The sequence below is a fragment of the Mercenaria mercenaria genome, unplaced genomic scaffold (genome assembly GCF_021730395.1).
Source record: "Mercenaria mercenaria strain notata unplaced genomic scaffold, MADL_Memer_1 contig_4329, whole genome shotgun sequence".
Classification (NCBI taxonomy): Eukaryota; Metazoa; Mollusca; class Bivalvia; order Venerida; family Veneridae; genus Mercenaria; species Mercenaria mercenaria.
This window is the reverse complement of record NW_026462550.1, coordinates 1-71,418: the sequence shown is the minus strand read 5'-3', so window position 1 is coordinate 71,418 and position 71,418 is coordinate 1. Positions and strand designations below refer to the sequence as shown.

Below are 71,418 nucleotides of genomic sequence, written 5' to 3'. Positions count from 1 at the left end.
AATCTTATGAAGATTCCAGCAATGACCTAAGTTGACCCAATGGTGATTCGAGTCAACGTTTAGTCGCATAATACGGCAGTACATACGCATCAATACATGTTGAAATTTGCTAACACGACCTGAAATATTATTTGGACATGTATACAAGCAATATATCCGCATGAATTAATGCATCGGAAAGCCGTCCTGAACGATGTGAATAACAGCAGTAACAAGGATTCGAGGCCAATTACGGATACCTGAACAACTAAAAGTGCTTTCAACACATTTCACTGTTCTTCGTCGGCAAATAATACCTAATATCAATTTGTATCTCTTAAAACCTGTAACGATAACCTTCCTAGACCAAATATTTGATCAAGTTTATCGCTTCGGCCCACAATACAACACTATCTATTCCAGTATCGTAATGTGCCCTTATTTGGACACCCGAAAAATGCTAAAAATTACGTTTAAACACAGTTTTTTGCCTGCACATGATGCATTAATTGCTAAAACTAATTTCATGTTGCCCCCACATAAATGTGGTTGGGTGGGTGGGGGAGGGGCATATAGCGTTGTTGGTGTCCATACGTACGTCCCTACGATTTGGTATTAGGTTGTAATTAAATATGGAACAAATGGGCTAAGTCATCAAGATGTGAATACAACGGATTTCTTATGTAATAGACCACATCTCCTACCACCTAAGGTATCAATCGTTGGCTCGTCTGTACGTCCACCGGTCCATACGTGCGTATGTCCAGAAATTTTGCTTGTCCAACTCCTCCCACTATTTGCCTGGTTTGTATTAAATTTCATAGATGAACAAGCTTGATGAGCAGATGCCCATGAAGGAAGGAACCTTTGCTGTGACAATTTCTACCGCAGTTATGGGCCATTGATTATGTTGCTATATAGAGAAACATTGTTAGTATCCAACTCCTGAAAGGATTTACTTGAAAGCTTCACAGATGCGAAGATGACCATAAATAATGAACTTTTTGTGGCTATTATTTCTAGAATCATTTTCCTTTCTTATTTTTAGAAAGTATGCCACATTGAAGAAGTTTGGTGTGTTCATCTTCTTATACATTTTTTGAAGGAATGGATTCAAAGTTACTCAAATGCATTGCCTTATCTGAGTCGATTCGTGTGAAGGTGGTCTGTACTAAACACTATACTATTTAGATGATGGCGTAGTCGGGCATCAGTGTCCTATGGACAAAATGTCTAGTTTTGTATTTTTATTAGGACTCCTACAATCACCTAAAGTGACCAAAGCTTGATACTATCTAGGCAAAACATGTTTATATAACGTAATAAGATATTTATTTAACGGATACCGTCGGAATCCTGAAAATCCGTCCGCATTGTTATATCTGCTATTTTTCTAACATATATGCCAGTAATATATCCACATGGTTCATTGCAACCTCAATAGCTGGGCAGATTACTGAAACTTTACATTATTGGTGATGCCAGTATAAAATTTGGCATGTGAACTCGGCTGTGCCTCCTGCTTTCAAAAAGCCCGTTAGCTACTTCAAATTCAAAATTGCAGCCTTTGTTTAGATGGCTGAAACAGGAAGTTTATTTTTGACTTGAACATACCTTTACAGAGTTTATTTTTGTCAATTTTGAGAAACAAGATCTCTTAAGATGATTTGCATGTGAATAACTTATTTTGATACACAAAAGACTGGTTTTAAAACCAATGTGACCTCTTTTTTTCAAGATGGCCGCCGTTTCATGCAAAAAGTACTAATTTGCCATTAACACTGATGTTCCTAATTAAATCAATTTACTCATTATGGACAAATAACATATTCAGAGTGTTGAATCACAGTCTTTGTCTCGTCTGCGACATTTGGAACTGACGGGGACTAAGGCGTAGCTTTTCCGACGGCGGCGGTGACGTCAACGTAAAGGTTATATGTCAAGTTTTTTTCTCAGGAACTACCCTGTTTATTGGATTGAAACTTCGCACATGTCTTTGTAATCATTAGGCACTGTGTAAAGACATGTTCCATAACTCTGATATACATTTTAACAAAATTATCCCCCTTTTAAATTTAGAATTTTCAACGTTAAGTCTTCGTATTAAGTTAGTTTTTTTTTCAGAAACTACTGTGTATATTGTGTTGAAACTTTACACATGCCTTCATGGTCATTAGGCACTGTACAAAGTTCCATATTCTAACATAAATTTTAATAAAAATACCCCCTTTAAAGATTAAAAATAGTAATGTCTCTACATGGAATATTATTTAACTATGACCATTTATGCCCGTCACTGCTTGATTGGAACTTACGGTCAAACTTTATATAAGGCAGACATTTTTTAACATTAATGTCTATGTAGCAATACACGTAGACACTTCAATTTTGAAAACAAAGGTGAAACAATGCAGATCTACTGTACTTGTTTGTTTTGTTTTTTTCTGGAAAGCATGTCTCAAGATTTTATATTTTGGCCAGTCAAATGTCACATTTGCAGCTGTATAAATCTGTACACGAGAGTCCAAAACGATTGCATTTACACCTACCACATAATTCAATATTTGCCGTTGGTGGATTGTTGTCCAGTGTATCTGCCAAAGGTCACAATCTTTCTCCCATCCCCATTCAGCAGGATCCTTGACTTCCATTTGGCAAAACAGTGCCTGTCCTTATATGCAACAGCTTGGTATGCAGCATGCTTTGTGTGTTCGCCAAGGGCTGCTTGAGTTGGGGAATAGCCTCACATGACCTCTGTTTAGGGGCAAACACGTCCAACCTTTCAATGACCATCTTGTCCTTATAAGTTATCACTGGCTGATGTACACCTAAATTCTTAAAGACGCCTGTAACTTCCCGGCTAACATTCCAAGTTTGACAAACAGTCTTTTTACCATTTCCCCGGAAACCTGACACTACTGACTGACATGGCCGATTGATAGGATGGACATCATGTAATGGAATCCATATCAAATTCATTCCCTGCTTGACGGCTAACCACAGCCATTCAAGGCTAAGCTCATCCAGCTCAAAAAATACATGAAGAACGATGACAACAAAATCTGTGTCTATATCTTTAATAACAAGCTGTTTATGACCCTACACAACAACATATCTTGCATGCATAACTATCCGCGTATTGGCTCCTTATGATTGCACGTTGTCAGACCTTCAAGACTGATTTCCTGATTGCTTACAGCTTTTCTTCCTTTCTGGTCACAATTACAGTATTTTGGCAATGTAATCTGAAGTTTGAACGAAATGAGGTCATGGCGCTAGACGAAGGGTTATTAGCAACAGGAAAATCCCACCCAGTTGATGAAGTTTCTTGAGGGATAATAACAACAAGACTGATCTTTTTTATTTTTTGGCCGACAGGCATTCAAATGCTTACAAAAATAACTATAATTTTGACCAGAGAGGAAAAGACTGTATTCAGTCAGGAAGTCTTGAAGGTCTGACGACATGCAGTCATAAGGAACTCGATACACAGATGTTTATGCATGAAAGACACGCTGTTGTTGAGGGTCATAAACAGCTTGCCAGTAATACTACAGACACAAATTTAGTTGCCACCGCTTTTTATGTATTTTCTGATCTGAAAGGTCTTGGCCTTGAACAACTGTGGGTAGCCTTCGGACAGGGAGAGCAAAAGTCATGAGAGAGCAAAAGGTATTGCTTTCTATCATGCGTTTAAGGTTTTTTATGTAGTGTCAGGTTTCTGGGGAAAAGGTAAAATGACTGTCTGGCAAACTTGGAATGTTTATCCGGAAGTGACAGATATATTTAAGAACTTAGGTGTATACCGGTCAGTGATGTCTAATGAGGACAAGAGGGTCGTGAAAAGCTTACTATCTTTATGTATAATGTCAGGTCAAGTTCTAACGCAGATATTTATTGTGTTAGACTGGACATGTTTGACGTCATATGATGTTCTTGCCCCAACACAAGCAGCCCTTGCTAAACATATAAAGCATCCTGCATAACGAACTGGTTGCATACGGAGGCAGGCATTGTTTGCAAAAAAGAAGTCAAAACTCTTGCTGAATAGGGATGGGAGAAACAAGGTGACCTTTTCGCATATACACTAGACAACGATTCCACCAGTTGCAGATAGCTGTAAAGAACTTACCAAATATGCATGTAAAAATGTTTTGATAGTTGTAAATGCTATCGTTCTGGACTCCCCTTTACGGAATTAAACAGCTGCAAATGGGACAACTAATTTGCCAAAATATAAAGTCTTGAGACATGCCTTTCAGAGAAAACAAGTACAGTAGATCTGCATTGGTTCACCTATAGCACAAAGCAGGTCTTCTGTTTTTCGAAATTGATGAGTCTACGTGGATTGCTGTTTAGACTTTAATCTTAAAAATGTCTGCGTTATATCAAGTTGGACAAAAAGTTCTTATCAAAGCAGTCACGGCCATAAAGGGACATAATTAAATAATATTAAAACTTAACGTCACAGTTTCTAATTTTAAAAGGGGGATAATTTTTTAACATTCATGTCAGAGTTATAGAACTTGGCTTTGTACAGTGCCTAAAGATCATGAAGGCATATGTGAAGTTTCAAGACAATAAACCTATTAGTTTCTGAGAAAAATACATAACGTTAAAAATTCTAAGTTAAAAAGGGAGATAATTTTGTTAAAATCTATGTCAGAGTTATGGAACTTGGTCTTGTACAATGCATAATGACCGTAAAGGTATGTATGAAGTCAACTCAACAGACTAGTTTCTAAGAAAAGGACTTAATATGCAAAGGACTTCGGACACTATCATAATGCTTCTAGCCTACATTTTAAATGCAAATTTCTCATTAAGTATTTAAACAATACCCAAATCGTTTCGAGTCAATGATAAACCAATGTATTAGTTAACTTATTACAGCAGAACCTGACTTGTATCTGTTTCTACAAGATGTTTTTCTTATTTTATCTGGGCCAGGGTATATTTTCTTCAACAAATAAATTCTTTAATTTCCGTAAAAATATAATGCCATCACTTTACGGAAGTTTTAAATATATGAATTCCAGTTGAAAGTGACAAAATCTGTTTATTTAAGGAAAAAATAACATTTTAAGATTAAAATCCTATAAATAAACAAAAAAAAAAGAACGATATTTTTCCAAACAACATGTATAGATATACTTTGACCTTCAAAAATGACCTTTGGGCGAGTTCATTCACTAAGGTGGATCTGGTATTCGGATCATCTCGGCTGATGAATTATGTAAGAAATAGGTATGTAATGTTAGAAATTAAACTAGCTGCGATCAAAGACTGCACAGTGTACTGGTAAGTGTGACTGCCACTGAAACATGGCATACACGCAACATGTGGGTTCGAAACCCAATGGAATCTTTTTATTGTATTATGAATTATAATTAAAAAAGTATCATATCTTATTGTGGGTGGACTTTAATATTTACGCTTTTGAATTATTTTTTTCTTCATTTTTTTCCCCATTTGTTTCCTTATATATATATATATATATTTCTGTCTCTCATAATTTATTTCATATCAGAAAAAAAAATTATTTCAATTCACAAACAAAGTTAATCCTCAGCTGGCAGCGTCAGTTTCTGAATCGTCCATTGATCATGAACGTTGATAACGACTGGTTCAGGAATCTCATCACGCGCTTTGCCAACGTTGGAAGAACTTTCTTCTGTACGTACATCCCTACAATAGTTTCTCACACCACACCCTGGTTGAAGTCATCGAAGATGATGTTATTCTTTGTCTTCTCATTCTGTTGTCTGGCATCTTTCTTAGTAACAATCTTTTGTGCCGTAGATCTGCTGACGCCGGTGAGTGCAGAGATTCTCTCCCAGGCACGAGCAAGTCAAAGTTTCAAACCAGGCAAGTTTCAAACCAGATTCCTTCTTTTCCATACAAAATATGTACACGTTTCTAATAATTTCTCTAACGTCATCACTATATCTATAAACCGGTTTCGACATTGTTACTGTGACATATTTTACATAAAATATTCACAAACTTGCTTTCACAAAATTGCACATTTATTTCGTAAAAAGAATAATGCAATGTAGTTATCAAAAAAGAAGGAAGTCTTAACATTCTGGGATTTGAACCCACACCTACACCTCATACATTGTATGCGACGTTCACCCTAACCTACTGCGCCAACGAGACAAGTTTAGTATGTCCGATTGGTAGGTGACTTTTATGTATAAAATATATAGTCAGTAAACTATAGCACCCCTTTACTTGGATTAGTTCAAAATTAAAAGTATATCTACGTGCGAATGCACAACGTATATCTCTACTTGATTTATCTATATACTTTCTTAAACCTACACAGATCTTTGTACCAAAAGAACAAAAACACAATATGCTTCATATATTGTATAATATGTAATGAGCACTTGGGCACTATTAGCTTACAATGTTTCTTCTTCCAATAATATCATATTCATTACATTTACATATAAGAAAATACTGACATGAATCATAACAACTTCGAATACCATTCAATTCATAAATATCAATTCAATGATTGCGCATGCATAACGTTCACTTCTCATGTATGTATATATATATATATCGGAATATGCAGCCGACAAAAGGCTGTGAAGGTATAAATGCCAATGAATAACAGACATTTTTGTGTCTTAATAATATTAAACTATATCAAAACTTTATCATAACATGCAAATAGAAGATCTATACTTGCGCAATAATCCAAATTAATACACATTTCTGTGAAAAAATATTTTAATATCAATACACATATTATCAAGGCTTGTCAGCCTAAACAGAAAAATAGCAATTATAAAGGCAGCCACGCCATATATTGATGCATATTTAGCATCTTAACAGTACAAATATATACAAGTACTAAAATATTAGTCGTAGTGCTAACATTTTAAACTTCAAGTTTTCATTTCCGAAAATGCCTGCGCCATTAATGCATGCAGTGTAATTTTCTTTATTTGTAGACAACTCTAGCCAGTCTACAACATTGGATATAAATCTGCCACCCACGCATAATAACGGCCAAAAATTTGCTGAAGACTATGACGGTACAATCAGTACACCGCTAATTTTGTCTGACTGCATTTTTCTTAATACCCTAGCAACTGTAATGATGGGTGGCACGAACAACCCAAATTTACCACCCCAAAATTCCGAAAATGCATCCACACCTGAACACCCTTCATTCCAAAACTGGGAATAAAATACAGGTAATTTACTATTATGAGCTGAAGCGAACCAGTCGACCTCTAAATTACCCCACTTGCTTTCGATCAAGCGTAGAATATGAAAAGATATGCCCCAGTCATCTTTGTCAATAATCTTTGATAGATAATCGGCTCTTTAATTTTCCTCCCTCGGAATCCATTCAACAGCTAAAACAATACTGTTCTTTAACAGTATGTAAACATACTGAATGCAATTGTTTGCAATTCAACATTCATCGAACCCTTTTTAACAATGCTGCTAACAGCCTGGTTATCAGAAAACCACTTAACATTGTGTCCTAGTAAAACATGTACAATGGACTGCATAACTCTGAAAACTGCTGTAAGTTCTCTCCAAATAGAGGATCGAACCTGTTCATCATTTGTCCACTGACCTTGAGCGACACCATTTACAGTTTTTACCTCGTAACCGGCAAATCCCGTTCCGGAGGCATCACTAAATACTATTTTAGTGAAAAAATCTTCAACATTAATCTTACTAATGTTCAATACTTGTAAATTTTCTTTCCAAAATTTGAGTTGAGTCATACTACCACAACTTAATTGTATATAAGATGCCCACGATTGTACCGCGGCTATATCTATACTCAAATACCTAGTCATTATTTGAGAAATGTGACCTATAACGACCGACATGGAGATAATTTGTCCAACAAAACTAGCCAATTTTCTCACATGAACCCGTCTGTGTTTGCTTAGCGAATATTCTATCTCTGAAAGAGTATTTAATGCTTTCTGTATTCTTCTATCTGGTATATAAATACTATTTATGGTGCTATCAAGAGTATTACCAAGAAACTCTATGATTTGCACAGGAACCCATAAAGATTTTTCTGCTTTTGGAACAGACCCGGATTCAAGAAGATCATTTTTTATCGAGACAGCAACATCTGAACAACTCAAAAAATCTCTCTCACAACCAAAACCGTCATCTAAAAACATAACTATCATCTTTCCTTCACCCCTCCATTTAGCAATTAATGGTCTTGTTAATTTGGTGAATATGTACGAAGCTGTACTAATTCCAAAAGCGAGCACCAAGAATTTGTAAACAATAGTGTTTCCCATGTCATCAGTCAATAAAAACCCCAAATAATCAGTATGAGGTGGGGGGGGGGGGGGGGGGGGCGGGGTGAATAGATATGAAATGATACGCAGAATGAATGTCAAACTTGAACATATAGCAATTGGGTCGAACATAATTGAGTACGATTCTAATGTCCTCATATTTTACAGACTGTTTCCATAAATGCTTATTGACATGTCTTAAATCAAGTATCAAACGCTTCTTCCCAGAAGACTGTACTGAAACGGTTAACGGGTTAACAACAGCAGGAATTTTCTCACACTTTTCAATTGAACCCCTCAATAATAAACATTTATTGCTTCTTGTACAAAACTACGTTCTTGTAAAGCCGACCTGTTATTTTTTAAAATGCAAGCAGGTGGCATAGAATAAAATGGAATTTTATACCCACTTTTAATTGTATCCAGTATAAATTCATTAGCACCGATCTTATGCCAAAAATCATAACACTGTTTTAACTTATCTTTAACAATTATTGCTTTTTGACCCTGTTCATACTCAAAATATTCATGCGTAAAACTGTCACCGTGTAAATCATAACAATTACATCTAAAAATAAAATACTCACCTGTCAAAACTGATGACTCATTTTCTGTTATGGGTGACATCGATGGCTGATTGACTCTGCTTGTTGAAGGAACCTGACATGTAGGGACAATCTTTTCTGTAGTGCGTGAAGTCTCCGCAGGCGAAGCAACTTCCAAACGTCTTCCTTGTGTAGGGACGAAAATTAGACGTCCCGAGAGAACCGTTGACTCCCGGAAAGGTACCTGACGTTGATGGCTGCATACCCCATTGAGGGAATGGAACGCTCCCAATACTCCCAACAGTAGAAGTAGGCCCGGGAAATAATGTGCGTTTCCCAGGTGCGTCGTTCGGCGATTTTTTCGATTGAAATCGCTTGCGTTTGCGGAGAGCACGGTTTTCCGCCTTGGAAATCTTAGATTCATCGTCACTGTCGCTGGCTACAGGATTCGCCTGGTATTGTCGAACCGTTTCCCAGTCCCCTTCTGACGTATCGGCAATTCGGATAAGTTTTTTTACGTTTGTGCAATTTATCAGCAGTTTCCTCTAACACCTCCAGAGCGTAGTCAGATTTGTTGTTTGTGATAGCCCACTTGGCTTGCACGACTGAATCTTCAATGTCCGTGTTAAAGTTAAATTGAATCTTGTTGCCCTCCTTTCTCCACGACAACTCTTTGTCTTTAATCTTTTTCACTTCTGATGACACAGATAATGAAGTCCCTTTAACGTCGTCTCTCAAAGACGAAAGCTCTTCTTTCTGACTTTTCAATTGTTCCAAAACTAAATTTAATATCTGATTAATGTCCGTTTTATTTGCACTAGGACGACTTGGCGAATTACGTGGTGAAATTTCATCCATGACTAGCGAAAAATAATCTGTTTGTAAGCATAGGTGCCCAAAGCTGAATGACCATACAAATCACAACAATCGGCACGATAACTTGCCTTACCAGCGTTACTAAGGCTACCAACAAAACAACCATCAAAACAAGATTTTGATTGGCCTGATACAACAAAAGATCTATACCTATTCAAGGAAAATATTTCCGGCCTAATTCGCTTCGCTTAACCGACGGAAAATATATTGTTCGTAATGTAAAGTTATTGATGCATTACATGTGTGAATAGGTATACATGTATAAGTGACCGGTCAATTTTATTACAGTGGTTCAGGTAGTTATTTAAGTACAGGTACAAGTCTGTATAGCTCTGTTATAAGTGATGGCAGATATTTGTGTGCTGTATAACATTAATACTTAGAAAAGGCAGTAATCTTATTAAGGCTGTAGGGTGGGTTCTTGCTTGGGATAAGTACCAGTGGCACAGATAATATTTGAGCCGCGCCATGAGAAAACCAACATAGTGCAATTGCGACCAGCATGGATCCAGACCAGTCTGCGCATCTGCGCAGTCTATTCAGGATCCATGCTGTTCGCTAACGGTTTGTCTATTTCCAATAGGCTTTGAAAGCAAACAACATGGATCCTGACCAGACTGTGCAGATATTCAGGCTGGTCTGGATCCATGCTGGTCGCAAAGCCAACTATGCTGGTTTTTTCATGGCATGGCTCATTTCGCTTAAACATGTAATAAAAATATATCCGAAATGGCAGTTCTTTCTGAGGCTTGCCTAAGGAAGCTGGATCGGAAAAAGTTAAATTGGGATAAGTCTGACAACAACCCATCTATAGATAATGTTGTAAATTCTGGGATGATGTTGTGGGCAAAACATATTCGAAATGTGTCATTTGTAGGGCTAAAGTAGAAGCAGGTCGCTGCATAAAAATTCCACCTGCAACTCGGCTGGGCCTTTTGTTCGTTTTCGCGTCTAGCCGTATTCATATATGCCATCTGCATGGAAAGCGACTTGACACATCACTTTCGTGGCATCACACTGAATGTGAAACCGTCACTGATATGACCTGCCAATCTACTGTTCTTGACCTATGCATCACAGGCATATCAATGCCAAGCGTTATTCCTGTTGGATAGACAATAGTCAGGATCAGATTAACTGTTGTGCACATATTGCCACTTTTTTGTTGTGTTTAGACCTAGCCCGCCGCAAAAATCAATTTTCAATTCAGTTTTCAAAGAAGAAAGAACATGAAGTAATGAATGCGTGTGACATTTAGTATGTGTCTAAAAGAAACAAATATAAATGCACAAATATAAATGCACAGAAGAAGATGAAGAAATAAAGAAATGAAAAATATATAAAAAATACAAAAAATAATGAAAACAAAATGGAAAACAAAATGGAAAACAAATTACATCCTCATCGCTAGTGGCGTGTGAGTCGCGAGGAGGGTATGCAGAAGATTACCTGGTGTGTTGGTAGTATTTTACAGCACACATTTGCCAATCTACTGCAACAAACAACCAGGATAAGCCAATGAAAATTTAACCCAACGAATAATAATGAATTCAGTTTTTGCCTCTCTCACTACTATACATGTATAACATGCCTATATGCCCTTTCAAACATCTGTATAGTATTTGAGTTACAAACAGATGTAAAAATATGTGACTATCAAATTATTTAAAATGAACATAAAAAGTATTGGTTACTTTGCATTTGGGAACACCCTGTAGTTATATTTTTTTGTTTAAAAGTACTGCTCCACCCCTTGCATCAATACAATATTCACAGAAACTGTGCATAATTAATATCTACATATGCTGGCCAAATATGGTTTTGATGCACGGGGGGACAATGTTGTTTAAAGCAAAATAACTTTTATATGTATAAAACAGGGTACGTAATTCTATTTAGAGCAAAAATTACCATTTTTTGAAACAAATATTGAAAAATTTGACTTAATTTCAAATATGTATTTTGATGGTATATGTAATTAAATACTTATTTCTTAGTGGTTTATTTTTCACTCCTGGAGTAGACAAATTCATATAGAAAGTGTCCGAAGTCCTTTAATGTTGGCACCACCGCCGCCGTCGTCATCATCGTCCCGCCGGAAAAGCCACGCCTTAGTCCGCCGTCAGTTCGTAAAGTCCCAAGCAAGACAAAACTGTCTTTCAACACTATTAATATGTAGACTATAACGTTAAAATTATTTCAGGAGCGTCAGAATTAATGGCAAATTAAATCTTTTACATAAAACGGTGGCCATCTTGAAAAAAGACGCCACATTGGAATTTGAAACCAGTCTTTTGTCTCTCAAAAATAGGTTTTGCACACTCAAAACATTTTAAAAGATATCTTTGCTTCCAAATCGACAACAGAGAACTCAGTTTAGGTCTGTTCAAGTCAAATATCAACTTCCTGTGGTGGTCAGCATTTAAAATAGCAGTCATTTTGAAATTTCAAGAGGCCAACAAACTGTTTGAAAGAAGGAGGCTCAAACGAGTACACATGCCAAATGTCATGCCTGCATCACCAAACGCAGTATTTTCCCGAATAAATAACTTAATCTATCTAGCTACAAGTCGTCCTGAATGTTTTGAATTACAGTAGTAACAAGGATTCGAGCCCATTTTCGGACACCTGAAAAATGATTTCGTCGTTGGTACATAATACATAAGTTACCACAAAAGTTTTCAAATTGTATTTCTCACTAACTCCAACGATGACCTAAGATGACAAATTTTGGTTCGAGTCATCGAATACAGCAGTATCTAAACACTCAAACATGTTCAAATTTCGTAATGAGGCATATTTTGAATTACCTTCGGCATCCTGCAAATGCTTCATATGTGTCACATTATGACTCCAACGACAACTTAAAGTGACCAAATTGAAGTCTATCGTTTTGGTGCATTCTACAGCTGTATCTTAGCACCACATTTCATAATGTGTCCATTTATGAACAAACATACGAGCAATATATCGAAATGAATGTTGTGAGTTACAGGAGTAATAGGGGTTCAAACCTATTTTCGGTAACATGTAAATCGACCAAAATTACAATTTTAAACACATTTGAACGTTTGTCTTCGAAACATTTAGCATTAGTTCCTTTAGACGATTTCATAGTATGTTTTATACAGTAACCGATGATGACTTAAGTGGACGAAGTCTTTGCTTATATTCACCATTTCGGAACAGCAGTATCTGAATACCAAAACATCTTCAACATGTTCAATTGTCATAATGAGGCCATCTTTTAACGTATTCCGCCGCCGTCCAGAAAATCTGTCGGCCTTGTATAATCTACTACTTTAAGTAATAGCAATGATAATGTTGTTACTGCTATAGCGTGATAGCAGTTACACTGCTATTACCGCTTTACCGTTGACCTAACGCTATAGGTGAGGTGCAGGTTTCAGTGTTTTGATCGATAGATAAACAGTCAAAACTGTGTTAAAGACCACCTCTGAACAGAGATCACCTTGCTCTAAAGTCTGCATGTTTTGTTTCCCATTTTAACATTTAAAGTGTATTGTACCCTGTGAATAAAGACCACCCCCAATACAGACCACATTTCGGCTTTCCCAAGGGTGGTCTTTATGGACAGGTTTGACTGTAATCGATGTTTGTTTTGTATTATTACAACATCTGACAAATGAATTATTTGATTTCTTTCTAGATGGATGACACTTCCGCTAAAGGGATGATTCGGCAAATGATTATAGATCTGGTAATGATTTATTCTTTGTATACCATAGTTATAAATAGAGTTATGAGAGTAAAGTTGTAAAGTATTTATTGCTTCATAGAAATGAGAGTGGAGTGAATAAGTCTTGAACTTGTAGATAACAGTAAGTCAGATTTGTTGACGAGCTGTTAGCAAAATATATCTTTGCTTCCAAATCGACAAAAAAAAAAAGAACTCAGTTTAGGTCTGTTCAAGTCAAATATCAAGTTCCTGTGGCGGTCATCTTTTAAAATGCAGCCATTTTGAAATTATTATTAAACAGGTCACAGATATGTCAGAAATTACAGAACAATTTACATTAAGAGACCACACACGGCCCAAGGAAAGGATAAGTTGCGGTCTCTAAGTACAACCAGCAGGTCTCTTAATACAATATAATATGTTTTTAATAACAAAAACATGACCTGCAAAAGAACCCTCTTACAGCAAGTGGTTTCTCTATTATGTATGAATGTATTGTACTAATATTCCTGTATATTTTTGCCATCGGTCTAAACTGGCAACAAAGTTAAAACGTTTTTTTTTTCTTTTGTTTTCTTTTTTTGCGAATGTATGACGCTTATTATGTTACATGTAGATGAAACCAAAAATAAATATTTGCTTTACGTCGATCATTAAAGGCGAAATAAAAACATGTAATTTTAGTTTGACCTACATTAACATTTTTGTAAATATTCAGGCGGAAAGAGAACGAGATTTTCCCAAAATTGAATCCTTGAAACCGCATGCCTCTACCTGTTTAAGTAATACGGTTTAAGTTTACTGTTAAAGGTACATGATCCCTTAAATATCTTTTGTTTATTGGAATCAAAATAAAACAATGAGTTTAACATTGTTCATGTTGTTCCTTTCACTATATATATAACTGAAATTGGAACATGTACTAACTTAAAGACAAACGTATGAGATAAGTCATATTTTTGAGCTAAGAAAAGTCATATGTTTCAGTTACTAAGTTGTACAAATAACTTAGTATACCATATATATGGGACACTACGTTGTACGTATGACACATTATGTCGTTTGTATGAAATACACTAAGTTATACGTGCGAGTAAATATCCCCCGACGAAAGTCGGAGGGATATAGTTTTAGAGTTGTCAGTCTGTCCTTCCGTCCTTCTTTCCGTCCATCCGGAGCCATATCTAGAAAGTGATTTGGAAAATTGAAGTGAAACTTCATATACATTTTTACCACTAATACGTTATGTGACCCGTCAAGTTTCAGTCAGATTGCCCAAGTAACACTAGAGTTATGGCCCTTAGAAGTTTCTGGTGTTAACTATATAGGTTGCTATAAATATGGCAGTTTCGCGTCATAACTGATACATTTGACCTAGAACTATGAAACTTAAACCGCCATAACTTGGTTGTGCACACTCAATTGCGTTTGAATATCTTATGTAGCTTCAGAGTTATTGCCCTTTGGTTTGTACAATAATCCACGTATTTGTACATAACTGACTTATCATTTGGTAGAATTTCATTGAATTTCTTTCATTCTTTTCCATGAACATTTATTATAAACATGTGAAATTTTGTGCCCACACCTGGTTACCCCCTTGCTTTGGTCACACATATTTCCCTCCTAACCGCCCCCCTCCCCACCCCCACCGCCACACACACTCAAAAGTAATAGTTTTTTTTTCATTTCTTATTTTAGATATTCTACAAACCTTCCATGAATATTCATCTCAACATGCAAGTTGTACCATTTCCCCACCTCGCTCCTCCATCCAGAACTGCCTACCACCAATCATGCATCACTCCTTCCCTCCTCCATTTTGTTTCAGTTTTAATTTTCCATTAATATGTTTTACATGAATATATATCAAAAAAATATTGTTATGACGCTACGTCATTATATTATTTTAATATGTAAACTGCCTGAAGATATGCACAATTGAAAGCGTTTGCAGTGAAGAATTAAATTTATTGAAAAACCTCAGACGTCTACTGCTGTTATCTCTTGGAAATTGAACTTTTATATATTTTATACCTGCACAAGGATTTTACTGACTTTTTAAATCATATATACATATATTTATATATATTATATATGTAACCGCACTCAGCCATATTCAAGATTAATTAAGCCATTTTCTTACATAATTGGGTTCTCTTAAGGACATTTGTTCTTTTAAGTTCAAGTGTACATGTTAAACAGCAACAATTGGTGCCAACCCACTCAAAGACATTATTTCATTCCAGTTAAACTTCAAGCTCACATTTCAAAATAACTCCATTTAATTTTAAGCTAAGCTTATTACAGTAAGCATATTCCTTTCAAATTAATTTCTTTAGTCAGGATCATCGTATCATACATTTATCATGTACAATTTAAACATTTGTTTTCTGTTAAATTGATTTTGTCTAATGACATTATTTGTTTCTTAGTAACATCCTTAACTTTTTGCCAGATGTATTGTTTGCCATTCCTCTCCACATACCCTTTTCGGCAGGGATACCAATTCATCGAATTTGCTTGCTTTATCATAAATTTAGGCTGCTTAAACGTATATATGAGATAATCAGGCGTGCGTACTAGATACTAAGTCATAGATATGCGTCAATAAGATACATCTATAAGTAAGGAAGTTATACACATCAGTTACTCAGTTGTAATAGAGATTTTCAACTAACTTCGACGCGGACTGCGGACAGCGGACTGCGTACTTACAATAGGGGTTTTCTCAAAATATTTAAAGGTTCGCAAGAAAAAGATACCTATGGTATATATGTTTCTTTTACCTATACGTGTAGTTACTTTTGCCTTCTCAATTAGTGTATTGTGATATAATTATCTACTAATACAATGCATACGTTTGAAAATATATGGATAGTAAACAGGCTACATTTAACACTCGTAATCGCAATTTTTAGATGTCTACTCTATTATTATAGTTCATGTCACATTTAAACGAGTCGGCTACATACATGTCTACATGTAGGATGCCTCTAGATTCAGCTTAATACCGGTACTCTGTCGCATTTTACTTGACTTTAGCATGTTCTTCAAATATCCGTATGCTTTAACATTTTGTTTTGATATCGAGACATTTCTTCTGCGCGATGCTAACGACTTCGAACCCCCAGTGCAACGATAATTTAATACTTCATCTTAATATGTTCATGCGTTAAAAGAGTCAACTTGAAACGTGGATTTGAAGATAACGGCGATTCCTATAAAAAAAAAACAGTTTGGGTTTAATTTGTGTCCGTCCATACGGTTCCTAGACTTGCATTTCCTAGCAACAACATAAGAAAAATGCAGTACAAAATATTATTGTGAAAAAAAGATACATTTTGAATAAAACAAACGTCCGTTTAATTTTTGTTGCATAGTATAAATACCGTGTTCTCGTAGAATTTCTGTACTGAAAAAGTCATTGTTATTTCATTAATTTTGATAACTGTAGAATGTTACATAAAACCATTAGAAGTTTAATGAAATATCTTAAATGATTTAGTTCAACACTTTGTCAAAACATACGGGAAGTTCTCATACATGCATCTTTCATCCCTGTCGATAACGAGATCCGATATATTACCATAATTTAGCGGCAACATCCTGAATTAGTTATGTATCAGCATGTTTGAAAATTAAAAAGAAAGAATATCCACTTCATATTAACATAATCTGATATCAGATTTTGAAAAATGATCAAGACAAGCTCGATCTTGATTACTGAGATCACGCCAAGACTGACTACCGCAAGGGTGGGTGAACCTCTTGCGGCGCAGAGGAAGAGTGTCTTTCTCCTCACCAGAAGGTCATTGGTTCAAATTCTAGTTTATAGGGTATGTTGATCGTTAAATCAACAGCCGTTTTCACTGAGGGATTACTAGCTAGAACCTCACGAAATTGACAGCAAGCATATAAATAAGTTGCAGCACTTCAAATAAAAAAGAAGTTTGCGATACAGATCCGCTAGCTTCTTGTTCATAAATATGGTGGTCGAAAGATTTGAATATACATTAATCAAAAAGCGATATAAAAGGTAAAAGGGTGAAAAATTTTTAAAATGCCCCCACACTGTTAAGAAAATATATTGGTAATTCATACACACTAAAACGGATATTGATAAATCTTATAGCTGTCTTTTCTCAGATATTTTAAATGAAAACAATATTACGGCATTAGAACCGGATGCTAAATATGCAACTGTTCAGTTATGCATAACTTCCTCATATACAGTTTGAGAAAACCCCTATAGTAAGTCCGCAGACCGTGGTCCGCAGTACGCGTCGAAGTAAGCTGAAAATCTCTAATATGTGCTCCTTTCTTTTGGACATAAATACTAACATATATTTACGTGGATCAATGCATCCTTTAAGATAGAAAAAGTGGAAACTCCACAGGTCGCTTAACACAACAAAAACGAAAATGTTGCAGGCTCGGTTGGATTGTTCATGGACGGTAGTGGAAACCTCTTGGAAGCTGTAAATGACAAAAGTAACGACGCTTCTACTCCCGTTTCGGAGACAAACAAAAGTGCTAGAAATTACGATTCTCAACACATTTCCTTGTTCTTCATCGATACATAATGCATTAATTGCTAAAACTAATTTCATTTGGTATCTCATAAAGACACCAACTCCTAATGTAACCAAATTTTGATTCAAATGAGTCATTTTGTGCAGAATACAACAGTTTCTAATCACAGAAATAATTCTAACTTGTATCGTTTTGGTGCAGAATACAGCTGTACCTAAGCTCCAAAACATGTACAAATTTCGTGATGAGGCCTTTTTTGGACGTATACCGTCGGCAATGTCGAAAATTTCGATTTTCAAATATTTCCCTGTTTTTCCTTGGCGTGGAATACATAAACTGCATATTTTGCATCTCATTAAGATCCAAACGATTACATAAGGCGACCAAATCCTAGCTTAAGTGCATCGTTGCGGTGCATAATAAAGTATGCCGTCGGTATCCTGAAAATTCCTTGGGAATGTGATTTGTATAAGTGCTTTGGCATACATACCAACAGTAAATCAACATAGTTTAATTCATATTCAAGTCAGCCTTGACGGTGGGATAACAATAATAACAAGGAATCAAGGCAATTTACGGACAACTTAAACATTCTTAACAATTCAAATACCGCAATGGCTTAAGGTGATAAAATTGCACTATTGTGACGCAGATGACAGAAGTATCCAAACACCAAAACATGTGGAACATGTGGCCGATTTCATGAGGAGGCCCTATTTGAACGTATGCCGTCGGTATCCTGAAAATCTGGCGAACATTTAATATGTTCTATTAATTGGACAAAAAGACCAGTAATATATCCATATGGTTTTATTCATCCTCAAGTCCTCCTGGATGCTGTAAAAAGCAGCTGTAAAAAGGAATCGATCACATTTCCGGACTATGTGCCAGGATGGACGATCTGGGGACAGAAACTATACGAACAATTTAACACTCATTACAATATTTACAAGTTTATTTACAGAAACCTTAATGAATATTTACAGTGAATAAATAAGAAAAGAAAATATAAAATAGAAAAAAAGAACAAGCTGAGCTCAATAGCTGATGGATTATATATAAGGAGTTCAGTTCTCAGATTACTTATAGAATTTCATTGTGACCGTTATACAGATGTTTCAGTTTCACTTTAAACTTAGAGTAGCCAATAAAATTGATCACTATTTACGTACTGTCCCACCAAGGCGCGAAGAAGTTGACCCCATTCTGACTCCCCATATTCGGTGCTTGTTTCCATCAGCTATCTCAGTCGATTACAAAGGTCAACTGCTATGCGGTTTAGGTACAACCATGGGACGAAGACTCTCAACGCTGGGAATTCACATACAGGCGAGTTAAATAAACCCCGGATATTTCAATTCCGGCTCGTGACATCACCAGGAAAATGTTGTCTTGTGGAAGAAGCTAAAATATATTACATAATGGTATGCACCATAGCAAATACAAATAAAAGCACAAATCTGCTCCTTTGGCTACACCATACGCAGGCTCCCATAAATAAATACTTGTACAAAGTATACGTGTTACTAAGTTCATACGTCATGTGAATACAATACATCACTTATTACTTCCACCAATTCTCAAACTATTTTTTTACTAGACTTAAGTAAAAGTATAATAAAGATATGAGAAGATTGTGAAAAAAATATAGATAAGAAGTGTGACCTCTGTGGCCGAGCAGTTATGTTCGCTGACTTCAAATCACTTGCCCCTCATCGATGTAGGTTCGAGCCTCATTCGAGCCATCCAGCTGGACTCCTAATATGACAAAAAAGTACGATTTTTTTGTCAGCACATAATGCATAAAGAGCTACAGTTAATTCCATTTTGTATCTCATAAAGACACTATGGAATTCCTTAGGTAACAAAATATTTGCCAAAATACATCGTTGTATACAGCAGTATCCTCCCACACTATTTGCCTGTTTTTCAATAAATTTCATAGATGAACAAGCTTGATCAGCAGATGCCCATTAAAAAATGAACCTTTGTTGTGCCAATTTTTACCGCACTTAGTGGCCATTGATAGTGGTGCTATATAGAATATAGAGAAACATTGTTTGTGTCCGACTAATGAAAACTTCACAGATGAAGGAACTTGATGCGAAGATGACCATAAATAATACACTTTTTGTGGCTATTTTTTTCTAGAATTATTGTCCTTTCTTATTTGTAGAAAATATGCCACATCTCCTTATACAATTTTTGAAGGAACGGATTCAAAGTTACTCAAATGCATTACCTTATCTGAGTAAAATTCATGTGAAGGTGATTTATACTAAACACTGCTATTTAGATGATGGCTTAGTATATTTGGGCATCAATGTCCTATGGACAAAATTTCTAGTTTTGCATTTCATAAGGATTCCTACAGTCACCTAAAGTGATTAAATCTTGGGAATAACTATGCACCAAAACATGTTAATATAACATAAACAGACATTATTTGACGGATACCGTCGGAATCCTGAAAAACCGTCCGCATTGTCATATCTGCTTTTTTCTAAAATATAAACCAGTAATATGTCCGCATGTTTCATTGCATTTTCAAGTCCTCTTGAATTTTTTAATAACAGTAGTAACAAGGATTCGAGCCCATTTTCGGACACCTGAAAAATGAGTTCGTCGTCGGTACATAAAACATAAGTTGCCACATATGTTTTCATATTGTATTTCACACAGACTCTAACGATGACCTAAGGTGACAAATTTTGGTTTGAGTCATCGCTTCGTTCAGAATACAGCAATATCTAAGCACTCAAACATGTTCCAATTTCGTAACGAGGATGTTTTTTTTTAGACTTTTTCCTTCGATATCCAGCAAATATTTCATATTGATCACATTATGGATCCAACGATAACTTTTAGTGACCAAATTTTCACGGGAGTCCATCGGTTTGGTGCATTCTACAACTGTATCTAAGCACCAAATTTCACAACGTGTCCATTTATTAAACAAACATACGAGCAATATATCGAAATGACACAATACGTTCTCAATCCGTCTTGAATGTTGTAAAAAGGGTTCAAACCTATTTTCTGTTACATGTAAATTGACCAAAATTAGTTTGAAACATATTTGAACGTTTGTCTTCGGAACATTAAGCATTAGTACCTTTAGACGATTTCATAGTATGTTTTGTACAGTCCCCTATGATGACTTAAGTGAACGAAGTCTTTGCTCATATTCACCATTTCGGAACAGCAGTATCTGAGCACCAAAACATGTTCAGTTGTCATTATGAGGCCATCTTTAAACGTATTCCGCCGGCGTCCAGAAAATATGTCGGCTTTGTAATATCTACCTCACATATGGCGCGGATGGCACGGATAGAAACGTACAATTCTGTTTCGATCTGTACCTGAGCTGTACCGTAAAGTAGTAATCCGTATCAATCCGTGCCGATCCGAACGGCTCAGGTACGGATCGCTACGAATAACTACGTTTATTATCGTGGCTAGACGTAGCTATCCGCGCCGTATATGTGACTTTGGTATAATAGTGATAATAGCAGTAATACCAAAATACTGCTATTATTGCTATAACGTTATAGCAGTTATACTGCTGTTACTGCTTTACCGTTAATTTTACGCTAGTGGGCTGCAGGTTTCAGAGTTTTGATCGATAGATATAGTCGTTGTTTGTTTTGTATTATTACAACATCTGACAAATGAATTATTTGCTATCTTTCTAGTTGAGAGTACCTTCCGTTGCAGAGGTTATGCTACAAATGCTGGATATGGGTTTTGATGAGGTAATGATTTATTCTTTGTATGTCATAGTTATAAATAAAGTTATGAATTATTATTGTAAAGTATTTATTGCTTAATAGGAATGAGAGGGGAGTGAACATAATGCAAAGTTTTGAACTTGTAGATACAAGTAAGACAGAATCGTTGACGAGCAGTTGGCAGATGGAGGTATTTCCTTATTAAACTAGTCAGAAATTACAGAACAATTTACATTATGAGACCAACCACAGCCCACGGGAAAGATAAGTTCCGGTCTCTAAGTCCAACCAACAGGTCTCTTAATACAATATAATATATTTTTAATAATAAAAACATGAACTAAAATAGTAGTCTCTTATAGCAAGTGGTTTCTCTAGCATGTGTGAATGTACTGTACTAATATTCCTATATATTTTTGTCATCGGTCTAAACTGGCAACAATGTTAAGAGTTTTTTTTTCTTATTGTTTTGGTATGACGCTAATTATGTTACATACCAAAAATGAATATTTGCTGTACATCGATCATCCAAGGCGAAATTAAAACATGTAATTTAATTTTGACATACATTACCATTTTTGGGTGGACGGATAGCTCAGTGGTTTGCACACTGGCCTTCCAATCCTGAGGTCGGGGGTTCAATCTCCGGCAGCTACTCGGGAATTTTCAGAAACACTCTAAAGTGTTTCCCACCCAACTAGAGGTGTACTGGTCAGAAACCCAGGCAATCCTTGCGTGTATCAGTGCTATACACTGGGCACGTTAAAGAACCAGGCTGTCTATTCGAAACGAGCTAGGCTAAGTTAGCCGGACAAGCCTGTATCTGATTTCTGATCTCTCTGTCGTAGGGGCTTTGTCTCACTCTGTCCCTCTGGTCAGATCGCTCTATGTCTGTGCTAGTAGAGGATGAATTATGCGCCCTTGTGTGGCTGCATTTGAACTATGTAAAGCGCCTTTGAACGTGAAATTGATCATGAAAAGGGTGCTATATAAATCTGGTATAATAATAATAATTACCATTTTTGTAGATATTCAGGTGGAAAGAGAAAGAGGTTTTCTCAAAATCGAATCCTTAATTTCAAATTTCCAATGAACTAAAGAAGGGGTATACCGTATTGAAATGGTAAAATAAAGATTTGCTGAAACTGTGTAATCGCATGTCTCTACCTCTTTAAGTAATATAGTTTAAGATTACTGGTAAAGGTACATGATCCCATAAAGATCTGTTTGTTTATTAGAAACAAAATGAAACAAAGATTTTAACATTGCTCATGTTGTTTCTTTCATTGTATATATATATGAAACTGAAATTGGAACATGTAATAACTTAAAGACAAACGTATGAGATAATAAGTCATATTTTTGAGCTAAGAAAAGTCATACGTTTCAGTTACAAAATTGTACAAATAATTTAGTAAATCATAAATATGAGATACTACGTCGTACTTATGAGTTATTTTGTTGTTTGTATGAAATACACTAATGTACGATATTTTACTAAGGAATACCTTAGGTGAAAACAATAATCGTTGTGTACAGCAGTATCCTCCTACACTATTTGCCTGGTTTGCATTAAATTTCATAGATGTACAAGCTTGATAAGCAGATGCCCATTAAAAAAGGAACCTTTGTTGTGCCAATTTTTACCGCAGTTATTGGCAATTGGTAATGTTGCTATATAGAATATAGAGAAATATTGTATGTGTCCAACTCCTAAAAGGATTTTCTTGAAAGCTTCACAGATGAAGGACCTTGATGCGAAGATGACAATATATAATGAACTTTGTGTGGCTATTTTTTTTCTAGAATTATTGTCCTTTCTTATTTTCAGACAATATGCCATATGAAAGAAATTTGGTGTGTTCATCTCCTTGTACATATTTTGAAGGAACGAACTCAAAGTTACTCAAATGCAATACCTTAACTGAGTCGATTCATGTGAAGGTGATCTGTTCTGAACACTATGCTATTTAGATGATGGCGTAGTATGTTCGGGCATCAATGTCCTATGGACAAAATTTCTAGTTTTGTATTTCATAAGGATTCCTACAATCACCTAAAGTGACCAGATCTTGGCAATATCTAGGCACCAAAACATTTATATAACGTATTCAGACATTATTTGACGAATGCCGTCGGAATCCTGAAATTCGTCCGCATTGTTATATCAGCTATCTTCTAACATATAAACCAGTAATATATCTACATGGTTCATTGCATCCTCAAGTCCTCTTGAATATTTTGAATTACAGCAGTAAAAAGGATTCGAACCCATCTTAGGACAACTGAAAAATGAGTTCGGCGTCGGTTATAGATATAATCCATGTTTGTTTAGTATTATTACAACATCTGATAAATGAATTATTTGCTATCTTTCTAGAGGAGGAGTGAGCCTTCCGTTGAAGTGATGATACGAGACGTGGAATTAGATATGGTAATGATTTATTCTTTGTATGCCAAAGTTATAAATAGAGTTTTGAAAGTAAAGTTGTTAAGTATTTATTTCTTCATAGAAATGAGAGGGAACTGAATAAAATGCAGTTTTGAACTTGAAGGTAATAGTAAGAAAGATTCGTTGACGAGCTGTTGGCAGATGGAGGTAATTTCTTAATTAACAAGTCAGAGATATGTCAGAAATTACAGAACAATTTGCATTAAGAGACCAACCACAGCCCACGGGAAGGATAAGTTTCGGTTTCTAAGTACAACCAACAGGTCTCTTAATACAATATGATATGTTACTTAATAACAAAAACATGAACTGAAATAGTAGTCTCTAGCATGTGTGAATGTATTGTACTAATATTCCTGTATATATTTGTAATCGGTCTGAACTTTCAACAAATTTAAGACGTTATTTTTCTTATTGTTTTGGGAATGTATGACGCTAATTATGTCACATATCAAAAATGAATATTTGCTGTACATCAATCATCCAAGGCGAAATAAACACATGTAAGTTTAGTTTGACATACATTACCATTTTCGTAAATATTCAGGTGGAAAGAGAAAGAGATTTTCAAATTTCAAATGAACTAAAGAAGGGGTATATCGTATTGAAATGGTAGATAAAAGATTTGCTGAAACTATGTTATCGCATGTCTCTACCTCTTTAAGTAATTCAGTTTAAGTTATCTGTTAAAGGTACATGATCCCCTAAAGATCATTTTGTTTATTAGAATCAAAATAAAACAAAGGTTTCAACATTTCTCATGTTGTTTCTTTCATTATATATATATAACTGAATTTTGAATATGTACTAACTTACAGACAAACGTATGAGATAATATAAGTTATATTTTTGACCTAAGAATGTCATACCTTTTAGTTACTAGGTCGTACTAATATTAAATTTAGTAAATCATACATATGAGATACTACGTCGTACGTATGAGATATTATGCCGTTTGCAATACACCACGTCATATGTACGAGTTATTATCTCCCGACGAATGTCGGAGGGATATAGTTTTAGCGTTGTCCGTCCGTCCGTCCGTGCGTCCTTCCGTCCGTCCATCCAGAGTCATATCTAGGAAGTGTTTTGGAATATTTAAGTAAAATTTCATATGCAAGTTCACAACTATAAAGTTATGCGGCCCGTCAAGTTTCAGCCAGATTGCCCAAGTAACACCAGAGTTATGGTCCTTAGAATTTTTTAGTGTTAACTATATAGTGTACTTTTAATATGGCTCCCCATATTCGGTGTTTGTATCCCTGAGCTATCTCAAACGATTACAAATGTCAGCTGTTTGGCGGTTAAGGCACAACCATGGGATGTACACTCTCAACGCTAGGAATTCACATACAGGCGAGTCAAATATACCCAGTGTATTTCAATTCCGGCTCGTGACATCACCAGGAAAATGTTGTTTTGTGGAAGAAGTTAAAATATAGTACATATGGTAAGCACCATAGTAGTATAGAGATTGTCACTTATGGCCTGATTATGAAATTTAATTAAAAAATATATAATTTATAAAAATCAACAATTTTTATAAATTATTTAATTAAAACGTATATTTTTTTTTAAAACAACTTTTTAATTTAAAATCAACAATTTTTATAAATTATATTTTTTAAAAAACAACTTTTTAATTTAAAATCAACAATTTTTGTTAAGTATATTTTTTTAAACAACAATTTAAAACCTATTAAAATAATTTATAATTGTTTGTTCGTTTGCTCTTTGATTGTTAACTTTTAGTATTTTATACAATAAATCATACAACGGTACTTTGTCTTGTAACATTTTAATGAAAAATAAACAATAATATCCACAGAGTGTACTTGTTTTATCTTGAAATTGTATATTATTATATTTTATGTTTGGAATGTAATTAATTACTTCTTTTGGTGGAGGAAGCCCAAACGGGTCAAAGTACAAATTATTCAAGTAACAAACCCAATGTGTTCCAGATCCAACAGAGTCGTCTAAATTTATAATTCCACACTCATTGTTTGTTTTTAATTTTAATAAATTATTTCTACTAAATACACCTCTGAAATTTTTAATACCGAGCTGTATAACCCATTGTTCAATTTCAAAGTTAGAAATTGGTTTGTTTATAAATTTTATTTTTTTTTTTACTATAGGAATTCGTCTATAAGGTATTCTTTGAGAATCAATTTATATACCTCGGCCTTTTCCCTTACCAGTTAACAAAGATGTAATCAAAGGTATTCCTAGACTAGCAGCCAGCATACCCAAAAAGCCACCATTTTGCATTTGTTTTTGTGTTAATTTAATTATTCCATACCCTATTAATTGTTTTCTTTGTGTAGGAGTAAGATGCGGCAATAATATTTTTTTCTTATCATCAGCTACTGAAATCATACCATTCCCAAGTAACTTACTAACACCGGTACTGGCCAGTCCAGAGAGGGCTCCAATACCCAGAGGGGCTAATATTTTTGGAACTATTTTTGCTGCCATTGGAAGAATTGTTTTTCCTAACAAACCAGCCAAAGCTCCTAAAAATCCACCATTTTGACCTTGACTGGACATTTGGCTTTTTGAAATTGTAATTTCTAATCCCTTGTTATTTGCAACAGCTTTTTTAATTTGATTAATTTGTGTTTTTGTTAAAAGTAAAGAAAAGTTTCCGCGTAATTGTTCATGTTTTAATCTAAAAGTATGTGGACTTTTATTATTATAAGCTTGTGCTAAATTTTTCTTTTGTCCATCTGTAAGATTAACTTTATATTCAATATAATTTGATGACATTATATACTTTATATTTATTTTAATTTTATTTTATTTTAATTTTATTTTATTGAAACATTAACAAGTTCATTTCCAATAGTATTTATTTCAACTGTTTTTTCATACAATACAATTGCGTAAACACAAATATTAGCTGCTGGTGGAATATTTAACTTAACTGTTAATGTAATATGCTTAGGATCTTCTGTTATTACTTCCTTTTTATATTCTAAGTTAAAATGAATAAATCCATACAAACTTTGAAAATTAAATCTATTTAAGAGACTTCCAGTAGTTTTGTTATTTTGTTTATAATAATAATTAATTACATCGTCATATATTCTTGATATACTTGTGTATTCTGTTTCTGGATAAAAAACACCATTACCTACTTCAAGACGACAAGAGCTCAAAGTGCAATTATTATTTGCTGCATTAATTTTAAATGTATCTAATAAATGTGGATTATGTTCTTGTGAATTACTTTTATCAGGTCGTTGTAAATAAACAAATACATGTTGTGGTTTTGTTACACCAGCCGTTATTCTAAAAGTTACATTATTTTGTTGTGTATCAGCTGATTGTGTTATCATTTCCCGAAGGTATGACCACCTTGCTTTTGGAAATCTTTCAACAATTAGATTAAGTCCAAATTCATTGAAAATTAAACGCGGAACCCACAGAATTAATTTTGTTACAATTACTCTACCAGCACCAGCAGCATTAGCTCTAAAAATTAATTCATCATCATCTGTCAACTGCAGTATTATTTGAATTTGACTTGGAGGTAAAATATTAGTTTCTAAACCCTGAAAAAATGAATAATTATTTAGTGGAATTTTGGCATTTACCTCATTACCACCCTGGATTAATACCTTTCTAAATTTGAAACCTTTATTATATCCAGCTTGGTCATCCCTACTTTCGGCAACAGCAGTAGTATCTAAATAGATAAATTCATTTGTTCCAGTTGATTCTGCATATCTTTAGACAATTAAACCAGATTCTTTACTTTTAAATTACTTTGTTAAATATCACAATCATATACAATTTTCCCCATTTTTTTTAACCTTCATTTGGTAAATTATGAAGCTGCGTTATTAATTACAGCAATTTGATTATCCCTCCACCAGCACCAAAAATTATTACCATTAGCAAGTTTATTAACCAAAAACTTACTTCAAATAACCATTAACCAATCAAAATATGAGCTTCTATCATTAATTGTAAATTATATCCGTTTTTTTTGTTGCTTAACATTATTCCTAAACAGATATTAAAGCTGTATCTAATTAAATAGGAGTTGTTCGAATCCTCTCCCAATATTGTTTTGTTCTAAACATGTATATATTATATATTATTTTATTTTTTAAAAATTAATCTGTTAATACGTTTACGCGTCCCAGATCCTGACAACAATCTATTCAACTTATATTAATATCCCCCTTTATTATTTTTAAAAGGGTTTTTCTTTTCTTGAAATTCCTTAGCAATTAAATTGCCAACTGCCGGAGCGGGTTTCTTTTTAAATTTTTCATTTTTTATTAGCAGCTAAATTTCCAACTTCTGTTCCAACCTTTTTTGTTCCACTTTCTAACGCAGCTTTTCCTGCTGTTTCCAGAGCTTTTTTTCCAGCAGATGCAACACCACTTGAAAACAATTTTGTTAAAGTGTCAAAGATACCTGTACCAAGGACTGCGTCCTTGGAGACCGCAGGTCTACCACGTATAATTTCTTCTCCTGTGTGAGCATCAACATAAATAAATATTCCTTTATTTTTGTCATAAACTTTTTTGTACATTATATAAAACTAAATTTTAATTAATTTCTTTTAAAATTAGTGTAAAACTTGTTTTCAATTTTTTTAAATTAATTATCTACCAAATATGTCTTAATATATATTCTTATTAAATTTATCATAGTTTTTAACTTCAGAATATCCAATTATCCGGGGTTTTCTATTCAAAAATGGATAAGCTCTTGTTAATTTGCAGTACTTAAAGCATAGATAATACACTGAAATTACCATCACAAGTAATTCAATAAGATCACAAATGAATATAAATGTATCCACAGAGTTAGTTATATTTGGTGTTGTAGTTCCCCATTCAGTATTTCTCATTCTTTTTTTTCTCAATCCCAAAGCAATGTTGAAAATTTGACATTCTAATATCTAACCAAAAAATTTTATTTTTAAATTAAAATCAAAATCTTAAAACTACTTAAATCAAATTCTAAACTTATGAGCAATGTCTGATTTATCAAATTCATAATCATCATTACTTATTATGTTTCCCTTATTAATTTTTATATCAGTGTACTGTAAGAACCCATTTGTAAATATAATATCTTTCCAATCCTTGCCATTATTATAACGAATTCTTTTATTATCATATTCATCACTAATTTTATGCCAAGAATAAGCCATAGGGGTAATACTACCCAAACCGACAACTAAGTTTTTTTTTCATCTAAAATTAAAGAAACGCCCAAAATCTGATTGTAAAATCACTCGGGGTATTTTTATTATTGTTTTTAACTGTTTCAGAACTTAACACAATTTTTCGTTCCATTTATAAATTATTAAACATTTTTTTTAATAAAAGTGTAAATTCAAGAAAAATATTTTTTATATAACATTTCATGTTGTTCGGGTTTAGGTGAATTTATTTTTTAATAATTCATCAATTATTCTAATACCTTCATTTTTAGTTCTTCATTTTTATTTCCAGCATCAATCGAACCACAATTAACTCCCAATCATTAACCAATTCTTCTGGATTACATGGAAAAACGTCATAACCCTGTCCCCTAATTCTTTTTAAATTTCATAGATCTTTTATTGATAGGTAATCCTGACTTATCTGTTATTCTTTGAATATTTTTCTTGAATGAATTGAATGTTTTTTATTATTGTTATATCTTTTATTAATCAAATCAATCAAATCATTATTACTTTAGTGTTATTACTTCTTTTCCAGTTATTCAAATCCTTAGAAATTTAAATTTGTTTGACCAAAAAGTTTATTTAAGTTAATAATTAAATTACCATATTGTCCATTTGGTGAAACTTTATATGGATTATGATGTTTTATTCCTTGTCCATATGTAGAAGACATACCAAGAATATGATTTAACTGTTTTTTGTACTTTATCAGTTCGTCTTGTTCATGTTTTAATTCTTTTGCTTCTTTTTGTTTATTTGGATCTTTCGATCTTGATTTGCTAGTTATTGGACTATTTAATTTTTTGATATCCGTAGTAACATCATCTATTGTACCTTTAAGTACGTCTTTATCTATTTTTTATCTGGATTAGATTTATCTGCAGTTAAAAAGTCAAACATTTCAGACGGTTTGTAATATTTATATTCTTCTAAAACATTATTATCCAGAAAAGCATCTAAATCTACTGCAGGTATTTCCTTTTCTTTCGGTCTTACTTCCAATTCTTTTACTTTAGGTATGAATCTAAGAGATCCATCTGACTTATATACTGGTGGTATATAGTGTTTATCTAATTTTTCAATCTCTTCTTTTGATAATTTACTATAATCTTCTGCTGTCATTCCAATTTCTGCTGGTGGCGGCCGTGCAATCAGTCCTGCAGGCATTTCCATCTTTTCTCTTTCATAATCTTCCAGTGTTTTTTCATCTTCTTCTCTGGTAGGTTCTTTGTTTATTTCCCTGTATTTTTTATATTCCTTCGCCAGTTCTTCAGGAGACCATGTAATTGGCGGTGGTTCTTGGAATAGCTGTGGTAAACCCTGATATTTTTCCCTATATCTTTATTTCATCACCTAATAACGCTAACTGCTCTTTAATTCCAGGTAATGCTTTTAACTGACTTGAATAATTGTTCTTTTTACTTTCTATTCCCTTTCAGTAATTGGTTTATAAATTTCAGTGTACATATCCCGATTTTTCTAGCTTTTCAAATTTTTTTTCTTTCATTATTTCTTCTCAAAAGGGCCCTCATCTTCTGCCCGATTAAGTTTTTCTTATTCTTATTTCATTAAGTTTTGATTGCATTTATATAATAATGTAAGATAATGTAATATTATTATATAATGGAAATTCCAAATTATGATACAAAAAGTAATACCAAGCATAATAACTTTAAACAACATTATCCTTTTATGCCGGATTCATGTTTTAGAATGTTAATATGCTTGGTATTACTTTTTGTATCATAATTTGGAATTTCCATTATATAATAATATTACATTATCTTACATTATTATATAATGGAAATTCCAAATTATGATACAAAAAGTAATACCAAGCATAATAACTTTAAACAACATTATCCTTTTATGCCGGATTCATGTTTTAGAATGTTAATATGTGGGTCTTCTGGATCGGAAAAACAAAATACATTAATGCATATACTTCGAAAACCTTTTATATATTATGATAAATTATACCTATATGCAAAAAAACTTAGAACAATCTAAATATCAGATTTAATTAAACTTTTAAATGGAATTGCAGAAAAAGATAAAATAAATCCAAATGAAATACTTGAATATTCAGCTGATCCCAACCAAATTGAACCCTGTGGAATCTTGAATCAGAAAAACAAAAGTAGTAATATTTGATGATTTTGTATGTGAAGATAAAAAGGTTCAGAATGAAATAACAAAATACTTTATTCAAGGGCGTCACAAAAACTGTTGTGCTTTTTATTTTAAGCCAGTCTTACTATAAAACACCAAAAATATTCGAATTAACTTTTTCACATTTATTTTATTTGAAAGTCCAAGTAAACGAGAAAGTGATATGATTTGTAATGAACAAAATATTAACCCTAACTCTTTTGCTAATGCAACAAATAAAAAATATGATTTCTTATTTTATTGACAAATCAGGAAGTTTTTAAAAAAAACTTTACTGGTAATATATAGATGGAGTTTTTAAAAAAATAAGAACAAATTAATCAACCTGACAGTATAAGTAAGTTAAATTTAAATATTGATTTAAGTGATTATGCACTAAAAAAACCAATTTAAAAACTTAAAAAGGAATCAGAATCATATCTTCACCGAAATAAGGAACTTGATAACACAATGAATAAGCATTAGATATGGGAGTAATGAAATAATAAATTCTAGGAGATCCAGAAAAACCCCAAACGATGCAGTTTCAGACATTTGTGTTTAAAAAAAGTTAAAAGTGTAATAATGACTATATCTTGAAGATGTTAAAAGTAAAAAACAAACACTAGAAGCAGAAGTAAAGAATATTGAAGAATTAACAAAAGATTTTAAAAATAATTCATTATTAATAGCTCAATTACAAGATAAAATTGGGAAAAAGAAATGAAGCATGGTTGGATTCTATTAAAAACCCCCGAAGAGAAATCTGATTTGACAGACGAAAACATAAAGAAGTATTTAAAAACAATTTTGAAAAGTTATACACTAAAGTTCAAGAATTAAAAGATAGTATGATTAAACATGAAGAATTAAAAGACAAGATTATTGAAGCGAGAAAAAGTTACAAAATATGTATCAGTTAGAAATCAGAACAAATAAATAACTAAATACTGGCTTTACAAAAAAACCCAAGATTTAACTCGATCTTTTTCAAATAAATTTGCAGAATATAAATCTGAACTGGAAAAGGCAGCTTCACAAAGAGTGATGATCAGGGACACAACATTAGATAACCTTAAGAAGAGCTTATTCTAAATGATGACTTTAAAAAAAAAATTTCCCGAATTTGGATTAGTACTGTTAAAACCGTCCAATTTAAAGTATCCAGACTTAAGTAATATTACAAAAAATTACAAGAAGATATAACCGCAGTTTAATGCTAAATTTGAAGAACATAAAATAACTGGACCTTGTAGTTGAAAAATCAGTTAAACAAGGAGAAGAAATTTAAAACACAATTAATGATCAGCTAGAAATTTAAAGAAACAACCCCCGGATCTTGATTAGTACTGTTGACACCCCGTCATAATTTAAAGTACGGGGAAATTAAGTACACTTACAGAAATATTACAAAAAGATATCAACGAGTTTAATGATAAAATTAAAAAAAAAAAATAAATGATCTGGACTCTGTAGTTGAAATATCAGCTAAACAAGGAGAATCAATTACTGTTAATACCCAAGTAATTTCTACTAATACCCAAGAAATTACAAAAGTAAAAAATGCTTTCTTAAAAAAGAAACAAAAATTAGCTAGAACAAAAAATACTCTTGACATTTATCTGCTTCTGAATTTTGCTACAAACAAAACGATTTGATGATTTAGCTGAAGTAATTCTCGAACATGAAAAAAAATTTTACAGAATATAAATCTGAACTGGAAAAAGTAAAACGTGAAGTGTATCTTTTTGAATATAACAGTGGTTATAATGATGGAGAACTACCAGTTCTTTTACACACGTCCAAATAAAAAAATTAAAAAGTATTTTGATCGCCACGGTGTCTGGATATATTCATTAATAAAAATTTTAAAAATTAGAAGTGGTCAGGGATATTTTAATGCATTTATTTGAAATCTGGAAATATCGTAGATTATAGAGATTTTATAAACATAAATCAAGATATAACTAGCTGAACCGGATGTGCTATTAAAAATGTGTTTTCAACCAAAAAGGCTGGAATTTATATAATAGATTTAGGTTTTATTTAACGTCGTTTGATCAGAGGGAAAAATGTCAAATTCACATTTTCTTTTTAGGTGGTGGCAAGATGGTTTTACAGGTAAATTTCCCGGGGAGTGTAAATATAACACCTGAGATAGTTAAAAAGTAATCCCATCCAAAACATTTTATGTAGTTATAAAAAAAAAATTAAAAATTTTATTTAACAGAAAGGACAATGTTTGACATTCATCCTTATGACGATTCATCATCTACAGAAAAATCATTTTTCTTATGACGGAGAGTCTGTCAAATTCTACATATTGGAGGAAATAAAAAATTATAAAGAAAGAAAAATTTTTGAATTAAAAACTTTAATTAATTACTGTATTTTTATTTAACTAGAATAATTAATATAATGGGAATATTCAATAATATAAACGAAAAAGTAAATCAAAAAGAAAGACAAAATAAGAAAACCTCCATTGTTCTTAACCTGTTATACTGAAGATACTGATAGGTTATTATTTCAATGGAAAACTGTAAATGCTAGTCCTGGTTTAGTTCAAAATGGTAAATGTAAGAATTAATTTTAATTGTATTTTAATTATTCTTGTTGATGGGAATTAAATTAGATAAAGGAAGCTTAAAATTTCAACTAAAAAAACAAAGAAAAAGTAATCTTCAAAGTTACAAAGCAAACACAAAGAGAAAAAATGAATCTATTTCTATTAATTATGCTAAAATTTAACATGAATGATCTTATTTATATTACTGGTTTAAATGTTAAAAATATTCAATTTAACAATTTATGGTTCTATTATTTAAGTAGATCTTATGTTTTTCCTAAAACAATTATAAAAAAATCACATCATAAAGATGTTTTAAGAATAAGAGACTATGTTCTTTCTAAAATCACACCATAAAGATGTTTAAAAAAATCAAAAAATCACATCATAAAGATGCTTAAAAAATCAAAAATCACATCAAAAAGATGCTTAAAAAATAAGAAACTATGTTCTTTCTAAAATCACATCATAAAGATGCTTTAAAAAATAAGAAACTATGTTCTTTCTAAAATCACATCATAAAGAATGTGACACAGATGTGACAATGCTTAAAAAAATTACATCGTAATGATGTATAAATCTTTTTTTTATTTGTAGGCTTGGGTAGTAATCCCATCCTTAAGAATAAATCTTTTATCGTCATAACATGATAACGACGTTTTTTATAACATAACTAGAAACATTATGTTTATTCGATCTTATAACTTTTAAAATTTTTGCATACTTTGTGTTGAGTTAAACAAAATGTCTTTATAATTTTTTGCGTTATTGTCTTTTGACAAAGTATTTTTTAATTCCTTTTTCATTTTTTTGTATTAATATTTGCTTCATTTTCTAGCAAAAAAGAATACATTTTGCTCCGTAATCCAACAAATTCACTTATCAATTACCGCAGTTTCATCTTTAAATTTTTCAATTACTTTTTTATTTTCATTGAAATAAAATTTTGAATTAATTTGTAATCACTATTATCAAATACTCTTTATCTTTATAGAAGTCTTTATGGTCTTTTGTTTTGATTTCATAGCATAATGAATCAGTGTCAGTAAATAATAACTTCGCTGAATCTCCATATTTTTCTTTTATATAATTGTAGTGGAAATCGTACATTTAAAAACTTTGACAAATCTAGAATGCACATTCCAACATAAGAAGGTCTATTCCCAATAATAAACTTTCTTTTTATTCTATGAATCCCAAAAAGATTTTCGTTAAATTTGTGCACTTCTAACAAATGATGGTTTGGCAAATGTTTTAATAAAAAATTTTCGTCCCTGAGTCAATTTAAAATTAACTCTTTTCTTAAAGTCTCCATCGTTTTACCAAAGATGGGAAATATTCATTAATTTAAAAAGTCTTTTTCGAAAGAATTCTTTGCCTCAGATCTTTTCTGGTATTGAAGTCTATATATTTTTTCAACCAAGGAGATTTGTCCCAAAAGGGTTTAAAACTCTATGAATTTTAGATACTTTTAATCCTAACTGAGTATACAGTTCAAGATTTCTATAATGAACCACATAATTGGAACTTCAAAGTTGGAACCAACTTCTTTACATTGCTTTTTCCTATTTCAATTTTTTTTCTTTAATATTTTTTACTGTAATTAGATAACCATTCTCTGGTATAATAATTTTTCTGGAGTAGTGGGGGAATCATTATGTAAAGAATGTAATTCTTCGGATAGTCAAAATCACATTCAACTATAAAATTGGTTTTACCCTTGCTATTAATTCTTAAATTGTTTTTCTGTTATAAATTTAAAATTTTCCTGGGTAAAGCTGAGACCCTTGCCCCTCCATAAAGGTTATTAGCGTCAAGATACATAATATATTCTTTCAAGTTTAGATTAAATCCTTCATATACTTATTATTCGCTTTCCTATATCTATTTGAAATATAACTAATACCACCTCTAAGGCCTTTTTCAATAAATAGATACATATCAATATCTGATATTAAATCTAATTTGATTTTTGTCATTTTAAGCATTGCATCCCAGGCTAACCCAGGACTGCTAAAATAATGACATGGATCTAACTTATAATACGATAAACATATTTTCCTAAAGTTTTCAAAAACATCAGTTAAAAGTAAAACATCAGTTTTTAAATATAGATCATGGTAATCTCCCATCGTTTTAATTTTAAATTTTTTCCAGATGTTTTGGGCATGCTCATATTCTTTATCTGATATATGCTTTTCATTTAACGCAGAATAAAACTCCTTTTTTGGAGGCAACTTTTTTTTCGTTAAATTTATCAAATGAAACCATATAATCATATGGGTAAACACCCTTTTGTTTTTAATAATTCTTTTTCCTTTAGGAAATTCTTGGGATAAATATTTAAATTAGGGATATTTTTACTAAATTATCCAAAGATTGCGACATAATTGAAAAAAATCAAAATACTAAGTCGCTAATCATAAACGCCATGTATTTTTTTCCCTATTGTTTGGAATGACGTTAATTTCTTTTTGAATTTCCCTATTTGTTGCATAAAAAGTGGGAACATAACCTCTTAAATTATGAAAAATAAGAGGAATTTTATGTGTTAATCTAATTAGTATTACACTCCGATGAGCGCTTCCTCTAATTTTCCTGTTATATGACAGTGGTCTCTTACTTTGATTTTGAATTTTCTATATTCTTTTTCACAGATGTAAAAAAACTTTTGTTTTTTAAATTCTTTTTCGTCTTTTATAGACATTCTTAAATCTTATTAAAAATTATTTTTTAATATTTCTTTACAACGCTTTTCTTCTTCAAGCATTTTTTCTATAAATTTATATACAGCATCAGGTCCTCTATAAATCTGGGTTGGTTTAGTATATTTGTCGTCATAACAACAAACAACTTTATAACCATAGCCGCATTCTATATGTTTTTGATATTCTTCAGTAAATGAAGATTCCGGATTTGGTTGTGCGCTTGAAACTTTTTTTGTTATTGCCTCAAAATCGGCATATATTACAAAAGGTGCTTCTAATTGTTTTTGAAAATTTTTAAATTCAATTTTTCTACCTTCAGGGTGGCAAATTTTAAATACCCTTTAACACCATTAATAACAAACAATTTTCTTTATGTCTATTCAGTATTTCTTCTTTTGTAAATGCTGTAACATGAATTTACAAAAATATTTTTTATGTCGGTTTTTTGTAATATTATTCATTAGTCTGTTAAAATCTTTAATCCAGACATAATGATTTTTCTCATCGTTATTAATTAATAAAAATCACAGTGGTCTTCAAACCACTCTTTGATATATATAATGGAATACTCCATTAGGTTTCTTCATAACCAAATACATTTAAATGAAATGCTATTTTAAATTTTTTATTTGTATTTGATTCAATATCACTGGAAACTTTAATTCCGGTGTAATCAACATCGTCTATGTTTTTTATATTTTGAAACTTCTTGAGGATTTTTTTTTTTTTTAATAAGGAAAATTTTATGCCCAAAAGGCACCACCTGAAACATTCATTGTCATTGTTCTTTATATTTATTAAACCTTTCTTTGGATGTTGTAGCGGTTTCGGTAATTCTAAATAACTAGAAGCTGCTAAAGGATCAATTTTATATCTATTTATATAGTGAGCATTGACTGACTCTATTCGCCAGCCCTTCCTTTTGAAATCCAATTTAAACCGATTCTATTTATTATTTCATCAAAAGCTTGATGCAAAGTTTTTTTTTTTCGTTTATATTAATAATTTCCAAAGCCTTTGATTGGAAATAAGCTTTATTTATATATTGTATCAGTTTTATCCTTTTCACAAAAGTTATTTTTAAAACAACGTTTATTTTTTATACCTTTTAAAACTTTAAGTTCCGATTTTAAATACCAAATGATCGTTTTTTGTTAAATATAATTGATTCTTTGGATCTTGTCTATATTCAATTTTATTTCAAAATTTTTTATAATATTCTTTTGTGGGTCTCTCGATTTCCATCTATATTTATATTTAAAAAAATAAATCTTTGACAAAACGCACACACGTTAAAAAATTAATATTAAAAATATTTCAATTTATATTTTTTTCCATCGTTTTTGATCTTCCAAATTTTGCCCTACCTCTGCCTTCACAACAATTTGATATCGTTCTAGAATTAAAATTAGATTTTAGATGTTTGAAAAAATAGTTTTTATATTTTCTTCCTCGTTTGTACTACAATTTATTGCAATAACTTTTTAGGATTGTTTTTGATAATTATTTGGTCTGGGGCAATCACATAACCTTTCAGTATTTTTTTTCTTCGGTTAATAGACAACCACATTTCCATTCAAATAATTTATTTTTTTCTGATAGATAAGGATCAATAAACATTTTGTAATTTATCAAAGACATGATTTTTATATTCATCGTTAACCTTTGATTAATTTTTGATTTAATTTCATTTCTTCTTTAAGAACTTTTTTATATGAATTTTTATCTGGATTCATTATTTCCCTAAAGTGCTAGATAATTTTGGCATAATCATTCTATCTATCTTTCTATACCATTTATATAATACTTATAGAAACAAAATCTTTGACAAAAAACAAAAACGCACATTGAAAACATATTATTTCCCCTTTTTCCTTTATATCCGTTAAGTTAAATTCTTTCATATATCTTTCAAAGGGTATTAAATATTTTTTCTTTCTTTCTGCATTTCTAACGTATTGAAAAAATATCTGAAACTTTTTTTCTCTTTTTCTTTCTAGGATCATTAGGGTTATGAACAGCTAAAGCCGCAATCCGTGCTTTTGTTATTAGTTGTTTTATTTTGTGGTGATGCAATTTTGAAATAGCTTTCTTGTCGTTAAGTTTTGTCTATTAATAAATATGGTAATTATTGATGGAACAACACCAACAGCTGCTACAAAACAGGAATAGCTGGAACAAGCGCTAATGCAGCTGAACAACTAAAGATATTTTTTTGTAATATATAACCCAGTACTTACTCCTCCCCACAAAATTTAAACTTTTTCTGTAAGCAGCAGCTAGTTTAGTTAGGTGAATAATTAATTGATCTATTGTTTCTATTCCATTATTAGAAATTAAATTGTTATTACTCATTTATATAAATAAATTTTCAATTTAAATTTCTTTCAATTCACTAAATGGAACCCAGCTATTTAAATTTTCATTGTAACCTTTCCTTTTACTAAAGCTTGTTTTTTTTTTTATAGTCTCGTCTGATAACTTTTTCTATTCTAAAAACTTCTTGTGTAGTAGGTAAAAGTTCTTGTTCGTAAAATGAACCTTGAATTATTTCATCATTTAAATCTTTAATAGAGTATGTTCTTGGATTGTATTATTAATTTTATAAATTAAAAATATTTTTCCCCTGTCCAGTTTGGTGTATATCCTTTTTCAAAATGTCCTTTTAAGTTTGCTTTTAAACGAACTCGATCACCAATTTAATTTTTCTTTGCTCTTTGGTACCTTTAAAATTACCAATATAAATTAAAGTAAACATACCTTTATTTAAGTTTTTGCTGGCTTCGGTTGGTGTCATTCTTATACTAGAATGTTTTGTTTTGGTTATATTTTCAACCATTTCATTAAAATTTTCTAAATAAGTATAAGTATTATTTGCTGTAAAATATTTCCACATTATTCTTTTTAAACTTCTATTAAATCTTTCGATTACTTTCAAACCTTACCTCATTAAATGTATGGTACATGTTAATTTTAAAATTTATTCAAAAATGATTCAAAAAATTTTATTATAAAATTCTTTTCCTTCTCTACCCATAAATTTACTGGTAATCGTCCTTCTAAATTATTTTTCCAAATGCTTCAGTAACAGATTCTCCGGTTTTATTCTTTAATGGAATAACCCAAGCATATGTACTGAATATACAAAAACTTAACAAGTACTTACTCCTTTATTGGGATTTTGAAAAAGCTTGCATAATCAACTAAATCGGCAGACCAAGTATCATAATCCATTGACAATCACTCTTCGTTTCCTAAATTTTCTTTTAATTGGTTTGTATAATTCTTCTGCTAATTCATCACTCCAATTTATTCCGGGGGTAGAGTATACCCCCTTTTCCCGTTTTTTTGACTTTCGTTTTTGTCCGAGACCAAGTTTGTATTTCGTTTTAATTATAGGTTTCACAACTAAATGTTTTGCGATCTTTTCCCCAAATGTTTTTGATTTAGTGTTATTTAGGTCGGAAAGCATTTGTTTGTCACATATACCCTTTTTTACACCGCTGTCATAGCAAAAGTCGTGGGTCTTACATACTACGTCCAGTTCGTTGACAGGAGGTCCATTATCTAAAGAATTTCCTGGTCCACAATAGTTATATCCTGGAAGTGTTAACCCTTTCTTAGGTAGTAAAGGTAACATTGCTTTATGTATATCTAAATTACCTGCTTTGATGGTAATTTTAACAAATTTTGCTTTCATTTTCCCACAAGACGAACAAGTAGCTTTTATCATTTTTCTCCCGTTTTTTGTTATAACATAATGGGGGTTTATATTATCAGTAAATTTTCTTTCTTTTAAACAATATATTTTATTTTGTAAACTCATTATATTATATGTATTTAAATTAATACCAAGATAAAACAAGTACACTCTGTGGTTACTATTGTTTATTTTTCATTAAAATGTTACAAGACAAAGTACCGTTGTACGATTTATTGTATAAAATACTAAAAGTTAACAATCAAAGAGCAAACGAACAAACAATTATAAATTATTTTAATAGGTTTTAAATTGTTGTTTAAAAAAATATACTTAACAAAAATTGTTGATTTTAAATTAAAAAGTTGTTTTAAAAAAATATACGTTTTAATTAAATAATTTATAAAAATTGTTGATTTTTATAAATTATATTTTTTTTTAATTAAATTTCATAATCAGGCCATAAGTGACAATCTCTATACTACTCACCATAGCAAATACAAAAAAGCACATATCTGCTCCTTTGGCCACGCCATACGTCCGCAGGCTCCCATTAATAATACGTGCTACTTGTACAACGTATACGTACACGTCAAATGGTTTATCGCGGCCAGAAATTTGTACAAACCGGACAGAAGTTGCGAAATTGTCATTTGTGCAGGAAAGAAGAGTTTACCATAATGTCCAGTACTGGACAGGTATAGTGACCATGCACGGACACAGCCAATTTTCTCTCTATGGACTAACCTGTTAAATTTGGGAAAATGATAAAATCAAGCTTTCTTGAAGGTAAAACTCTTGGTTTCTTTTAGATAAATAATATGAATTATGTCGGGGTCGTATGTAGCAGCAGCCGCATATACTTTACATGCAGTCCTAATGTTTCCTTTTTCGAAAAACATTTTCTTTCCTTCTTGTCTTCTTTCTTTTTTAAAGATTTTCCAGAGGTGGTCCGGACCCCCGGTCCCCCAACCCCCCTCTGGATTCGCGCATGGTGACATATCATGCTTTCTGTTTATGCAGGTAAACTTGTGTTTGGTTAAATTTCAACAGAGCACAATTGTCTGAACAGTGTACAAACTCATTACTGTTTTTTCGGGCAAGGGTGGAAAAAAAGTGGTAAACAATGAAAGCAGTAACAGTTTTATTAAAAAAAAATGAACAATGAGACAAACATTTCCAACATCTTTAGACGGTTCAAAAATCCCATGTTAAACATACGATAAAGCCCGAAACGCGTGAAAATGTTCCGAATGTAAATCGGATGAAATAGACGCTCTATGTATAGTTAGATTATGCGTCTAGATTGATTAAACTGGGCGAGTCTACTTACTTATTATTTGAGGATAAAAAAAAAAACGTGTTTTTTTAAATGTTGCTCTTAAACAAGAGTGGCGGTTGAACTACTAAAAGTACAACAACAGTTAATTCACAACAAATCGTACGGTATGTTTTTATAATCAGTAGAAGCTAGTCGTATTAACACTTATGAGACCTGTTTCACCAATAAGTAAAGAATTCACAGGTCCATCATGAAATATTTTCCCCAGCGTGCATATACTTGTCCTATTCAATATCATCGACCGCGATCAATTACAAAGTTCATACGTCACATGAATACACTACATCATTTATTAATTCCATTAATTCTGAAATTGATTACTTACTAGACTAAAGAAAAAGTATCAAAAAAGATACGAGAAGATTATGATGAAAAAATATAGATAAGAAGATGCAGCTATTATTTACGCCAAACATTAACAAAAACAAATACATTGCAAATTAATCATAATACAACAGCTGGTATGAACGATAAATTTGTATAATCGACTACTATGTAACAAAACGAATACTTAATAGTTATGATATACAATGGCACACAATAACGTTAAATTTCAATTAAGAATCAAATATACGGTACTATTCTTGCCAAATCATAACTTTATATAATACAGTTCGACAAATACGGTTGATGCCAAAAGTTACTTGCTAACCTTACGTTACACAACTTTAAATATAAAATTTGCACCTCTTACAACTGAAACGTCTGAGATCCCTCTTTCGAAATAAATAATTTACAAAAATTAGAAAAATCTATTATTTTAGCCTAACATCTCGAAACTAGCTAATAGCTTGCAGAAAAATAATTTTACAAAATTCTTTAGAGATATTTACTAAATAAAATCATAATTCAAAACTTTAAAAGTTAATAGATAAACGTTTTACCTCGATTGAGAAAATTTAATTTCTGCAAAATATAGAAGAGTGACGTCGTGTCATCAGACTGTCATGTACGCTAAGCATATCTGGTCAGTTTGTATGGTTATTGGATTTGCACGAAATTCATTATGGCGCGAAAGTATAACTGATAATTTAAGGCCCGTTATAGTGGTTTTGGGGATAAAAACATAAATTACTGAAGTAAAAAAAATATATACTTCTTTATTACTGAACCGAATTTAATGAAATTAACATGGAAATTTAAGTTATCAGAAACAGAAAAGAAAATGGGTGTATTTCATGCAAAACAACTGACATTTACCTAAATAACTCAAAAATTTTAAAAAGAAAATGATGCAAAACCTTTCTTTATACTACAGATACTTTGAGGTCTGTTTGTGAGAGATCATTCTGAAAATTACGATTCTTCACATTTCTCCATTCTTCCTAGACACATTATGCATGACTTTGGTAAAGCAAGCAAATTCGATGAATTGGTATCCCCCGCCAAATTGGTTTGTGGTGAGGAATGGCAAAAAAATCTATATCAGGCAAAAAGTTTAGGATGTTACTAAGAAGCAAATAATTTCATCAGTCAAAATTAATTTAACAGAAAATGAATGTTTCAAGAGTACATAATAAATGTATGTTATGTTGAGCCTGACTAATGAAATTATTTGGAATGGAATATATTTACTGTAATAAGCTTAGCTTTTTGAATGAAATGGAGTTATTTAAAATGTGAGCCTGAAGTGAACCTAGAACGAGATAGTAGTTTGGCACCAAGTGTTGCTATTTAACATGACATACAGATGTCCTTAAGGGAGCACAGTCAAGTAAAGATATCTTGAATATGGCTGGCGGGGGTGTTGGTTTGGATCTTCAAGGTTTGAACATTCTTTTAAGAAGGAATAGATGTTGTTTTCTTTTTTGTTGTTGTTGTTGTTGTTTTTTCTTTGGGGGTTGGGGGTTGAGGGGTGGCGGAGGTGACCGGGTGAGGGTACAAAACTTCACATGCTGATTAAAAATGAAAACAAATAGGGGTATGCATGATCGCGGTGGTGGACATAACTGGGTGGAGTAGCGAGGTTTTTTTGTGTGGGAGTGGGAGGTGATATGACCAAGTCAAGGGGGTGACCAGGTGTGGGTACACAACTTCACATAATAAATGTTCATGGAAAGGAATGAAAAAAAAAAGTTTGTTTTTCTAAGGGGGAGGGGAGTTGAGGGGGGAGGGGATGTGACCAAGGCAAGAGGGTGACAAGGTGTGGGTACACAACTTCACATGTTCTATTTTGTATATCTTGAAGACACAAACTCCCTTAAGGTTGACAGATATTGGCTCAGATGAATCGTTTTGTCAAACAATAAAGCAGTACCTAGGTAACAAATCATGTACCAATTTTGTAATGAGTATGCCGTCGGCATACTAAAAACATTTGGCAATGTAATATTTTCTATTATTTGGACCAGCAATATATCCACATGGTTTAATTCATCCACAAATCCTCCTGAAAGAATTCGAGCCCATCTTAGGACACCTCAAAAATGTTATATCTTTGTCGGCACATAATGCATTAAATGCAAAACAGTTTCATTTCGTGTCGTATGAGGACTCTAACGATAACCTAAATTGATCAAATCTGAATCAAGTGCATTGTTTCGGTGCAGAATTAAGAAGTATCTTACAAATAATATACATTGTATGTTCCAATTTTGAGCCGAGACCTTCTTTTGACGTATGCCGTCGGCATCACCAGAAAAAAAAAACATCGGCAGTTTTATAGGACTGTACTGTTATTTAGTCATATATATCCACATGGTTTATTTCATTCTCAAGTCCTCCTACACGCTGTGAATTACAGCAGTACGAATAATTCCAGCCTATATTTGGACTCCTAAAAAATGACAAAAAATACGATTTTTTTTTGTCAGCACATAATGCATAAACAGCTACCTTAGGTGACAAAATCTTTGTCCAAATGTATCGTTGTATACAGCAGTAACTACGCACTAAAGCATGTTCCATTTTTTTAGGCCTTCTATAGAGGTTTGCCGTCAATATCCTGAAAAACAATGTCGACAATGCATTATAATTGTTATTTCGACATGCGTATCAACAATATATAAATATGGTTTAATTCATCTTCAAGTCCGTGAATTACAGCAGTAACAAGAACTCGGGCCTATTTTCGGACTACTCACAAATGACAAAAAATAGGATTTTTAAGACATTTCGCCATCCTTCGATGGCACATAATGCATAAACTGTGAATACCGATTTTATTTCGTCTCTCATAAAATTTCCATCGATTACTTAAGGTGCCCAAACCTTCACCAAATGCATCGTTTCGTTGCAGAATACAGAAATATATAAGCACGAAAACATTGTTCATCCTGAAAATCCGTCGGCAATGTGATACTTACTATTATTGGGACATAAATACCAGCGATATATCCATATAGTTTTATATACATTGTATCCTCAAGTCGTCCTGGACGCTTTTGATTACAGCAGAAACATGAAATCGAGCCAATTTTTGTAGACATAAAATATTCTATTTACTACGATTTGTACATGTCTCACCGTTGATCGTCGGGGCAATAAATATATTTTTGTCGAATAAATTTCTGTTCTATTGAACTCATATCCTTTCCGCAGCCTTAACGTACTAAAACGTATTAGCGTCTGATGGCCCTTTCACGCTTCCGTAGAAACAACATTTATTACACGAAACTTATTTTGAAAATATTTCTGAAATGTCTAGGTCTGCAGCTGTCAAATATATCTTACATCTGAGGCATATACTGACACTCTCAGACAACATCAAAAATGACATTTTGAGCGATTTGATGAAGTTCCAAAATTATCAATGTACCCTTGGTCCGTTACGGACCCCTGTGGGATTTGTGTTTATCCAGAGCTCTAATACTTTTTCATAGATTAAAAGCTGACATGCTGTACTAAAGCCCAGGTAGTTTCAATTCGTAATAAAGTGCTGAAAATTGGCTCCCCAATAGCAAAAAAAAAAAAAGAAAAGAAAAAAAAAGAAGTCCAAGCGCATACATTTAGACGGCGTGACCCCTGCGCGTGACCCTTGACTATCTACGAATCAAAATGCGGCTTTCGTTTTCAAGTTTAGCATTTCTACTTTCATTTTATTTACTTCCGGAAATAGCTGAAGGTCGAGTGACGTCATTTTCTGTGTTGTCAAAAACATACATATACCTGGCGAGGTTGCATGAATATGTGCTGGCCGTCCTAAGGATATCAAAACCTGAGAAAAATAACTGTTTCCTTTTTTGTCTTTCTAAATGTGGTATAGCTGGTATTTTATAGAAATTATCAGAAAATAAAAGGTCGTCTTTTTCCCCGGCGTGTCGTTTCTGGTGGAAGTACTTCGTAATGGCCATAACAATCCATTTGTACAATCCGACCCTGCTTTAGAAGTTCCAGAATGTAACTGTTATGGAATGCAGGGACAAATGGCAAAGTCTAAACATTAATTTATTTTCATGATAAAAGTTCTTTCAACAATATCTTAACCAAATATAACTAGCAGAATATTTAATTTCATTTTACAGTAACCTAAGCCTCTCTCTTTCTCTCTCTCTCTCTCTCTCTCTCCCCCCCCCCCTCTCTCTCTCTCTCTCTCTCTCTCTCTCTCTCTCTCTCTCTCCCTCTCCCCCTCTCCCTCTCTCTCTCTCTCTCTCTCTCTCTCTCTCTCTCTCTATCTCTCTCTCTCTGCCTCCTACTATTTCTTCTACACTTAAAAGTAAACGTTTATATGTAGAAATGCTAGACAAGCATGTGCAATATTACTTATTATTTTATTATATCGTCAACTTCTTGTTTATTACAAGTTGAGTCTACATATTTCGGTTTCTTTCCGTAAATAAACTGAAAAATGAGCACGATAGAACCCTGTGGCACACTTTATTGTCATGTTTGACAGGTAAACTCGTTTCTTGAGAGAAATGGAATTAGGATAATACACCCACTTTTATTAATATTACTTACTTGAAATATATATATTTATAGGTTATTAGCTTTGTATCGGGAAATATGCACGAGTTCTTCAGTGGAAATATTGCGCGACTTTAGGAGCGCAATATTCTTCCGCTGAAGAACGAGTGCATATTTCCCGATGCAAAGATAATAAACTTTTTATAACATACGCATCTACACGCATAAATATTATGTAGATATCATAAATATGTTCAATAGCCTGAATAGGATTGACAATACTGAACTAAATAGAAAAAATAGTGCAACAACACACACTGAATTACGTCACGCACCCGATATGAAATTCAGGCGTCAGTGTATGGAAAAATATTGACGTTTCCGGTACCAGTGTAACTTAACGGGAAACAGAAACAAGTATGTAATAAAAATAAATATTGTGCCGAAAAAGAACGGCAAAATATTTATGTTGAAAATCGATTTTTTTTCCATTTGTCCGAAAATGGGTTCATAACATTGTTACAGCGTCCAGGAAGACTTGAATAAATAAATAAATAATAAATAACTGAATAAATAAGGAGCTCGGCTTCTGCAGAGTGAAGTGTCGGTAATGTTTTTCCTGTGAAAGGCAAAACTGCAAGAGCTGCGCCCGAGACGTAGACGGGTATATATTAGAGAGTTTGAGATTTCAACCTTCGCCTTCCCCTTCAACGTCTCTCATATATATTTGGGGTAAAACGTCACCGATATGTTTGTATTTTACTTATATCAGACGTTGCTACTAAAGTTTTTCATGTAATATCAAGTAAGCCTAAGACTTCTCTTTATTACTATGTGAAATAAAAAGCTTAGTTTCAAGATTTCTGCTTATTAAATTATTTGATTATCCATATGTATAATTAGACTAAATTTGATGCGAAACTGAGAAACTTTGAGATTTTGTTCAAACTTTAACTTCTACGGCATATTTGTGTCCCCAGGCGGTATCGATTTAGTCCAATAAATCTAGTGTCAAAAATGCAAATAACGGAAAAAATTTGCACAGAACTGATTTTTGTGTTTTCATATTCTACAACATGTGCTGAGTCTATAGTGAAAAATCTACCAAAATCTAAGTATGCAAAATATGATTTTTTTGGGCAAAAAAGCTGGAAACTGTATCTAAAACCGCAATTTTCTGGAATATTGATAATGCGCCTATATCTATGAGTAAATTTGAATTTTTAAGCTTAAAAATGTTGAAACTTATCTTGTACATTGTTTTCAATGACTTCTTAACATTGCATGTATAAAAAGATACACAAAAATACCTTTGATACAATTTTATAGTGCATTTTAAAGTTTTTTAACTGTGTTGCAAATATTTTTGTTCTAAATTTGTTGATCAGATTTGGAAGAAAAGGGTTGGAACCCTATTAATTTCTTTAACTTGAAGAATAACTAATATAATAATATGAAATCTCTTTCAAAGTCAAATACAGGACCGTAGAAAGCATATTCAGATTTGGGGGATGGGCGCACACATTATGAAAAACAGCTAAAATTGACTCGCTGTCAAAATATTTGCTATGATAATTACCATAATCAGTCAAATTATTGGGGGGACCCCACCCCGACTGTTCCTACGGCCCTGAAATACACACTTAGGAAAGTACGCATGCGGATATGAATGCATTCTTTTTTTGATTTCCATGTCTAACTTATATAGTTACTTCCTGTATGTTTGTAATCATGATGTCTGCTAAACATTTAACATTCAGGAAACACTGTCTCTCAGCAAAACAGATATTTCTGAATTAATCTACCGGCCTACTCACCAGAGATATTCTACAAATATGTTACCCTTTATTTCTTCAAAAATAATCAAACATGTCCTGATTTCTGAGCTATTATGTTTGTAGATTTAGTAAAATGGGGGTGGGTGGAGGTGAATGAGAGTAGTGCTCTTGTGCTGGGCAAATGTCAGAAACCTTGGGGACAGCAGACAGATAGCTCTGGGGCTGTTAGTTCTCTACTGTGTCCAGACTTTAGTCTTGAGAAAATCAGTGATGAGTATCCGCAGAGGAGCAGTACATTGACCGGTAACCAACTTGATGACTGTATCAGATGATGGTGGGAGTAATACTGCTGACACCACTAATGTAGTAGGCCTGGTAGGAATAACACCATATTTAATTCAAACAAGTTGATTAGTACAGGAGATCATTAAGAGACTGGATCCACTCAAAATCTTAGCACTATATGTGTTAGTGCAGATACTGACTTAACCTTTCTTGGAGCGCCCCTTACAGTTTAGAAAATACAGCAACCGTGTCAACCCTTAATTCTAACATCCAAAGGAATCTGGCCAGTAATACAAATACTGTATCTACCATTCTGCTCAAGCCACGTGCAATTTAGACAATGTGGATACCTAGTAACCCTCAAGTCTAGCACCCATATGACTTATGCCATAAATCAGATACCTTACTTACCCTTTCTTTAGATGCCCTAGAAAGAATGGATACTGTAGTCAGCCCTATTTCTAGTGCTCAATGTGCTCTGTAGAATAATGCAAATACTACGTATCTAACTTTTCTCCTAGTTCCATGTGTGCTATAGACAACACGGATGCTGCATTCATCCCACTTCTGACACTAATATAGCGAAAATGGCCATCACTATACTGGGTCCGATACTTCTATTAGGAGCGGAAGAGGTTAAACAAACAGATATAAATACAATGCAGTCACTTACTACCCAAGATGGCCTTGGATTTCAGTTGGTGATACAGAATAGTTCCAGTTGGTGATACAGGATACGTGTAGATTCAATGGAGTCTGGACGTTAAGCGATGCTGCTCGTCGATGATTGGTCCTCCTGGCCAGGTGATTGTGACCATCCTTTCTGATTGGCTGTTTCTCTTGTAACCTCTTACAGTGATCTGGCCTAAGACCACAGTTATTTTTACTATATGTTCTATATAGGCACTGGACACTATAACAATTTTACATGCATTCCAACCCCTATAAAAATACCTGAACTCAACAGAACTATTCAAGAGAAAAAATTCCAGCCACAGTAAACATTGGGTTGACCGGCTCTTTTTTCCACCATTTTGAACCAAATCACATGCGTAAGAAGAATACCCATCTAGATAGCCGCAAACAGGCAAAACAGGCCCTATCAAAAAGTCATGTTATGCATATTCTGACATTCTCATTCTGTCAAATTGTACATGTACCTGCTATTTCATATCTCCTCTATTAAATCATGCCATTTATTGCAGGTCTTTCACTCAAAAATTCACCAATATTCACCATCAAACAGAGGAACTATTTTCCGCGTAACCACTTCCGTATTGTGGTCAACCAAGGGCAAATAACTGTGGTCTTGTGCCATCTAATTAAATTTAACTGAATTGTCACTACAGAACTTTAGATTGTTAAAGATTTAGTCAGCACTAAACTCCGGTACAAACGATTTATCACAACTAAGTCCTCTGCACGTCGAACAGACGGAATAGTTGTCATGAAAGTTGTTTGCTGTATTTGCCAATCAGGGTCCAGTCGTTCGAAAATTTAACGGGCTGTTGAGCTATCCGCTGGTTAACTTTTGATATTAGTTAATGTGGAAAACCCTAGTATGATGTTTTGATTTAATGGTAAGGACATTTTATTGTACATATTCCTTAATCTATAACTATCGGCGTGAAGTTGGCAGTACAGCAGTAGCAGCAGTAGTAGCAGTTAACTGCTACTACTGCCAGCAGTTACAGCAGTTAACTGCTACTACTGCCAGCAGTTACAGCAGTTAATAAGTTGTTACAGTAGTTTATGTTACTGACATTAGATATTTTGTTTCCCTTTCTTCACAATAGACACGTATATCAGTACTTCAAAATGCTGTCTCATCTTGCCATTTCCCCTTTATTTACTGTTATTTTACAGAGGGATGCGCTCCCTGTCCCCACACCCATGCTCCTACGCACATGGTAAAGTAAGTTTTAACAAGTTTGAAGTAATTAATTCCCCTGATTTACTCGTTATGAAAATGAAAGTAGAAAAATCGCGATTTTCCAGACAGTTACATGTAAATGGTTTCGTATGTGGCCCGGGTACGTTTTCTTAATAAAATGAATAAATGTATTTTATAGGCATAAATATTCATTGGATTATCTTTAATGATTATTGAAGTGAAGATAGGAATAAATATTGACAAAAAGTTGTTTACGATAAAATCGGATTTCCTGGCTCCGTATAGACAATTACAATGAAACTAGATTTATGTATCAATCCTTCGCACAAGGTAGATTTGGAAAACGAGGAAAGTTTGTGGGTCCCCAGCTCCGCCCCAGACCTTTATTAGCGGATCGGACCGGGTGGCCGTTGTAGAGAGGGTTGTCCCCCACCAGGCACGGGTGGCCGCCATTCCGGGAAAACTCTTGTTTGGGAGGAACCCGGGCCGAGGTGTGAGGCGGGGGTGGGTCGAGGGTGGCCTAAAATCGTTCCAGCAGTTAATAGGAGGTCCCTACGGGACCTTTATCTAGGGTTGAGACCGGGTGGCCGTTGTAGAGGGTGGCGGTCTATGGGGGGCCAGCATAGTGGCTGTTCCGGGAAAATTCTTGTTTACTCGCGAGCGGGTCTCAAAGTTGGTTTCAGGCCATTTTCGGAATTTTTCAGTTTTTCCAGTTTGGACGCCCCCAGCTCCGCCCCAGACCTTTATTAGCGGATCGGACCGGGTGGCCGTTGTAGAGAGGGTTGTCCCCCACCAGGCACGGGTGGCCGCCATTCCGGGAAAACTCTTGTTTGGGAGGAACCCGGGCCGAGGTGTGAGGCGGGGGTGGGTCGGGGGTGGCCTAAAATCGTTCCAGCAGTTAATAGGAGGTCCCTACGGGACCTTTATCTAGGGTTGAGACCGGGTGGCCGTTGTAGAGGGTGGCGGTCTATGGGGGGCCAGCATAGTGGCTGTTCCGGGAAAACTCTTGTTTACTCGCGAGCGGGTCTCAAAGTTGGTTTCAGGCCATTTTCGGAAGTTTTCAGTTTTTTCCAGTTTGGACGCCCCCAGTCCGCCCCAGACCTTATTAGCGGATCGGACCGGGTGGCCGTTGTAGAGAGGGTTGTCCCCCACCAGGCACGGGTGGCCGCCATTCCGGGAAAACTCTTGTTTGGGAGGAACCCGGGCCGAGGTGTGAGTCGGGGGTGGCCTAAAATCGTTCCAGCAGTTTATAGGAGGTCCCTACGGGACCTTTATCTAGGGTTGAGACCGGGTGGCCGTTGTAGAGGGTGGCGGTCTATGGGGGCCAGCATAGTGGCTGTTCCGGGAAAACTCTTGTTTACTCGCGAGCGGGTCTCAAAGTTGGTTTCAGGCCATTTTCGGAATTTTTCAGTTTTTCCAGTTTGGACGCCCCCAGCGCCGTCCCAGACCTTTATTAGCGAATCGGACCGGGTGGCCGTTGTAGACAGGGTTGTCCCCCACCAGGCACGGGTGGCCGCCATTCCGGGAAAACTCTTGTTTGGGAGGAACCCGGGCCGAGGTGTGAGGCGGGGGCGGGTCGGGGGTGGCCTAAAATCGTTCCAGCAGTTAATAGGAGGTCTCTACGGGACCTTTATCTAGGGTTGAGACCGGGTGGCCGTTGTAGAGGGTGGCGGTCTATGGGGGGCCAGCATAGTGGCTGTTCCGGGAAAACTCTTGTTTACTCGCGAGCGGGTCTCAAAGTTGGTTTCAGGCCATTTTCGGAATTTTTCAGTTTTTCCAGTTTGGACGCCCCCAGCTCCGCCCCAGACCTTTATTAGCGGATCGGACCGGGTGGCCGTTGTAGAGAGGGTTGTCCCCCACCAGGCACGGGTGGCCGCCAATCCGGGAAAACTCTTGTTTGGGAGGAACCCGGGCCGAGGTGTGAGGCGGGGGTGGGTCGGGGGTGGCCTAAAATCGTTCCAGCAGTTAATAGGAGGTCTCTACGGGACCTTTATCTAGGGTTGAGACCGGGTGGCCGTTGTAGAGGGTGGCGGTCTATGGGGGGCCAGCATAGTGGCTGTTCCGGGAAAACTCTTGTTTACTCGCGAGCGGGTCTCAAAGTTGGTTTCAGGCCATTTTCGGAATTTTTAAGTTTTTCCAGTTTGGACGCCCCCAGCTCCGTCCCAGACCTTTATTAGCGGATCGGACCGGGTGGCCGTTGTAGAGAAGGTTGTCCCCCACCAGGCACGGGTGGCCGCCATTCCGGGAAAACTCTTGTTTGGGAGGTCGGGCGGTGTTTGCCGGGAAAACTTGTTTTTGAGAAATCGGGGCGGAGTGTGGTTGGAGTGGCTTTCTTTCAGTAGTAAATACACCAGAAATATATACGAAACTTGTTTATTGCTCTTGTTAGCTGTAACAAGAACCTTGTTAATTGCTGTCATAAACCATTTTAATGCTGGCAGTAACAGGAACCTGGTAAATCACTTTCATAAAATATTTAACCGCTGGTAGTTACGCGCAGAAAACTGGTATACTGCTCTTATAAACCATTTGACTGCTGACAGTAACACAAGAAAACTCGGAAACTGCTTCCTTGGTCATTTCTCTGCTTGAAGTAACAGAAATCTGGTAAAGCGCTCTCATAGACCACTTAACTGCTGGCACAAGCGTAATTGAGACTACTGGTCTTACATAATTTATATGAGAATTTTAAACTGCTCGTATATACCAGTTAACTGCTGCTAGCAATAACAGACATAAAAACCTGATCAACTGTTCAAATAAACCATACTGATAAACTGTTCTTAGTCATATTTAAATGCTGGCAGTTACATATATAGGAGATTGGTAAACGTTCTTATAAGCTATTTAACTGCTGACAGTAAAATAGTAAGAAAAATGACGAAACTGCTCTTAGTAATACTGTTTTATTGCTGATGGTTGCATATGCTGCTCTTAAAACATCATTTAACTACCTGTAGGAACATATACATGAAACTGATGAAAGTAATCGCAGAAACAACTTTTAACTATGGACAGTAACTTCTATCTGACACTGATACTAGATATCGTCATTTAACTGCTATCATTATATAATATAATGTTTATAGGAAATACAGAAAACTCAAAAACTCGTATATTTTAACAGCTGTCAATATCATATAGAAAACAGCTGAAACTGTAGTAAGTGACAATATGTAACTGCTGGCAGTGACATACACAAAGAAATGATAAAGCATGTCGTAGAAACATCATTTACCTGCTGGAGATAACATCTGTAACGGGCTGAGGAGTGTTCGAATCCCGACTCGGCACTTTTTCCCGCCTCATTAATTAACACACACGATGAATTGCTGTCACTGCTGGAAGTTAAGTGCGATACGCAATAAACTGCTGTAACTGCTGGCAGTATGAACAGTTAACTGTTGTAACTGCTGGCAGTAGCAGCAGTCAACTGCTGTAACTGCTGGCAGTAGGAGCAGTTAACTGCTGTAACTGCTGGCAGTAGCAGCAGTTAACTGCTCCTACTGCTGCTACTGCTGTACTGCCAACTTCACGCTGATTCTATAACTTTGATTTACAAAGTCTTCTAAAATGTTGAAATATAACCCTAACTGTTAATCAACCATTAGCTTAATCGCCCGTTAAAGATTCAAACAACTGGGCCCAGGTAACGAGGTGTAAAACATTAGCATGTAGTTGCAGAAAAGTAGGTTTTGAATGTAGTTCACATGCAGAGGACTTGACAATCTCAAGTTCACTACATCTACAAAAAATAAAAGCTCAGAAATCAGGACTTTACCAATAACAGCTAGGTAGATCTAGCAGTTAAGTAGCTGCTACCACACTGCTACCAGTAGCCGCTAGCTGCTATTGGTGGTGTTTCGTATGCAAATTAGTTTTCCTGCTACTTGTAGGGGCTAGCTGCTACTTTTTCCTGCTACGTCAATTGCTGCTACTTGTTACCTGCTTTTATAGTAGCGGCTAGCTGCTACATTTTCCTGCTACTTAGCTTCTGTTGGTAGTGTTTTGTATGCATATTAGTTTTCTTGCTATAGTGGTAGCCGCTACCTATTTGCTACCCTTTCACGCTACCGAACTGCTACCTTTGAGATTATTGTAGAATATTTCGTGGATATTATCTAATCCACCCAGGGTAAACATAGTAAACAAAACCAATTAATGTACTACCCCCACAGTGTTCAAAACTGAAAAGGTTGACCGAGATATCATGACTAAGACTCATGAAGATTGCAAATCAAATATGGCCTCTAGAGTGTCCACAAGGAAATCGTCTATGCCTATGATCAGATGACAGGCTGACAGATTACGGACGAATGTAGTCTCAAAAGCTCACCTGATCACACCGAGATATTGGTGAGCTATATAAATGTAGAAGTTCAAAAGACTGACTCAAAATACAGACCAAAAATCAACAGAAGTGAAAATTAACAAAATATAAACCATTTGTATATTTGGAGACATAATATTGACTAGATCAAGATTTTATTTCATAGAGCTGTCATTGATAGAAAGTTTGTATTGATATATCAAATGGTAAGTATCGATGATAAAAATAACAGGCAACTGTCATTTGATATTAATGTTATCAGGTCGAGGCTGATATGCCGCTGCCGAGACCTGATAACATTTGTATCGAAAGACAGTTTTTGTTTTCTATTTACCATGTAAATCACTCAACCTAACTAGAACAACATATGCCCTCATCTCTTGTTTTGTAAAATTGAATTATGAAGCAAAAAAATAACTAAATTTATATTTTACGGATTTGGAAATACATCGGCTCCTGAAATATCTGGATGAAACAACATAGCAGCGCCATCTTGAATTCAACTTGGACAATGTTTTTTGACTTTCTGACATTCTTATAAAAAAACTAACAATCAGAGAGACTCTTACCTGCGTGAAAATAAAAAATCACCCTCTTGAGTAAATCAGAATAGATAACATTTTATACATTTGAATCGGGCAACTACATCACATGTCCGAAATACTGAACATTTAATTTCCACCTAAAGACATTGTGATATCATGATAAATGTTAGGGGGCCTACACAATGACATCATATTGAGTGCTACTTTATTGCTTTGGTAGCAGGTAGCTGCTGTCATATTAAGACTATTAGACTTAATTAATGTGCCACCAAAATCGTTGTGTCGCTACCTTATGACTGTGCTAGCCGGTTCCTGATACCGAAAGTGTATGTGTGGGAGGGGGGATGGGGGTCTCTACTAGTAGTGAGTACATAGCAGGTACATAGCAGATACTCGCTACCACCTGCTTCTTTCCTGCTACTAGTTCTTGCTACCAAAAATAGAAGTGACTAGGTAGCAGCTTGGCTTGCTAGCCGCTACCTTTGTTTCTATAAGGGTACTTGTAACCCATTTCATAAAGATAATGCTAAAATTGTTGGTTATCATGTTTTAGGCGGCCATATTGGAAATAAGGCAGTCATATTGGATATATGATGTAATATTGGGTTAAAATGCTGTAGGAATTATGTGCAATGAATGTTGTTTTACTTTTCTGTTATCATATGAATGTTTGACAGACTCAGATGCAGTAAAAATCATACTATAAATCAATTCCAGAAATTCCCTTAAGTTATGGCGGCCATATTGGATTTGGCAGCCATATTGGATATATATTGTTTCAAATATAACTTTCGATGACTGGTAATAGACTCTGCTTATATTCTTTAAAGTTTTGACATGTTTAGATAAGTATATATGAAGCTATAATGGAATTCCAAAAATTCGCACTTTCGTTTCATTTTTTCAACATTTTACCCCAAAATAGGATATTTGCATCATTAGATTTCGGTATATTTTTGATATGTCATTCCTGATATGTTATAGATCACACATGCCAAAAATCATTTCTGTGCAAATTTTTTCCCCTAAATTCGTATTTTTACTTGACTAATTATACCAGCTGGGCCTTTTTGTCGTAAAAAGTGAAGTTTTGAACGTCCGAAGATGTAATATCACGAAAGTCAAAACGTCAGTCTTTTTGCATCTACTCTGTCTACATTCTCGGCATCAAAGACTGAAATCTGGATGGAGGCACATGGCATGACAGTCATTTTACTTGAAAATGAATAATAACGGGCGATTATCATTTGGTGGAACATTTTATTTTCACTTCCAAATATAATCAATCCGTTTCTGTCGGACACTTAATACGACAATTGCGTTTTAATCATAAACATAAAATGGTACTAGTAGGACGGAAAATTCTTCTGAAGTATCAGACAATTTCAGATCTATGATATCATGATGCGAGAAGTTTCCTGTTAGCCGTATGGGATAACTCCATTCTTTGCATGCACGGACGCAGAGCCTGGCATAGGGGCATTGTGGGTCAATCCCCACTTTTATTCTTATATTTTACAAAGAAAATCGGTCTATGATCACGGGAGTATCTTACATTTGTTTCAAATCGCTTGTTAAATGTATTCATAAATTGTGTATATTTGCTCATGTTATCAACAGATCTTTTAAAAGGTTAGATTTTCACCAGGTACATTGTTTATGAGACTCTACAAGTAAAACGAATTCGATGTACAAAGTACCAATTCAAAGTAAAAAAACACTTTAAGAAAAATATGAAATACTAGTCAACAGCATGACGGAGGAATATGTCCTTTATATTTTATGGTCATGCCTTTTGTGTTTGCTTTCTTTAACTTAACTTCAGAGTATATCGAGACATGCATTTGTAATAGCTGGTGTCTCATGTTTTGGTTTAAAAATATTAACTGTATTATCTTTCAAGAACACTATCAACAACAGAATACGTTGATATGATTATCATTTTTATTTCCTCTCGTGTATGATTTACAATCGTGCATTTTATACTGACATCATTTTATTTAAAACCTAAATGTTCGGAGCAACACCAACGAGTTTTCACATTGTTCACATTGTTTCGTTTTTATACGCCTGAAGGGACGTATTATGTTATGGTCCCGGTGTCCGTCTGTCTGTCCGTCCGACTGTCCGTCCGTTAGCAATTTCGTGCCCGCTCTGTAACTCTATAATCCCTTGAGGGATTTCAAAGAAACGTGACACAAATGTTCACCACACCAAGACAACGTGCAGAGCGCATGTTTTGGATGTCTCATTTCAAGGTCAATGTCACTCTTAGAGGTCAAAGTTCATATGAGTGTGTTTCGTGTCCGCTCTGTAACTCTTGAACTGCTTGAAGGATTTCAAAGAAACTTGGCACAACTTTTCATCACACTGAGATGACGTGCGGAGTGCTTGTTTCGGATGACACGCTTCAAGGTCAAGTTCACACTTAGGGGTCAAAGGTCATATATGACGTTGCTTTGTGTATAATGCTCTGCATTGCAGTGCTCTTGTTTTTATTTGGCAAAATACCTTTTTGTTCTCTTACTATAATTTGTTTTGAATTACTTCCCTTTTTTGTTACTATAAATAGCCTATTAGTAGCTTATTTTGAAACTTTTTATTATTGGCAGTAGGGAAAAACTGAGACCACTTTTCTGCGGTACAAGATGGATGGTACATCCAATTTGTAGGTGTATTTTGACATAACTTTACCTAGTAAGAATTATTTCTTGGACTTAGACATCTTTTTTTTTTTGGAATTTCTTCTTTTTGTTGTTCTTGTCCTTTAGGCTTCAACAGTCAAGTTCTTTAACTTTTGCTCCCATCCTCTGATGTAACCCTTCGGGTGTATATTGCCCCGCTTTGCGGCGCTCTTTTTTTTAACGTAATTGCACTAATGTCCATGCGATGATTATATTAATTGAAATGTTTTTATATCATTTTCTTTTTTAAAACCTCTTGTAGAAGTCCTGGGCTTTCGGACAATTGATATCAAAATGCACGAAATAAACGATCATAATTACGTAAATTGAATGGGCGGATTAAAAGAAGTACGGTTCAGTCTAAAGTTTGAAATCTCAAGGAATTTTAATCGAACTTCAACTTGGTGCGTTAACTTCGCAAGAGACGTTGAAGGGGAAGGCGAAGGTTGAAACCTCAAACACTTTATTATCTGGTTTTTATGTGTTCCTACGTTAAAAAGGGCGGGATACTTTGTTTGTTGTTTTGTAACTTTGGTTTTGAACGTGTGAAAAGTGTAACAATTTCGAACGTCAGATGTGAGAGAATTCCAGTCGCGAATAGTTGCTGGCAAAAAGGAAGAGGTTTAAAGTTGCGTTCTGGATGGTATCGTAGGATGTTATCGGAATTTCTTAAAGGATATCGATTTTTAAAAATTAGTTGTTTTTAGGAATCAAACTGCTGAGATCATGAGGGGTAAGACCGTTTGCCATTTGGTAGAGTAGAATGAGCCTGCTTTTCTTACGCCTTATTGGAAGCGTCTCCCACCGAAGTTCTGACAGCATGTATATTGCATAATTTGGCTGCACCAGTAACGATCCTCGCAGCCTCCTTTTGAACAGCATCTATAGCATTTTTAATTCAACAGAACAAATGTCCCATATAACATCTCCATACTCAAAAGGAGGTCTAAAGAAAGAAAACTACATTCTTTCCCGACTGGAACGTGACAAGAAAAATATCAGCGATCGCATTATGCATAACCTCTGTCAGGCTTTATTTACAGACGATGATATATGCTCCTTCCACTTAGCGTTCGCGGAAAATGAAATACAATGTACCAAGATGTTTGTAAGTTTTAACAGGAGAAATAGGGACGTCTTCTATTGTTAGAGGTTGGGGGAATCTCTCTTCCTAGAGAAGAGAACATTTCAGTTTTTGGGCCAGCCAAGATCTTGACCAGTTTGTTATTTTACCAAGATCAGAACTAAGGAAAACAGTGGATGCATCCATGGAGTCAACAGTTGTGTAAAAAGTAATAGCATTGGCAAAAAGCCAGATGTTGGCCTGGAGATCATTTACAATATCGTTTATATAGATGAAAAACAAAAGAGGTCCAAGAATTGAACCTTAAGGAACGCCAGCGGAAATGTCTCGCCAGAACGTAGAAGTATTTGAAATAGCTGCTCGTTGCCGACGGTCCGAAAGGTATGACGAGAACCACTCTAGGAGCTTTCCGTGGAGTTCAAAAGAAGAAAGTTTGTGAAGGAGGCCCCGATGCCAGACTCTATCGAAGGCTTTTGATATATCACAAAACACCGCTCGCACTTTTGCCTTTATCCAGTGCTTGATATATTTCATTGTAAAAGGTCATCTGATTAATCTTTGAGTCACCTTTTATGAAACCAGACTGATGCGGGGTTAGGAGTTTGTTAGCGACAATGAAATTAAAGACTTGCTTGTCAAAACAGCGTTCAATAAGTTTGCCTACGCAGCTTACTAGTACGAGCGAGACAGGACGATAATTAGACGGTTTGTATAGGCCGGACTTCTTGTATATTGGCGTGACATTAGCGAGTTTCCAAGAAGGAAAGAAAGATTGCTGAAGGGCTTTGTTGATGTAGATGGACAAATGTTTAACAAGAACGCTGGATCCCTCCCGAATAAGACAGGGGCTGGCCGTATCTAGACCACATGCCTTTCCGGGGTCGTCTATGGAATACTGAGATCAGAAATATTGATTTGAAAAGATTGCTTTGTCCACATCGCTTGAAGCTTGAATATTGCCAGTTACTAAGGTCGGGATACATTTCGAGGAATCTGTTTTGGTTACCTGTTTAGTGTTTAGCCAGTTTGAACCATTCTTTAGCTGCTGTATTTTTAGAGTTCAACTTATAGATAAGATTTGAAAGGTAGTCAGATTTCGATTTGTGACCTCATTTCTTATTTTCCTAAAATAAGCCCAAGTAACACGATCATTGGAGGTTGTCGCTGTTTTATGGATTCTGTTGCGTTTTCGTATTAATTTTCTAAATGAGCCATTCATCCAAGGTATATCATTTTGTCTAAAAGTCATTATTTTGTTTGGAATTGATTTCGATGCTGCAGAAGTAATTATATCTGTAATGATGACAGCTGTTGATTTTAGGTCATTATTGTTTAAAACATTCCAGTCACATGTTTCCAGTTTTTGCTAAAATCATTAGAATTACAAAGGTCGTATTTCCAAATTCGGCGTTTATACAAGACTGTTACGGTTTTTGAATTTGAGGACAAAGACGACTGGGTAGTGGAAACGAATTACGTCTGGAACAAAAGTATAGGCAACAAAACTATAAATAACATTATCGGGATGTTTTAATAAAAATAAAACAAGTCTTTGAGGGAAGAAGATTGTTTTGTGAAGCGAGTCGGAGTATTTAAAAATTGATGTGCATTATATGATGACACAAATCTCTTCAACCGCTTTATGGATTTGAAAGAAAGTCAGTCTTAAAGTCGCCGTTGATCAAATTATCACCATAAGGCTCATTAAAAGTCTGATCAATACTATGTTCAAGAAGCTGCAAAAAGTTGTTATTAGCACAAGGAAGTCTGTTTATACCGCCTTAAAGAAGTTTGCGATTATTTACGCGCAACTCAATCCATATGGCTTCGAAACCATTAACAGATAAGTCTTGGCGATGAATAAAGTTAATGTTCTGATGTACCTAAATCGTCACACCGCCATCTGGGCTGTCATTACAATCGCATCGAACAAGTTGACTAAAGCCAAGAATAAGAACATTTCCTTTATCACATCATGGCCTAGCCATGTTTCTGCAAGGACCATGATGAAATTCAACTGTAAGGATATCTAGTTTGGGTTTCAGACTTTGGATGTTAAGGTGCATAATGCTTAGACCACTAAAGTAATTGAAGATCAGAGTACATACATTGTTGTTGACATGTTTTCTGAAGAAACTGATTCTGGTCCTGGATTTTTGGTGAACGTCACCTGATATTGCAAAAAGAAGAGTCAAGGAAAATTCAACAAGAATGTAAAGTACGAGTCGCATGGAGAAGAGCTGGTACACGAAGGCTCTGTTAGATTCTAGAACACGTTCAAATGTGAATGTCATGCGGCTGATACATTGCATTTATGAGAGCCTTCAGTGTGGTGCGTAAGAACATATTAGTGAGCAAAAAAATTATAGCAAATCTGTGTTGGGAGATGATAAAGTGTGTGAGCACCATAGAGAAGAAGAAAAGAAATGAGAAAAATTGATAAAGTTTTATCATTGTTAACTAGTGAAGGATTGAGAGTTCGGACAAAAGTCATTGACAGTTTTAGATACCATACTAATAAATGCAAAGAAAACTAATAATATTGAAAAAAAAAATTTGAAACAAGTGAATAAAAACATAACACTTCCCGAAAAGTTAAATGAGTATACGACTTGTCAAAGGACTTATTTCGCTAGAAGAGCATAGTTAAATATTCTTAGTTGTCAGATTAATTGTTACATTTCCGAACGTCATAATACTGGGTATTTTAAAGTGGATAATATTTACATATATGACATATACAAATGGGCAAGATTTGAATCAAACATTGCATAAGTAACATTTTGATGTTTACATATGCAGTAGCAATTAATCTAATGTACATATCTATAAGTACTTGTTCTTAATTATATGTGAATACACAACACTCTTTATTCAGTGTATTCTGATTTCTATTTCGTCTTATTCTGCCTTTGTCACAAGTGTAGATCATGATCAGCCTGCATATCCTTGCAGTCAGATTATGATCTGCATTGTCCGCCATTGAGTCGGTATCTTTTAGCTGAACACCCATTTTAACAGTTAATGGTACTGTCCATATTGAAAGATGGACAAGTCCATTACAGAAATTTAGCAGGGTAAGAGTAAAAATAAACTGTCAAGTGACACCAGATATGCCATTTACAATGATCAGTGAAATGATGTAAGTAAATGAGTAATCCAAGACAGTATATTTCAGTCATTAGACTTAACGTATGATCACAAAATGCCAGAAATATGTTATGACCTTCGAGAAAAAACATAGCGAGTACGTAGTTCAATGATATAAACACAGTTTCTTGGAAGTAAACACGAGTAATCAGACAAAGTATAATTCTATCACTATGATTAACGTATAATCACAAATTGCAGTATGTTAAGTATTACGAAAAAAAAGGCAAGTACGTCATCCCATTATTTAAACACATATATCACACATTTTCTTGGAAACATGTGTAAACAAAGACAGTTTGATTCTATCACTATATTAAACGTATAATCACAAAATGACATTATATTATGTGTTTAAAGAGAAAAAAAAACATGACGAGAATGTCGTTCCATAATTTAAACACAGCTACACGTTTTTCTTCGAAGTAAATATGAGTAAACAAGTCAGTATGATTCTATCACTGGGCTTAAAGAATATTCACAAAAAGGCAGAATACTATGACTTTCGAGAGAAAAAAGCATGGCAAGTAGCACGGCGAGTACGTCATTACTTGGCCCGCCCGCTTAGCTAGAGTAGAGCGTTGGTCTACGGATCTCAGGGTCGTGAGTTCGATCCTCAGGCGGGGCGTATATTCTCCGTGACTATTTGATAAACAACATTGTGTCTGAAATCATTAGTCCTCCACCTCTGATTCATGTAGGGAAGTTGGCAGTTACTTGCGGAGAACAGGTTTTAACTGGTTCAGAATCTAGGAACACCGCTTACGTTAACTGCCCGCCGTTACATGACTGAAATACTGTTGAAAAACGGCGTTAAACCCAAACCAAACAAAACAATCAAACAAATGTCATTACCTAATTTGAACACAGATACACATTAACTCGGAAATGAACAAAATTAAGCAAGGACTGTATGATTCATTCACAAGAACTAACGTATAATTTCAAAATGGCAGTATGTTATGTGTTTCGAGAAAAAAATCAAATGGCGTGTACGTCGTTCCAAAATAATCACAAAATGGCGATATGTTGATGTGTTTCATAAAAAAAAACAACAATAACAACACCAACAACAAACATGGTGGGTACATCGTTCGATAACTTAAACACAGTTACACATTTCTCCAAAGTAAACATGGGTTGACAAGGACAGTATGTTTTTATCACTAAACTTAATGTGTTATTACAAATGGCAGTATGTGTTTCGAAAAAAAAAGAAATAAAAACAAAAATTTGGCGGGTACGTCGTTCCATAATTTAAACACAATGAGTAAACAAAGACGGTATTATCCTTTCACTAGACTTAACGTGTAATCATAAAATGGCGGTATATTATTGTGTATCAGAAGAAAACATGGCGAATATGTCGTTCCATACATAAAACACACATCGTTAGATTGAACGTATAATATCACGAAATGGCAGAATGTTACGACTCTCAAGAAAAGAGTACATGGCGAGTACGATGATCATAAGTTAAGCATTGATACATATTTTCTTAGAAAGAAACATGTGTAAACACGGACAGTATGATTCTAATACTAGACATTGTGTAATCACAAAATGAGGGTCTGTTTATGCGTTTCAGAAAAAAAGATGATTGTGAGAACGTCGTCCCATACTTTAAATACACTCAGATTTTTTTTGGAAGTAAACATTAGTAAACAAAGACGCTATAACTAGGTTTAATGTTTAATCACATGATAGCAGTTTGTTGATGTTTTTCAGGGGAAAAAAGCATGGCGAGTATGTCGCGTAATAATTTAAACACATTTACACATTTTCCTGGAAGTACACACGAGTAAACAGAGACAGGATAATTCCATCTCTAGCTAACATATACATTTTTAACAGAAAATTGATTGACATTTATTCAAACAGAAACATAACCCACATAAAACATTTCACATAAAATTTCACATGTCATTTTTGAGTACAAATCGGCATCATTGATTTTAAATAGTCATTTATTAACCACAATATGTTGATGAAAGAAAGAAAATTTACGAAGTGCAATGTATTTTTCGCACCTCTTCCATAAACATAATGTGCTCAAAAATCAATAAAATGGTTTATGTTTATATTGTTGCGATATTACCTAAAAGCAAAATAGTATGTTTAAGTTAAGTAGATAACGATAGAAGATAAATTATATGAGTTCATTGACTTAATGATTCTTTCATAATGCAAATGTTTTAAAGGCAATGTATCATTTCGTGCATTGATGACACAAACGGATAGTTAAAAGAAATCAATGCTTTAAAAATGTGTAATACTGTTTACATTCTTCATTCTTCCTCCACAGCATAGTGTGAAAAGTCTTAATTCTACATAATACATTTAATATAGAAAACAAATACAGTACAACGGGCCACGGCATTTACCTGTGAATCGGGAGGTCCAAATTTTGCAAATCAATGCGAACCAACGACACTCCATAGCGATGCGCCGCGACCTGTCATCGCGGCTAACCGCAATCGATCTTATTACAAACACGTTTCTATTCCCCGTCAAGTTACACTGGTACCGGAAACGTCAATATTTTTCCATATACTGACGCCTGAATTTCATATCGGGTGCGTGACGTAATTCATTGTCTGTTCTTGCACTATTTTTATCTATTTAGTTTAGTATTGTCAATCCTATTCAGGCTATTGAACAAATTTATGATACTTACATTATATGTATACGTGTAGATGTGTATGTAATAAAAAGATTATTATCTTTGCATCGGGAAATATGCACTCGTTCTTCAGCGGAGGAATATTGCTCTCCTAAAGTCGCGCAATATTTCCGCTGAGAACTCGTGCATATTTCCCGATACAAAGCTAATAACTTATAATTATTGCATTTTGTCGCGTCGGAACCTGTAAAATGTATTTCGGGGATGTATAAAAAACGCGCATCCCCGCGGCTCAGGAAATTGCCCGCGCTAGGGTCCAATCGCGAGGAAGCGCGGACGTAGAAAAATCTACGAGCCAGGGACTGTATTAAGCAAAGTCATGTTTACAGTACGTTTAAATATAGCGTGTCAAACGATAAATGCATCAAGATATAGCATTCATATTCCACGACAGACAGTCCCCTTTACCAAAGCAGCTTGATTTGTAGGTTCGATTGAAAACATTTTCTGTTTTCAAAATTAGAATAAGAGTAAAATATTTGCAATGTATATTCAACTTTGACTATGAATAATAATAATAACAGCGAGAATTTATTTCCGCACATACAGAAAGATACTGAATAATCCGAAAATAGATTCTTCGTGAAAATTTCTAAATTTACAATAAGAAAAAAATACTGTAAGGGCAAATCTAGACGTGTTCCACTCAATTTTAAGAAAAAAACATTTAAATCCTAGCAATGCTTTAGGTAATAAAACTATAAATTGTCTACAGTATTTTAACACAGGGAGCAAATGCGAAGTTTTACTTTTGTACAAATACGTAAATACCAGCTCTGGCAGCTGATCAAAAACATATTTTTTCAATATTACAAATAAAAATTTATTAAGAATAGGATCGTACAAAAAAAAGCACAATGACAATTATATTCTGTGTATATTTCCATGTAATAGAGTAGGTTTTAGTGTAAATAGAATTAGCATTTCAAATTATGTCAGCTTGATATTCCTAATACTCCAGTAAGTAGCGAACCAGCAGGTGTTTGTAAGTAACTATTCTGTTTGCCTTTTCTTGGTCTAATCTTATTTACATGTTTATGTCATTTAGACATAATCATCGTAATCATGTACACAGAATCAGACATGTGATTATAAAGTTTGAATCTAACAGTGTATATAACTTTTTTTCAGATGAATGAAAAACGGATGCTTACGGTATGTACAATCAAAGTTACTCGTCAGTATAGATTTAAATGGGGTTAATTTTATTTTTAGTCAATAATGGGCTTGTTTGAAAGTTAATGTATGTTCATTTACACCTATATCTGTTTATCTGCATGCTAGATTTCCACTGAAAGTATTTTCAAAATACTCTCTTCTTATCTGTGCTTCCTGACCAAGAGTTATTTTAGCATAAGTTCAATAAACATATTTATTTTATGTTTTCCAGTGAATTATAGAGTTTTCCCAGTGAAATAAAAGTGATAATCCACAGTTTGAAACAGTAGATTATCATTTTTATTTTTCACTGTATTTGCCGAATTAGTTCCGGTCCTCCGTTGCAATTGAAGTGAAATTGTATACTTAGAGGTTAATACACGAGAGCCGGGCCGGGAGGTGATAATCGGCCCGGAAAATGAATAATGGCCCGAGGGCTTTAGCCCGAGGGCCATTATGAATTTCGGGCCGATTATCACCTCCCGGCCAGGCTCTTGCGTGTATTAATGTCTTTAATACATATGATTTGTTGCACTACTCAAGTGTGTGTGGGGGTGGGGGGGGGGGGGGGGGGGGGTAGAATTACAACTCCTGTCGTTAGATTTCAATGGCTAAATAGTTTGGGGTACTTTTGTCTCAAAATTTGTGTTTATTCGTAGCCGGAAGCAATTAAGCAATTTGGGGTCATAAGTGAGTGTACTACAGTAAACTTATTCTTGCACATTTAGACAAAGTAGATCTAGATCTGCAGAATTTCTTGTCGGTCAGAAGCTGAGTAAATTCATAATGTATGATAGATCTACTATCAATCAAACTCATCAATGGTTCGCCATTCTAAAAATATGGAACAACACATAATTTGAGCCAGTTCATGAAAGAAAAACTGCAATTTTATTAACAATAGCTAGAACCAAGATATCAAGGTCTATGTTAGTGAAAAGCAGTCATAAATTTTCACTGAGAAGAAACTCGCAACTTCGTCGAAATTGGTGCGAATCATGCTGTTTTACAACGCATACTCGAACACTGTTGAAATTCGGAACTCTGGCTCCAAAGTAAATATGTGCATGTCCTGTTTTATTACTAATTTTAAGCAAAGCATAGTACTTAGATCTAACAGATCTGCGATAAATAACGGTTTAACGTGAAGACCTGTGACAGACCATTATGACGTCTATGATGACGTTTTATGTAGTTATTGGTTTCACGCGCACGTGTTCACCGGGCGGATTATGATTATGAGTTTTCGGCCCGGGCCGATAAGTGATAATCAGTGCGTGAAAGCAATAACCTACTGAAAACACATTCATTTTTGTTACTATATATAGTAACATATGTATTAACGAGCGTTATGAATACCGGGGACTATAATGACGATGACGTCGTTAAAATGACGTCATTTGTGTTATGCTTTCTGTTGATATTTCCCGCGATTTTCGACATTTTATAAATTTTATAAATTACGCAACAAAAGTAGAGTTTTACACATAAATTAAAAAGAAAATTTGTTTTTGTCAGTGAAATATCAATTTTATTTCACTCGTGAGCATCAAAAAAGTCATTTTCACTCGTGGCTACGCCACTCGTGAAAATATCAGTTTTTGATGCTCACTTGTGAAATAAAATTGATATTTCACTGAAACAAACAAATATCCTCTATATCAATATAACGAATCTGATCCTTATCTCCACTGTCAAGTTCACATGTAGAGGTCAAAAGTTAACGGTGTAATTTCTTGACTCTGCACTTGGTCAATAGATTTTGAAAATACTTGGAGCAGTTTTCCCAAATATTGACACGATGTGTTGAGTTCAAGGTCAAACTTATGAACTAAAAGATGATATTTCATTTCTTTCTAGTCATCTACTTTATTTTGCATGGATGGATATTCTAATAACTTGGCACAAACTGACATCATACCAAAATGATGTACCCCCAAATCACAAGATAGCACAATTGAGTATTTTTTCCAGTATCTCCTCTTTTCTTCCAAAAATCTACTATTTAATTTGTCTTAAACAATTAAATCAAAATACTCTTTGAATCTTCCCTTCCAATTCACATACCTCTGTTCAAAACGTTCTAAATTGGTGTGTATCATTTAGGGTGTGAGTTCATTTGTTTTGCAACTATTCTACAAGAAATACAAAAGCTAACATATGTGAAAATGTCATTTATTTTTCCAAATGACGATAACTAAATAGGACAATTATAATCCTTCTAAATTGACTAGATTAGCAATTACAGCAAAATTATTTACCATTCAAAATTGTTAATCGGTTGCAATTTGATAATAAATAATTTCTTGACCCGCACGTGTCCACAGAAAGATGGCGACTGATAGACAAAGAATCTTCCAGCAGGGGTCATCTCAGATTAACCTTAGATAAAATTATCAGGGGTCGACTCAAATAGTTTTATCTGCGCTAAATAACATTTAAAGGAGTATTAGGCGAAATCATTTCAGTGTAGAACTCTGATTTTAATATTTAGATTATATTTAATTTAAGAAAATGCGACAAAATTGACACCGCTTTATTGCTGCCCTGAATTACATTACTCTACCACTGTCCAAACTAAAAAATGTGTAATTCAATGGATTTTCTTATGTCTTGTGATAAAGACAAACACATTTTGAGTTCTTTACAAATGTACAATGATTTCATTCAACATTAAGATTAAAATGATTTATTTCGCATGTTAATGGTAATACATGAACTGTCCTGTATCGATGCAAATTTACAAAAATAAATAAGAAAACGACAGATGTATTTAAAACCTTTTATTTGAATTATCTCAACCTTTTAATTTTAACAATTACTACCTGTAGAGAATTCCATCACAGGCCGCTATTTCCGTGACGTATTATCTAAGCGTAAAACTGGATACATAAAAATGAAATTTTATGCATGTAATAGCATAAATAAATAAATATCCGTGATCATCTTTGAATAAACTTTATTTAACTTTACTACAAATTTTACGTATGGGAAATATTTCGATTGTTTGGAGAGTAGTCGGACACCCCGATTTCAAATAAGGTGCATCCTCTGTGAATACCAGAGGGGGAAACAGAGTATATTTGAGCCGCACCATAAGAAAACCAACATAGTGCATTTGCGACCAGTATGGATACAGCCAGCCTGTGCATCCGCGCAGTCTGGTCAGGATCCATGCTATTCGCTTTCAAAGCCTATTGCAATTAGAGAGACCTATAGCGAACAGCATGTATCCTGTCTGGATCCATGCTGGTCGCAAATGCACTATGTTGGTTTTCTCATGGCGTGGCTCATTTGTTTTACGGAGGCTGTTGCTCTGAAAAGGTTAAATTATTTAATAACTTGGCTTAGCTAGAGAAACACCGTCCTTTGCTAAGAGGTTTTAGCTCTCCAGTTAAGTGTGTAAAGAAGGATATCCTTGTATTCATAGGCACGTAATAAAAACATATTCCATATGTAAATCTTTTTCCTAACAGTAGAAACCAATCAAACACAACAGATATGAGTAAACATTCTGCTAAAACTGTTAAATATTCCACGAAATTAAAAAAAAAAATGTTTGTTTTGGGTTTAGCGCTGTTTTCTATGTTACGGCGGGAAGTTAACCCAGCCAGTGTTCCTGGATTCTGTATGCTTAACAAGTAACTTCCAACTTCACCACATAAATCAGAGTTGGAGGACGAATGATTTCGGACACGTGCCTCCTATCAAGTCGTCATGCCCTACCCGGGGATCGAACTCACGATTCATAGATCTGCTCTCCTTTTATTGAGCACAGCGGGTGGGGAAAAAGAAAGAAAGAAAATAGCGGTTATGACTGAGACTCTCTGTAATTCAACAGCGGTTGATTGTTAAACGTGTGTAATTCTATGTTGCCATTATCTATATGTGTGACTCAAGAATGCGAGAAATTAGGATTTGTACGGGGACGTGTATATGTGTAAGGTTTCACTTTTTACTTTAATGAGCGTCTTAGGTGTCAAAGTTCAGAATTTAACAATTTTCAACATTCAGGATACGCTAACGCGTATATGTTTTCGGAAGTTATAATAGTTTTGATTTATTTTAAATAGCGCCTGTAGTATAAAATGTCAAAAGAATGAAAAATAAACTCTGACCTTTAAAACACAATTCTGTCGTCAATATATATGAACATTTGCGTAGAGTAGGTAATTTACAATGGGAACTAATCTTATGGTCATCTTATGGGATGTGCGTGCGTGCGTGCTTGCGTGCTTGCTTGCGTGCTTAGGGAGTGTTTAGGGATATTAGAAAGAAAAACATGATTAAAACAACCTTTACTCCCGTGGCGGGGCGGCTAAGTCAATGGTCATACGTCAGAAATAACAAAGTTTGAAATATTTTACAATAATTATGTTTCAAACTTGTGTGAAAACTCCGAACTATATATAGCCTACAATTGCATATGCAATCATTATTATAAAGAAATATATTTAAAGCGATTTTAGAAAATAACATGATCAGTATTTTACGCAAAAGTTGTCGCATTGGCGTATGTAAAAATTTCTGCATTGAAACCATTTCGCACCGGTCGCCAGTTTTACAGTTGTAAAGACCTCTTTTGAAAAGAAAACCCGCTTTCTCACGTACCAAAATTTGTTTCACGTCTGTAGTGAGCCTCTGGTAAATGAGAGTGTAAAATACTAAGATTTGAAAAGAGATATATTAGAAAAACACGTAAACTAAGCTATGTTGTGATTTGGGGGTAGTGGTAGCGTAATGTAATTTTACGCGAAAATGAATTCGGTGGCCCCATAATTTTATTCCATAAATCGACAGAAAATAAAATTTTCATCATCATGTTAGTTTTTTTCTAAAATTCTATCGTTTGGGTTTTACATGAGACAAGATTGAAGCAAAATTTTTATTCGAAACTCAACGTCATATTTGCGCTGACGTCACTTTAACGTAAATATAGATTTTACGTTAAAATGATCTCCATAAATTATACACCATTTTAAAGACATTTTTAAATGAAAATATGATGAATAGAAAACAAATCGATTTTTGTAGAATGAACAAAATATTATGTTAAGGAGAATAATGATCCCATAGCTTCTAGAGCTCTACCTGCTAACGTTTTAGTTGCGGTCATAAAAGACCCACTACTGGATAACATTATACTTAAATTTTTAAAACATGAAACTAAATCCAATTCTTCGCCATCGTCACTAG

At 34.2% G+C, this 71,418-nt stretch overlaps 1 long non-coding RNA gene across 1 annotated transcript; it reads left to right on the top strand.

The window, feature by feature from the left end:
- Positions 1-13,362: 13,362 nt before the first annotated feature.
- Positions 13,363-66,220, top strand: LOC128553793 (uncharacterized). The gene is made up of 4 exons (XR_008369438.1): positions 13,363-13,421; positions 21,632-21,691; positions 24,048-24,101; positions 66,196-66,220. It is a non-coding gene; the product is annotated as an uncharacterized LOC128553793 (long non-coding RNA).
- Positions 66,221-71,418: the final 5,198 nt, after the last annotated feature.